Source organism: Populus nigra, chromosome 4 (genome assembly GCF_951802175.1).
Source record: "Populus nigra chromosome 4, ddPopNigr1.1, whole genome shotgun sequence".
NCBI lineage: Eukaryota > Viridiplantae > Streptophyta > Magnoliopsida > Malpighiales > Salicaceae > Populus > Populus nigra.
In genome coordinates, this window is record NC_084855.1 from 13,372,248 (window position 1) to 13,433,195 (window position 60,948).

Here is a 60,948-nt window from a genome sequence, read left to right on the forward strand (position 1 = left end):
GCAATTTGAATTGCTTGGAAGCTAATGCTGTTTTGCCTTAGATGGTCCTTTATACTTTGTTTTCATTGAATCATAATTGTCCTTGGAGGTTTCCTTCTAAAAAATGGTTTTCAAGATAGATCAGTCAATCGATTGGAAAAGATATATAATTATTTTCCTTGAGTATATCGTTATTATTGATATAGATGGTGATTTAATTATTCATTGAGAAACTATTTTTCAATGCTCCTTCAATCTTATAAAAGTCCCTATTAATGTGCTCAAATAATTATAATGACCATCAAAGTAAGAAATGGCAGGTTGAACAAAATTATCGAAAGCCATGAATTTTTTTTTCGCGTTGGAATTGCTACTACCGTAAAATATCCTTATTGCTGCCTTTTCTACTATTCTTTGCTGCCTTTTTTGAGGCTGGAGTGTTGGTTAAAAACTGCTACTTTTGAGGTTGCTGCTGCCTTGAAGGAAGGTCTGTTGTACGTTTGGAAGCTACTGTTGAAGCTGTTGTTTAAGCTACTGCTGCTGGTGTGTTTAAACTGTGCTACTTGGTTTGAGAAGAGCTGCAATTGTGAAAAACCTACTGCAAAACGAGTTGCTGTTGCTTCGTGGCTGCTGTTGCAGGAGAGATTCACTGATACTGCCATGAGCTGCAGCTGTCACGGATGGAGAAGGCTACGGCTGGTTCGTATTGGGAGGTCTGCTGCCTCGTTTGTGCTGCTAGAACTTATCAAAAACTGCTGTCGTGGAAGGGGCTACTACTGCTGTCGTCGAGGTCTGTTACGAAGGAGTTTTTGCTATTGTATTTGCGTCTGTGTAAAGAAGTTGCTGTTACGTCGTTTCTTCTCGCTGCTAGCTGCAAATAGTTTTTTCTAGCTTTCTTGATATGTGAACTACCTAAACTCTCATGCCAATTATTGAAAACTCTAAAATACCTAAGTATTTAACCTCCCAGGATCTTAGAATTCAAAACACACCAATATAAAACACATTTATAATTCTGAATACATGGTCATTATTATTATAGGTAAATTATATGATAAATTCAAACTATCCTAATCTTAAAAGACTCCAAATAGTAGTCCTTTTTGTTCTAGGATTCCTTTTTAATAAAAAATCCTTTTCATATCTCAATATCATCCTATTTGTTTTTATATTTTAAATGTGTTTTTTTTAGTTTTGCTTTAATCTTTTTTTATTTTTAAATTATTTTGATATACTAATATCAAAAATAATTTTTAAAATATATAAAAAATAATTTTGATATATTTCTAAATAAAACACTCTTTAAAAAATAATTAATATTACACTCTCAGACTAGCTACAGCACTAGAAAAAAACTGAAGTTTATTATAATGTTTTACTGTTCATATAAATAATAATAAAGCACCTTAGTATATTTCTTAAATCATGTTATAACAGTTTCGTGTCATAGTTGAGTTGGTTCACAAACATGGGATTTTCGAGGTCGTGGGTTTGAGAACATTTTCTTAATTGTAACAAATGACAGGTTATTTATCATTTTTTTTTATTAAAAAAGTCAGACATTAGGCCTGATCATTTTTTATTTTTTTTTCATATTATTATAAATTTTGATTTGAATTTTAATAATATATTTTTAATTATTATCTTGACAGAAAAAATCAGAACAACTATATTTTTAGATTTAATAAAAATACTGAAAAATCCTTTCATTAATGAATATTTTCTTTACATCTAAATTTTTTCTGGTTCATCACAACGTAGAACTGACATACAAACTAATATTATACAAAATATTACAACTTATTTACATAATTGTTCGTCTATCAATCTGGGCTTTGTATTTTTTTCAAGCGAAGGCAATCAGAATCATTTGGCCCTGATTTTGAGAGGGGCTTTGATGCACTCATACATACCTTTTGGTGCAGGCAAAAGTTCATCTCCAAATTAAATTCCATGTATTCTTGCCATTTCCTGGAAGCAAAACAGGAGACTTCTCCATTTAATACAAAATTTTAAATCCAGCTGCTGTGAGGCAGTACACTCCTACCTAATTTAAGTCCTGTATGTTTGTTTGTTTTTTTTTAAAGTATTTAAAAAAATATATTTTTTTCTTTGTTTCAAATTAATATATATATTTTTTATGTTTTCAGATCATTTTAATATGCTAATGTTAAAAGTAATTTTTTTAAAATTAAAAAATATAATTTTTATTTATTTCTAAATAAAAAATATTTTAAAAAACAATCATTAATATATTTTTAAACATTTTTTGATATTCGATGACAGTTGTAGGTTCTATGACAAGGTATTGGCCAAAAATTAAGGTAGTAATTATATACTTTAAACCAATCTTAAATATGACGACAAATTGTCTATTACTTCTTGTAAAAACCACTATAATCTCTAGCATCTACGTCGTCAAAGATTATTTAATGTAAACAGAATAGCCATTAATCATAACAACTCCCTATTTTATTATAAAAGAAATATAGAAAACATATCAGCCATCACCACCACCCTTATATGACTTCTCTTTGATTAAACTAATCTCCTGCTAGGTAAATATTTTTCACTTAAATAATGTCGGGTGGATTAATTTTTATGGTTCGAATAATCTTCCTTCCCCAATCATAAATAAATAAATAATGCCGGATGGATCAATCGTTTGACTTGAAGAATAAACTATATTTAATGAAAGAGTGCCAATGAGTTTTTAACTTAATCAGCAACTATATATATATATATATATATATATATATATATATATATATATATAGGTTGGAGCCTCTTTATTAGTAGAAGAAGGAGAAGAAGCACTGGTAAAATTGATTTATTAGATAATATTAATTTTTTTTCGACTGTTGATGGCGATAAGGAAACATGATCAGAACATAATTGAGCCAGTTCGTCATGGATGGATGTTAATTAACTTAATTAGATGATAGAATCATTTGATATGTTCCTTCGCAATCTATAATTAAATTTTACCCAAACAAAAGATTTTGAGAAATCATGTAGGGAATAGAGCTATCCCTCGCTAGATAGTTTCCATGACTCTATGAATGCCCAAATTATATACGGAAAGAAAAGGGTCTGAATTAATCAATTTCCAGGAACAAAAACCAAATTACGCATGACCATTCCTGGAGCCTACAGATAATCGTCAAGAAAATAAAGATAAGAGAGATTAGGGTGTGGTTTTGGAAGGGAATACTGTTCATGATATTAGATGATATGCCTACTAGAACATGGAAATAAGAATGGTATTATCATTAATGGCATTGCCCCGTACAAGCTCTATTCGTATGGCGAATGAGGCACTCTTAACGCAGGAAAGAACCGAAGTGGAACAACAAAATCTTACGTGTAGAAATGTGTTAAGTTGTTGTCGCTCATTCGGCTCATGCAATGTTAAGACGGTAGGGAGGAGCATATGGAGCCAACGACAGCGATCTAATGCACAATTCAAGCATTTCTCTTAACGAAATTGATAAGGACCTAGCTACCACAAGTTCCATAACCTAAATACTAACAACATAGTGCGATTATTGAAGCCGCAAGATCCTGCCCATGCCTTGCTCTGGATCCATAGACACAAATCGTGACATGCATAGCAAATCTAAGCATAAGGAACAAAATGAGATGACTTCCTATATATTTTTGGATAAGGAACAGCAAGGATCAAAGTAAGGTCTGGCCACTATTTCAAGTCCTTTTCAATCTGATTTCTTTTATAAGATGAAAACCTTGTTTAATTAGTCTGTTGATGGAAGTGATGATGTTTTGTTTCTTAAGGGTGTTATAAAATGTCAACTTGCTAATAATGAGTAATTAGCTAGATCAACATAATTTCAATACATAAAAGAATTAATGAAATCAAAATATCAAAGTGATTTTAAAAAAATCTTCATGGTGATCGTAACGTATACAAGCAACCTGATAAAAAACATTTATCAAATCCAAGCCACCAATTTATAATTTCTAGGAACATCTACTTTTCCATGAATGTACTCGTGTATATGGAGATGGAGTTGAAGAGATACATAATTAGTCGGATGACAGAGAAAAAAGGGGTAAAATTTGATGTGATAGCACGAGAAACCCTAGCAACAGAGGGTTAACGAGCAAGCCTTGACGGGGCTTAATGTGTCCACAAGTAATAATTTAATGGGAAAAAGGAAAGGTTATTATCATGCCATGCAATTAGTCTAACCAAGACTTAATAAACTAGATAAGGATAATGCACCGCTGAGGTTCTGATTGGCTTTTTTGAGCATGTCCCATTGCAAACTTTGCTGTCTGTCGAGTTGGTGAATTATGCTTCTTCGCCATGTCTAATCTACCAGCCAATTCAAGAACGCAGCATATCCCAAAAATCTCGCAGATTATCATCAACTCTTTTAATTTCCTATTGCGTCGGCAGAGTAAAATCTTTGCTAAAGGTACGAGGGATTAGTTACCGATGCTTAATTATTTGGCAATGCAAATATCACAATTCACAGTGCTGATGAAAAGGCATCAAGTGCTCGACACAAAACAAAACGAGAGCTAGGTGGGTAATCAAATCATGTTTATTATTCTAAAGTATTTGGACTTGGGTGATCAAAATCATATTACTGCAGCTAGACCCACAATAACAAACTCACTCGTTCTTCTATTAGTGGAAAATTAACCTGCTCTTTTTGATAACCGGAGTGTTCTTAACCTTTTTTGTTTTACTATATAAACATACTAAAACAATCAAAATATTATTATATTATTGGAAGCTAAAAAATTAAAATTGATCTAAAGTAACTTTTTCATCTTTTCACATTTTTTATTATTATAATTAGATTACGGATGGAAAATTTAATATTTGATTAGGGCACATGGAGGCCTGCACCATTCAGGTGAGATGTGTGATGCCTTTTAGGGTTTGTATGACAGTATGGTTGCGGTTGCTTTTCAAATAGCTTTTCGTATCAAAATACATACTAATGATATTTTTTTATTTTTTAAAAATCATTTTTAACATCAGCACATCAAAATGATTTGAAAACACTAAAAACATATTAATTTGAAGTTAATAAAAAAATAAAAAATTTTAAATTTTATCAAAAATACTTTTAAAACACAGAAACAAACAGGCCCTTAGTGTAAAAAAATATTATTCTTCCACACTATTGGATGACCACAACATCTTTTTACTAATAATGCAGCGCATGTCAGCAGCTGCAATTTAGTTTTTCATGATGAGCCATTTTTTTCTTTTATTTTCTTTCTTCCCCTAAAAAATTGTACTTTAACTCTTTTTATTGTTAGTATTTCAACTCAGTCTAATTTTTGTTGTTAGTTTTTTTATAGAAGTTTTATTTATTTTTAAATTTATTTTTTAATCTTAATTTGTCATATATTATTTTTTTTCAATTTAATTCTCATTCTTTTGTTCTTAGCCTTTTTTTGAATTGATTTTTTTTTAATTTCACCCTTCAATAAAAAAAATTGTTTTTATTTTTCATTTCAATTTTGATCCTTATTTTTTTATTGTTTTTTTAATCCTTTTATTTAATTAATTTTTCTTTTCAATTTCCACCTCCAATAAAAAAATAAGATTTATTTTGTATTTCAATTTTGATCCCCATTCTTTTAATTTTAATTTTTTGGGTCCTTTTGTATAATTGATTTCTTTTTTCAAGTTAATTCTTCAACATTTAATTGGTTGAGAATTGAGTTTTGTGGTTTTTTCAGATATGGTTCTTCAGATCTAATACTTCAGCTCAGAAGTTTGAAAAATTAATACGGGTTGGCATTACTTTTTTACTTATTTTCTTTTTAGCTTTGTGACTTTTTATGTTTTATTTTTTGTCTAGTTATCTCGGTCTCATGACTTGGATTGCAAGTTTCGTGAGTTAACCTTAGTTAGCTTGCTTCTTATTCCTTGAGTTACAAATTTATCATACTAACTTAAATTGACTCAAGCTGATTTTTTTTTGTCATTTTTTGTACTTAATTTTATTCTTTTATATTTAATTAACTGAGAATTGAGCTACATCATTTATCTATTTTTACAAAATTATTTCCCCCCAAGTTATCATTATTATTTTTTTAATTTGCTTCATTTGATCTTATTACTTTTATTTATTTATCACTTAAATAAAATAAAACTAACTTCTTTGACTCAGTCCAGTCTATAACTCCTGTAGCATATATTGTTTCCTTATTTAAAACATATTTATTTTGCCTAAACATCATTCTTAATACAAAAAAAAAATAAAAATCTCACAGCGTAGCCCTAGTACACGACTAGTACGTATACTCAAAGAGAAGCCCCATTTATAGTTTGAGCATAGCTACATGTAACGAGATGTGTCGATAACATGGTATTGGCCAAATAGCACCAGGATAGCTTCTCAAAGTTATATAAATGTCCATGAACCTTCACTACTTAAAACAGTGGGGGAAATAGCAACAGAAACGCTATGGAAAACATTTTATTGGTAATTTCTAATAAAAATAACAGCAGAAAAATTACATCGACAATTTTTTATTTTTTTGAGTATTTTCTGATGAAAATTACAACAAAATTAAAAAAAATAAAAAAATATAATTAAAATTTCATCAGTAATCCTGTTAGGAATTTAACATGTTATTATTGCTGAAGAAATTATCTACATAATTTCCATTGGTGATTTTAAATTAATTAAGACCTAACAATTCTCTCTTACCCTTTTATTTCTTTTTAATTTTATAGAAAACTCTTCAAATTCTAGCAGCCATCTTGCAAGTGGTTGCATCTTGCAAGTACAACCACCCAACTTATCAGCGTCGACCAATATGTAGCTTTGTCTCTTTGTTCCATTTTTTAAAGCAAGTTTCGCACCTTAAAGTTAGTAAACCCATCCATTTTGTTTTTGTAACTCATTTATTTCTTAAGTTAATTTATTAAAATTTATTTGTAGTGTTTGTTGTTTGTTTGTATATTTCAATGTTTTACAACTTTTTTCTAGATAATTTTAATGCATGATTTGTATATTAGGATTTGTTTAGGATTTGAAAAAAATTATTTTGTTTCTCATTTGATAAAATTGAATTGGATTTTATAACTTAGATGTGTTATAATTAAAAAAATAATAGGTAATTTAATGAATGCCAATTATAGTTTGACAATTTTATTGTTAAGTTAGAAATATAGAAAAAATTAATTTTTGTGGAATTGATAATAATTAAAATTTATTAATTTAATTTAAAGAAGTTTAAATTGAATAAATGATGGGTAATTAAAATTGATTTTTTTAGAATTAATAATGTTTAGAATATATTAATTTAGGCATGTTTAGTTGCAGCACAAACATGATTCTATAAATCAAATATTGAAAGTTGTCATGGCTATCAATAATATTATTTTAGCTATATGGAAATCTCTGAATCTTCTCTAAATTTTAGGAGGTGTTTGAAAGTATGGTAGCGGTTTCTTTTCAAAGTGTTTTTCGCTTGGAAATATATTAAAATAATATTATTATTTTTTTTAAAAATATTTTTAATATTAGCACATCAAAATTATTTAAAAACATTAAAAAAATATAATTGGAATTAGGATATCAAAAAGTTATGTTTTTTTTTTAAACCATTGTCCCCACCTTTATTTCAGAATGGAAAGGCAAGCTTAGGAGACCTCATCTATTAATATAATTCTTTAGATCAATTTTATCCAGATTGTCTCCTTGATTGCATAGATTTGTCTTCCAAACATCAAGCTATAGAACTTACAAATTAACTGAGTGGAGGCCTTAATCTAAATAGGGCGCAAAAGAACTAATTAATTATAAACCTGCCAATAATATAAATCAATCTAGTTTAAAGCCATCATAGGAAATGGTCAAGGAGTTGAAGATTGATGCAGACACGAGGGAATTGCTTGTTGGTTAAGCATAAAGCCTCATGCTTTGCTTGAAGCAACAATTCCCTGGTCTTCCATTGACAACTTTGGATACGAGCAAAACTAGTACAGCAAGGTTTTGATTTATTAGCCCAATAAAATTTATTTTATTATTGTGAATTTTTTATAATATCAATTTCATCATCAACTTAGTTTGCAGAATTAATAATAATTAAAATGTGTTGTCTTTGATGTAATGAGATGGTGAACGTACATAACTTTCTCTTGCCTTAACCTATAGGCATGACTGATGGCTTGCCTTTTCACTTATGGTTTCCACACAACATCAAGCAAAACCACTAGTGATTCAATGTTCAATTGCATTCAAGGAGAAAGATATATATATATATATATATATATATATATATATATATATATATATATATATATATATATAAAAGCTTAAATTAGATGAACATTTTAACAATGCAATCAGTGAGCCAAATGTGTTGACAAGATTTATCCCTTTAACACAAACCCTAGTTGACGTGAGGAGCACTTTTGCCTTATTATTTGCATTGTTAAAATGTTTAATTAATGGTTGACATTTATTTACTTTAAACTTTCCATGCATATATAATACATCTTCTCCTATCTTTAAAGACCGACATTAATTTTTTTGAAAATAATTAGAAATAAATTAAAATATATTACAAGATGAAGCTCATAAAATAACTTGAATATGCATTGGCATGCTAAAAATAAATTTATGAGAAAACACATAGTAAAGGTAATATTTTGTTTGAAATAATACGGTAAGGGTATGTCAATCTTCTCTTAGGCATTAATTAACTCCTTACTTGAATCTTTAGAACTAGTGTTTGCTTTATGGCTCTTAGTTTCCTTTAATGACTAGATGACATCTATTTTTTTTCCAATTTTCTCTTTAATTTTTGGAGGTCTCAATATCATGCCATGTAGCATATTGTATAGTCAATTACAAGAGTAATCATGCAAGATAAAAATTTCTAATGGTGAGGGATAAAATTATTTAAGGGGCATATTTTTCGAGAGGTCACACTACTTGAGGGTTACTTTAACATTAAATACTAAGTAACAATCATACAAAAGGTTGATAGGTAAACTAGATTGAAAAGACTGAATCAAAGCAATTTATTTGGGTTTGATTATGACTTGCCTTATGCCAATTAAAAGGATACTAATAAATGGTCATAAGTTCTCCTAAAAATTGGATCATACCTAGTGGAACATGTTTAACATTGAGGGACTCCCAAACCTTATCTTTGACCAGATATTTGGCAAGATATTTGTGAAATATACAAGAAGTGTCTTACCTGGACCCATCACCTATGGTATTATCAAATACTAAAAAGAAAGCACAATTTATTAGTGGCTTAATAAGCGTACCAATTTCCTCGAAGGGTTTTTTTTAAGAAGTGTCTTACTTGGACTCATCACCTCTAGCATTATCAAATCCTAAAAAAAAAGTATAATTTATTAGTGGCTTAATAAGCATACCAATTTCCTTGAAGGATTTTTTTTTCTTTTCACCTTGTGTGTTTTGACTCATCGCCTTGCTAGTTTATTTTATTTTATTTCAATTTTAATCCAAATGATAAAAAATTAAAAAAAAGTACTTGTTTTTCTTACCTTACCTTTCCCCACGACCAAACTTGTGAGATTCTAATTATGACTTTCAAGTTAAGGCTTATTTCACTAGATCAAATTAGTATTTTATTTTGTTTTTATTTTTTGAAGGCTTAAGAAAATGTTATAATATCTTAATTTTAAGTTTTTTTTATTTTTTTATTTATAAGATCCCAAGGGACACGTTTTAAAAGCAAGAGTGTCCAAGAAGTGAACAAAAAAGTAGAGGGAAATGGATGAGTAGATATAACCATGCAAGTATAAATATGAGGTTGTAGATATATTCAATAAAGGGCAAGTGATGGGCACAAGTAAAAACTAAAGAGCAAGGACCTACAACTAGATTTATAAAGCTAGTTTTCAGGGGTGAATTTCACATTGACTTGATCTATGCTGACTTATAATTCATGACCTACTTGATGCGAACCCCGTTGATATAAAGATCCAGAAACTCACAATTAAATTGACCATTCCAAGAAAGCTAAATTCATGCTTGTAATTGAGTTTAACACAATAATAACATGTACTAAGGTATCATGACTATAGAAATTGAACTCTCAGCTAACACCTATGAAAAGACATAGACAAAAGGTATGAAAGACGTCATAAAACTTGGTTAATTCTTTGATAAGTCATAGTAGTTTAATGAAGAATTAAAATATAAAAATTCTTTCACAATCACACAATAAGGTGTGACAATCAAAGTACAATCCAATTTTAAAAAATAATGTCTTATAAAATAATATTTATACTTGAAAAAAAGTAAACCCTAGCTGAATTAATGGGCTAACATCAATCCAAATTAAAATAAGGCACAAAATATCTCAAATAAGGCCTAAAATATGAGTAAAATTAAAACAATAATTCTGAAGAATAATGTTAAGTTATTGCACATTCTGGATAAAAAATAATAATTATTAAATAAAATCATTACTTGAAATGGACCCTTGACGGTATGGTTATGGTGCCACCATTTAAAATTCAAAACAAACAAGGAATAATTTTTTCTTAGCCACCTATGTTTCCATAAATAATAATAAGGAATTCTCTCATAATTTGTAATTCATAAAACACATGGAAACAAATGAGTCTATAGTTGCCAAAATTAATTAAGCTTACAAAATAGATGAATCAAGACTTTCTTGTACATAAATAAAATTGGTTAAGATCTGATCAATACTTGTTGAAGATGTAACCTCTTGAAATTCACTTTGATCCAAATACTCTGAATAAAATCTTTGAGCTTTTTTATTCTTGATATTGTAATTGGCTCTTATAAAACTTATAATGGATCATTTGATGTAATTTGAATCACATCATTATTTAATTTTAAAGAAAATAAATAAATTACAAAAAAAAAACTTTTACAAAATTTATATAAATTTCCTCGTTTTGATATAATGAGAAAACCAAGATGATATCATTGAAAAAAAAACATAATTATCTTGTTTTCAAGTAGCAAAAAGTGAAGTTACTGCTGACTTCAATTCAATTTTTGATTGATGAAAATGCACAAAGGTGCATTTGTGCCATAAATTTTAACTTTAGTCATAATAGTTATGTACCCGCGTGATTTCTTGGAATAATTTTGATTTACTTTTTTTAATTAAAATAGATATTGATATAAAATGTTATGATTTAGATTTTTTTTTAAAAAATTATTAAATGAATTATTCTTTTATTATTCATGCATTATTTTATCAAAATATTTTTATTAAAAGCATGTTTTTTAAAATTAAAGTAAAAATATTTAAAATAAATATTTAATTTATTTTTAGTAATTCAAAATAAGTAGAAAAAAATACATATCTTCAATCTAAACTACATTTCTTTATCAATGCTTCTTTTGTTTTAATGTAAACTTGCTTTTTATATTAGAAGTATTATTTTTTTAAATAGAAAACTTATTTTTGTTTTTTTTATTGAATATTTGAAATTACAAATTGGTTTTTAAAAATTACATATTAGGTTTATATATAATAATGCAAAAAATAAATATTAATATTATAAAAAATACTATAATCTTATTTGAAAACATAGACAAAATTGAATGGTATTAAGTGAAATAATATTTTCACTATAATTTTAATTATTTTATTTGTAATAAATTATAATTAAGATCTAAGAAAAAAACTAAAGGGCTATAAAGAAGAGGCCAAGCCTCAAGGCATTTGTGGCCTACAAGGCTAAGCCTTTGCACGTAGCTTTCTGCTTTTTTTTTTCAATAAGGTGGAGAATAAAGAAACAAGACATCATCTTCCAGTAAGGATTCCAACAACCTCCGGTCGTTGGGATGTCAAGGTAAACTTATTTTTATTTAAAAATATTTAAAAAATATTTTAAATATTTTGATAAATTTATTTTTAGTCTAAAAAACTTTTAAATTGATCAAAAACACAAATTAAATTGAAAAAAAATGAGTTATATTCTATCTTTTCTAACAAGATTAAAGTTTAAAAGTACCTTAATGACACTTTTCTTATCAAAAAGAACCTAATGATACTATTATTGATTTTTTTTGTTACTAGAATATGGTCATCCAATCATATTCTCTTTTCTCTTATTTTTTAGTGATTTTCTTTTTTTTTTCATTTTAAAATTCAAGGACTGAGATATAAAAAAAAGTTTAGAATTTAAATGTAAAAATAAAAGAAAGCACAAAGGAGTAAAATGAATTTTTTTTGGACAAACATGAACTGTTTAATATAACTTTGAAAAAAGCCTCGTTCCATTTTTTATACTACAAAATATAACTCTTTAATATAACTTTGAATTTTTTTTGTTTTGTTTTTATTTTGATCCTTCTTTGAACTACTTTTTATACTACAAATTTAAATATTATTTAATCAAATTGACATCTATTTAAATTCTGAAATTTTAGTAAACATCTTGCATTTTCTATAAGCAATTCTCTGATTGCAAACATAAACAATTATTTAAAATTGTAATGTTCATCTTCTTAGAACTTCTTGATTTTCACATTTAAATAAATATTTAAAGAAAGCTTTAAAAGAAAAGTGTACTTAGATCTATAGCAAACCTTTAAGAGATTGAAATCTCATAAGTGAATTGATGAAGAAAATTGTGTTTCTTTTCTAACCCTTTGAATTCTTTACATAAGTTTTGATGGAATAAAACTTATAGTTATAGGTGGAGAGAGGACCATTTTTTTCTAAATATACTTCTTATTCTTACACGTTTGTCATTCCATATATTACAATATTAGTTTTTACTTACGAAGGACATAATTGATCCAACAATAATGTCTTTATCAAAAACAATTCATGTTGTCAACATTTTAATTGAATAATATATACTAAATAGAAAACATGAAATATCATAAATATCTTTATAAATAATCTTAAAGTGTCAAATATATAATCATCATAATACCATGCCATAATATCAATAATGTTATTTAATATCACCTATTCTTTATCATAATCGATAAATGTTTTGGGTAATGAATCTTTTATTAATAGATCAACAATCATAAGATTGATGTTAATGTGTTTAATTGACAATCTATGTTTTTTTAAACTTCCTCTTTAATAATAAATTATTTCAGTTCTATATTATTTTCACCCTTTCAATGCTTGTTATTTTTAGAAAAGAAGAGAGTTTTTAAATTGTTCAACAATATGAGAAAAACAACTTTAAAATATATAAAGGGTAAAGAAGCTTGTATCCTAACTTTTTGAATTTTCACTTTGTGTGGTGTTTCACTCCCACTAACTTCATCATTTACAATGAACTTAGCATTTCTAGTTTCAATAATTATTATGCTATGGATAGGACAATAAAGTCTGTACCCTTTAGATATTTTAGATAACCAACAAAGAAATCATTGGTTGTTCTTGAATTTAGTTTTCTTTTATATAGATTATAAATTTTTATTTTTATCGAGCAATTCTAAATATACTGGTGCCTTAAACTATATTTTCTACCAGGTTGTAATTCATAAGTTGGTTTTTAGAAATGCTTTACTAGGAACCGTGTTTAACAAAGATATAATAATTTTAAATGTGTACATCCACAATAATATTAGTATTAATAAATGAAACCATATTTAATAAAGTGTAGTTTTATCTTTCTATTGCACCATTTCAGTATAGTGTACCTAGTATTGTGTATATGCTACATTTCTCAAGGAATTTAGCAAATGAACTTTGGCATTATTTAACTTAATTATATCTTTCATAATATTCGTCACTTTTATCTTACTTGATAACTTTCAACTTTCTATCTATTTGTCTTTCACATCAGACATTTTTTTCTTGAGATTTTTTAATACATTAAATATACATAATCATAACATGAATAATCATCTATAAGATGATAAAATATTTTTTTTTAATAAAATAAGTAACATCATAAGATTCACATATATCAATTTATATGATTTCAAGAAGATATAACTTGAATTGACTCATCAATTATTACGAGGAACATCTAAATTTCATTCAAAATATACAAAATCACTAGGCTTACCTTTCTTTTGAACCATGCCTTATGTTTTAGGTAATCTTTTTGAAAGCATCCAAGTTTTCCATATAAATAACACTTATTATTCTTATGCTCCTACTAGGAAACTTGGATACAAGATTCATTTATCTTAAGTGGTTTATGGTTACCCTTTTTATACTCCTTGATTACTTACAATATGAATGGAATGATTTCCTCAATTCTTCCTCAATTCTCAAGTCTCGTTATCTTCTAAACAAGCATGTTGTGTAGGTCCTGCATATTTTATTTATCCTTTATAGTATTATCATTCACTTAAAAAAGACTACGCTTAGGCGGTAATGAATTGATGATAAACTATACAAGGGAATTATAATTCACATTCATTTCCAATAACTTAATTCTTGTTGTTATATTTGTCATTCAAAAACATGCTCATGCATGGTACAAGAAACATCAAACTTTATAGTGGTCAAAATACTTATTAATGTCCCAATAAGTAACTTATTAGTAATTTAAGAACGTTCTTCCATAAATTTCTTAGCACTTTAAATTTTGAAAAGAGTAAGTTTGATGTTATTAGCTATACTCATTCGCATAAACACTAGGCTTAGTACTCTATTTGATTTTTCCCAAGCTTTATAGAAAGACTTTTCTATAATACTACTAAGGTCAATAATAGCAGCAAATTTCTCAATTTGAAGTGTTAAATCAAGATCCAAAACACTTTGATAAAATTAGACTCGGGCACACTAATTGGAGGAAATAATTCCATTAAATATTAGAATAGATAAAGCTTGCGAATTAAGAAAATAATAATAGATACTTCAATGATTAATAAAATGCCCCTGCATTAATTCTTTGAGCCAAAACTTTAATACATAATATAGATTCAAAAAGATAACTCGTAAATTTATATCAATGATCTCCTTTGGAAGGTGCAACAATATACAAGAAAAATAACAATAATGGTGTTAATAAAATTTAACATGATTTGACAATTATTTATATGTACTAATTAAATGCAATTACTAAAAATAAAACTTCTTCAAATTTACAGATAGGATTTTAAGCGTTAATATTTATTAAACTATTTAAGAGCTTATTATCTCATTAATTTTGGCCACGTCTTACATTTTCAATAACATGGAAAGAAAACAAGATATCAACACATGAAATATCACATGAAAAAATGAAATAAATAAAAATAAAATTCAGGAATTGAACAGTGCCATCCACACTAAGACATTTCTATAATAACAAACAGTGAAAATAAGGTTTGTTGTGTGATATATATTTTTAACCCCAATATTTGTGCACTAACTCTAAATATGGTTACCCTTTAAAATTGTGTTTTCAGTTCTATTCCTTTTTCTTACCTCCTGCGTTGATTTCCCGCTTCGGGTCATGAATTCTAGCTCTGCCGCAGGCTCTCCGCTAGGCCAAATGGCTAATTGACTGTCCTCCTTGCAGGATAACAGGTTCAGGCATCGGTACATTCTGAAACATAGGCATATGCATGATCTGGCCAGTTAAACAGTCTAGCTCGAGAAAAAGAGGCGATGTTGCAATCCAGAAAAAAACAAATAAAGGAAAGAAATCCCAGTATAGAAGCGGGCCTCTTACCGATAGTTGAGCCCAGAAGTATGGACACCAATAATGCTTATGCGACGCTATGAATAAGATTCGAGTTTTACTGAAACTGTAATTAGTTAGGCATACACTTGCAGATCTATTTTTAGGATTTGAAGTCAGAAGTTTCAAACACATGGTGTGGTATATTTGAAAACACGGTGTCTCACGGGGCCCAAAGTAGATGATATTTTATTGGCTGAACTATTAACGATCAATAAATCTTTGTTTTTTGAGATTATAATAGTTATTGTTTTTAAAAGTATTTTTTTAAAAAAATATATTAAAATAATTTTTTTTTAAATTTATTTTTAACATCAACATATCAAAACCATTTAAAATTATAAAAAAATAATTTTAAAAATATAAAAATATAAACTATGAGTCGTTGATGCAAGTACGAGCACGAGTTGACCATAGACCATATTAGCAAGCACTTGTCTTTTGGGCTACAGTATTTAGGGCTCGTAGGGATTTTTTTTCTTTATTTGAACATATTAATTTTATAATATAGAATATATTAAAAATCATAAAATTGGTCACCAATCAAATGGTTTTTATTTTTAAAAATCAATTTTCAAAAAAATAAATTGAAATTAAAAACAAATGCTAAAATTAAGATTAATGTGACCAAAACATTATTTTTCTTGTAACGAAATTTACAATTAACACATAAAGTTGTTGAATTTTTGGGCATTGTAGGAGAAAATAATGGATTTTTTTTAGATAAAAAATATTTTCTTAATATTTTCAGGTTTTAAATATTTTATAGTAGCATTTGATGCGAAGACAAAAATGAGAAATGTTTTTGGATAGGTAGCAATACTTAGAAGTGATATTAAATAATTTGATTTGTTCTAACAAGGATGTTCTAGGAAATGAGAATTTAAATAAAAAAATTTACAATATCTAATAAATCATGATTGAAGTAGATAGATTACTAGTCAATTTATTCACAAATAAATGTCAAAATATAGAAACTAAATATCAAAGTGTTTTTTTTAAATTAATGTGTAGAGTTTGGTTATTGTTTTAGAATATAAAAAACAGAAATAATTGAGATATAAAAAAAAAACAGAACAAAATATTAACAAAACATAATTATATTTAATAATGATATATATAAAAAATAAATATCTTTTATTTATTTTGGTGATGAAGAATATATATATAAAGCAAGGGAAAGAAAACTAGATGTCAAGGGTAGGAAAAACCAAAAATCAGGCATGGGCCTGAAGCCAAGCCCAATTTAGAAACTGGTTCCTTCTCTGCTGCTTTGTCGTCATCATTGTCATCTTTCGACTTCGTTCTCTTGCTCTGTCATGTAAGATCAAGTGAGAAATCAATGTCCTCCACCACAATGGTCGACTTTCCTGTGGTTTCGATCAATACCTTTTTAAGCTCATTGCTGTCCTTAACTGTGGTCAACTCAAAATCATGAACATTATAATCCAAAAAATTAGCCATGGCAGAAATCATGGTGGACTTGCCAGTTCCTGGAGGGCTATAAAATGTCAGTTCTCTGCTTCCAGGCCTTGCCGACTTTTGCATAATAGTCTTTCCCTTTATTTGATAAGGTCTTTCATAATCTCTTCTTTCTTTCTTCTCTGTTTCCATTGCCAGAGAATCAAATGCAGTGGGGTGCTAAAAAACCACGTGAACCCACTTGGTAGATTTTCACCCATACCAATTCTCTTTAGAGTTGTTGGTGAAGAGCTTTATCTACAGGTTCTTCGCAGCAATCGCCTTCCTTCTTTCAAAACATGTTCATATTTCTCGGTGACTTTTATGGAATGTGAACCGGCAATACCTGCAGGATAAAAGGAACCTTGTTGTTGCCTTCAAAAGACCAGTCTCATAGAAGACTGCCCGGGCTAGCATATTTAAAATATATATATATATATTAGCTAGCAGCCCATATATTTATGCATGTTTTTGATGACCTTTAATCCAAGCCTATGGTGCCTAATTCCTTTTTCCCAGCCATGTGTGTGTATCTGTGTGTGCGTGTGCGTGTAAGACCAACACGCTATACACTCGAAACATTCTTCTTTCCAGTAAATTACCTCTCCAAAATCGTGAGCTGCTGTCCTTCTCTTTGCTGATTCGGGATTACATAGATAAATATATGAATTTTCAATTAATGACGCTGATAACATTCGAAGAGCACACATTAATCTTAGACCATATCAGCCCCAACTAAGTGTGTATATTAGTCACACGGATGGGGCACAATCTCGAAGGTTTCAATATAAGTGGTTTAAGCATCATTCTTAGCTTAAGTATTCTATTGCTGAAGATATGACATTTTGTTTTCCTTCATTTCTAATAAAGAACATCAAAAGACTTTCATTGTTGATGATTTCAGAAGTTGAAAGAGGGTTGGTGGACAACAATGTGTCTTTCTTGGTCATTATGTATCTTCAACTCATCAACGTGCAATGATAGATTGGCATAGCTTAAAAAACCCATCTCAGCAAATTCATACAGTTATGAGTGCGCAATTTTCTTAACAAATAACTCAAAATTAATTGCAGCTAAACACTACAATAAAAAGTGTTAGATTGTTAGCAAGTCAAGGATTGGTTTTTAGAGGTAATGATGAGTTCTATATATAATTCATCCAATTGAGGGGACTTCATTGAGCTTATACAAGTTTTTGGAAGATGTACCATTGAAATTGCCAATGTTTTCCTTCATAACGCTCTTGGAAATGCCAAGTATATTGCATTATCAATACAAAAAGAGATATTGCATATATTTAGTAACAAGGTGAGGAAATTGATTCAAAAAGTTGGAAATAACAAATTTTGTATTATTGTTGATGAAAAAATGATGCAGCTAATAAAAAGCAGATGACCGTCATTCTAATATATTTCGATTGCTTTGAATTTATTAGAGAGTTTTTTTTTTATATTATGAGTGTTTCTAACACGGATGCTTTAACTCTAAAAACAGGATCTCCAATGTTCTTAGTCAACAAAAGCTTATAATTGAAAATTTGTGTGGTCAGGATATGATAGTGCTAGCAATATATGTGATGCATAGAATGAGTTAACAACATTGTTTCTGCAAGAGTGTCCATATTAGGGGTGTTCACAATCCAGTTCGGTTCGGTTTTAACTTAAAAATTCAACTGAACAGGAAAATAGTATTCCTTATCAATATGACCCGGACTGAAACGAGACCAGTTCAGACCAAACTAATTTTGTGCGGTTCGGGTCGGTTTTTTAACATTAAAAACTAGAAAAAACCGGAAACCAATTAAATAGGCTTTTTTTTACTGTTGTCGTTATACCAAAGCCCTCTAATTCCTTCATTTCACAATGAACCAGAGATCAGAGAGATGCTTAGATCTGTAAATGCATGTGGAGCCATTACAACCACCAAAAAAGATGCAATCCCCCTGCTCTTCCAACACCAGATAAAGTCCACAAACACAAATTTCTATTACTTTCCACTCAATAGAAAAGGACTCCATTCAGATGAAAGGATCTTAATCGAGCCTGAAAAACTGAAACTAGTTCTTGATGTGTGGGTTGTTGTCGGTGGTTGTTGATAGGAGTAAAGTGAAGGTTGTGGACGACACTGCTATATGGAAGACGATTTGGATCAAGCCTGAAAAACTGAAACTGGTTCTAGATGTGTGGGTTGTTGTCGGTGGTTGATGATAGGAGTAAAGTGAAGGTTGTAGAAGGTGCTACCATATGGAAGACCAGAGAGTAATGGTAGGAGGAGGTGGGAAGTTCTGGTGTAAAAATTCAAAATGAGGATTTAATGTTAGGTTAACAAAAGAGAAAATGAGAGAGAAGAGAGGAGGGGGAGGCGGCTGTAAAGTGATGAAATGATTTAGGGTTAAGGATGTTTGCTTTTATACCTAATTTTTTAAGTCTTTCAAATTTAATTGAACCGGTCTGGCTTAATCCGGTTCAATCGGCTTAAGCTTTTTGAAACCGAAACCGAACCGGACCGAGTGGTTTTTTTATTTTTTAATCGATTTATTTGGTTTTTTCTATTGGTTTATATTTTCAGTTAATTTTTTCTTAGTTTTTTCGATTTAATCGGTTGATTGGTTTTTGTGAACACCCCTAATCCATATGCATATTATGTGCATTGTTTTGCCCATCGCTTACCATTAGCTTTAGTTGCTACAACTAAAGAAGTAAAGTATGTTTGACTATTTTTTTCTATGTTGAATGATATTGTGAATTTTATTTTTGCTTTTGCCAAACCTTATTTTGAGTTTAAATTGACTTGAAATTATAAAGTTCAGGAGTTGAAAATAACCAGAAAACTTAAGACAAGTATAAGGGCAAATTAAGCTTCTACTTTGCATCGACCTAGAACAAACTCGTTAGGGTTCTCATTTTAATAAGTAGTTTAATTGAGTTATTTGGAACAATAAGAACATTGCTTTTAGAGATTGATGAAAATTGACCAAATTCTCAATCTCAAGCTGATGCTTTCAAATATTATCTTGCCATGACATCTTTTGACTTTGTCTTTGTTTTATTTTTTATGAACAAAGTTATGGGAGTTATTGATTTTCTTTGCCAAACGCTCGAGAGAAAAGATCAAGATATTGTAAGTGCTTTACACATGCAAAATTTCAACTTCAAAGTTTGAGGGATAACAATTAGGGTGATTTTTTTGAAAGTTTGGTATCTTTTTTTGAACAACATGATATTAAGATTCCTGATATAATTGCTCCTTATAAGGTTGGTACAGGTCGTTCTTATTAACAAAGAGATTCTATTATAGTTGAGCATCATTAATATTTGAGAGTGTGATTGTGGTTGCTTTTCAAAGTATTTTTCACTCAGAAATGTATCAAGATAATGTTTTTTTATTTTATAAAAATTATTTTTGACATCAACGCATCAAAATGATCTAAAAACACAAAGAAAAAATTAATTTGAAGCAAAGAAAAAAAATCATTTTTTTTAAACGCTTTTGAAATGCAAAAATAAACATGACCTAATACTATAATAGATTTTCAATTGATGAAGTTAAATCATAGATTCCAAAAAACACAGTGGAGTTGCTTTATCTTAGCTCAACTTTGGATCGTTTTCATGCCTTCACATCATTTAAAGCTGATGATATATGTAAGCTTGCTGAGAAATTCTATCTTGAAAACTTCACTCCAATGGATTTACATAGTTTAAGAATATAGTATTATAAGTTGTTAATGAATCATCTAAATTTTCAGAATATTGATTTTCTTGTTATATTGTATCATCTATTAGTTGACATAGGCTTGGCAAATGATTTCAACTTGATCAATAGACTGATTTGATTGGTACTAACTATTTCTATTTCTATATTAATGATGGAACAAGCCTTTTCATTTGTGAAGTTCATTAAAAATCAACTTTGAAACACGATAGGGGATGAGTTTGTTGTTGATTATATGATCTATTATAATGGTGAAACTTATTATGTCCTCTTATCTTGTGTACTTTTTTATTTTAATATAACAATAGCCCATTCGGTTTTTAAATCCTGGATTCGTCCCTAGTTACCTTCATATATAATGTATGAAAACTTGTTGAAACAATAGACCATCTAATTACACATTTTCTTGTCAATGACTACTCTTTTCTCAAATGATTTCAATGGGTTATTGTTAACCCTAACAACTTTCATTTGAAGTTGTTTCGATCTTTGTATAGTAGAGAAGGGTTACGTGGTGGTCAGTTTGGTGAGATCCTATAAGGGAGGTTGTTTGTTGATTTTAGGTGGAATGAGTTGGTTGTTTAATTTGGTATGGAGAAAGGGAGGAGCATAATATGGGTAATGTTTTGGAGAATCAAAGGGTAATATACATGTAAAGGTGGAATTTTGTGTTTTATATGCAATTTTCATTTTAGATTTCATATAAACTCTAAGATCTAAATATAAATTTTAAGGGAAATTTCATAATAACAAAGTAAGACCCGTCATTAACATTAATGCTGACAAAAAGTTATAGAATTCTATGTCATGATATGAAAGCAAGATGAGTGATTAGTAAGCTAAGGAGCATAATCAAGTCCATAAGCAACATATGTCATCTAAAGACAAGTGAGCAATTACAATGAGGAGAGATTAGAAAGAAAAAAAAAAGTAAAGAAAGAAACTCTAGAAGTATATCGAAGCTTCGATTATCATATCATCAGTATAATAAAAAAAATTTGACGAGACAAATATAAAAATACCAAGGAAAGTCATCAATTGTAACAAGAGTGGGTCACATGCGTCATATAAATTATCTACTTCAAATAAAAAACAACATAATATTAAAGGACCCAAATGAAAAAAAAAAATCAATGACAGAAGGGGAAAAAAATCCACAATTGACACCTATTTCATAAAAAAAGAGCAGAAAATACTAAAATAATATTGGTCTGGCCTTGCAATTGTCATATTATCATGTCAGTATCTTGATAATAAAAACAAAAAACCAGAGTAGATACTTAAATATAAAAAATCATAAAGTATTGGTATTTAATATGCCATTATATCTTATTGAAATTAGTCAAAAAAAAAAACAGAGAGAGAGACCAAAATTCATATATTTAAATGTACGAACATGTTTGTCTCATCCATATGTAACATTACTTTATTTTTGTGGAAAAAAACCCTTGATAAACCTATTTGGCCACTGATGAATTTTTTACATGTGTAGAAATACAAATTCAACCTGCAAATAATATGAGTCTGTGTTGCTTAATTGCTACATATCCATGTTTAAGCGAACGTAATCTACTAATAATATAAACAGAAGCACTATATTTAATTCATAACCAAAGAAATTTGGCATGACACTAGGTCCTTGTTGCTTGCCATGTATAAAAGAAAAAAGAAAAAAAATATTAATATCGAGTTGAAAAGGAGAAACATGAGAAATTTTTTAAACAATTAATTTGAATTTCAATTGCTTAGCATAAGTTTATTGTAAATTATTTTTAATTAAACCAATTTAAAACTCATATAATAAATTTTAGTTTAAGATTAGTTATTTGACTCACGCTTCGCCACAGGTTGGATAATGTTTTTAGTACAAAAATAAATGTGCTGGCTTTTAAAATGTGTTTTTTTTTAAAACAAATTCTAATTACAAATAAAAAAACCTATACAAGTATTTACTAAAATACATCGAGAACTATATATATATATATATTAATAAATACAAAAAACAAAAATAAAGTATTAATATGTCTATTCAACTCGTCTCACTGTACATCAAATAATATTTTTTTCTAATGCAAAAGAAGTAATATATAGGTGTTGTTAATATATTTTTTGACATCGAGTTAAAAATATAACCGTGAATCAAAAAGCTAATACTTAAATATAATATAATATAATAAAGATCATATGCGTTGATAAAAACATATAAGATTTCAAACTAATTTTTAACATAGTAGAAGAATGGAATAATGTTGTAATTGCTACAATAAAACACTATTTTCTTAGTCTTTGTATAATAAGTTTTTTTTAAAAAATGTAAAATAAATTAAAATAAATACAAACGAATAAAGATAAGAACAAAACGAATGATATAAATAAGTCAATTGTAGAGTGATAAGTATTCAAAGTGTAAAAAATAAATATAATATTTTTCCAAAAAAAAGTGTAAAGAAAAAAAGAAAAAACTAAAAAAATATTACAAGAAAATAAAGATAAGAAGATAAATAGTGATAAATAGACCAAGTGTAAAATGATAAAAATTCCAAGTGCACAGAAAAATAAAAAACTTGTTTTCTAAAAAAACAAAATCTAAAAATTATAATTTTTCCCTGCTACAGAAAACAATTATAGCAAAATCTATAATTATGTCATTTCTATAAGAAAACATCATTTTCTTTTAGTATATATATAATAATAATGCATGTTAAAATTATCTTTTGATAAGATATAAAAGCAAGAAAAAACCCATCTTTTTGCATAGTTTATGATAATATCGGAGTTGAATTACGTATTCTTACTATTTTGAGCTCTCTATTTTTAAATAAAATTATGTAATCAGGCAATACAATAATAGATCAAGAATGATTAAATATTTAAATTTAATAAGGATTGAGAAATAAAATATATTTTTGAAACTTTAATTTCTTTTGATTTTATTTTTAGAATAGAAAAATTCTAAAACTTATTTCAATCATTAAAAAACCAAAAATTGATATATATCAAGTTGAAAAAATGCTATAAAATTATACAAAATTTGAGTTAAATATTTTTCACAGATACGAGATCTATTACTATTTATAGTCAAACACAATCAAATCTATATAAAAAAAGATAGTTATTATAATTATGACAATACACAAACAAGATTATGATAAATCATCAAAATATTGATTATATATAATTAAATAATTAAAAAACAAATTATTATATCACATGCGTCGTGCTACGGGGCATACAATTAGTTATCTCCTATTTCAAGAGTTGAGAAATAAATGTTCAACCAATTCTTTGTAAAATAAACGAAAATGAAAGATACAAGAGTAAAGGGTCTCCAATTTGGACGTTCCTTGATGTAAAGGAATCATCCCTCATGCTAATTGAGCGCATTACTTTGGAACACTAAAGGAGGGACAGGAAGCTGAAATTAATGAAGCGATGAGACAAAGGATGCCAAAAGAACAAGTGCTGAGCACTTCAGCCATGGTTTAAACACAAACTAACAAAATGGCTTTTTGATTTGGAAAAGGATAAAAACTTTAGAGACATGTGTTTGTCCCAAGCAATGTTCCTCTCCATCATCCAAATATATGCTTACTGTCACACACAAGTTGCCAATCCAAGACATGCATCACAACGTCAAGATCCGTTAACAAATCAAAGCCTGTTAATGTGTTGAAAACCAAACATCCAACGTTCAGGAAATCCGAAAAAGTAAAAGAAAACTTGGAAAACACACATGCATACCCAACCATTGAAAAAAGAAAAAAGAAAAAAAAAACCAAATCCATTTCTCGCAAATTAGATCGTCACTGAGAGCTCATACGGTAGGACCTGCAACACAAGTAACGGTAAGTGAAATGTTAGCATGTCACGTTGCAAATAGTTAAGACACTAGCAATTGCAATGCTACCAATCGTAATTATGTAATGATGGATTGTTTACGTAATACATGATGAAAATGTTGCCGGTGTGTGTGCCCTACCTGTCTATTGGCAAGCGTCGCTAGCCCAGTCAAGATATTACACTGGGCCAGAGGTGGACTCAATTTGAGAAGGAGAATTGTTTGATCAATGCCACTCACAGCAAAGCTAATTGGAACGTTTTTATTTGACGGCTTCCTCATTGGATTTATGTTTAGAGAGTTTTCCTAGGAGGAACCCCATTACCCTAGTGATGATCGCTACCCACAGAAATCCACGGAAAATGACAGGGAGGCCAGCCTCATCTCTCTCCCGTCCACCCACCTTGACCTGACCTTGCATTCCACTAAGGTAAGTCCTAGTAGAACAGGTTATTCAGCACGTGCAAATTTAGAAGACCAAGAAAATTTAGAAGATGCATCGTCGCTGTCGTGTTAATTGAAGCTCTGATACTACGGTACGTTTAGCATATGAAGATAATATGCCAAGAACACAGCATACATATAAGGCAGTATATAGTAGCTCAGCCTGTGATTTATGTGGCATGGATTTTTTTATTGCTAAATGGTACCAAATTACACAAAAAGATACAGAATCTGGGCCTCTCTGAAATTGGAGATTAGGTCCCCTATCTAACAGAATTAGATAATCTGGTTGTCATGCTGTTAAAAACAATGTAGCCAATGATTGGAAGTTTAAGCATATTGTGATTATCTATTGTGCTAAAATGATTTATATACAACTTGACAGTTTAATTTTTGTAAGTCGTGTCTTGAAGTTAACATGATCATCTGTGCACATATTCATTGGATGCATGTCACGTAATGCATACATGCCTTAATTATTTTGTCTTTATAGTTTAAATAGACATGAATATGACGATTAAGCGAGCATGGATTGATTACTTAATTGATAAAATTATTTGACATTATTCTGTCAGATGAAAGAGCACTCATGATTTTGGCCTTCTATAGACATTAACAATCACACAATGCTGATATTAGAGATATGGGAAAACCAAATAGTTCGTTGTTACTTCAATCCTTTTTTCTTTTTTTCTTTTGCTGGGAAAGAATAGGCAGAGAACAAGTACCTGATGGGGCTTGAAGCAGAGAAACAGATTCGGATTTATTTATTTCCCTTGCTAATATGAACATCCATAATGCCAGACTTATTTTGATTGTCTGTTTTATTTCCCTTCCAATCAAATTCTGGGTGAATTTTTCTCTTCAACATTCTCCTCATCAACTGAAAATCACAAAATTAATTAATTCTTACTTAAATATACCTTGAAGAAAAGTGTATCACTCCATGAGATGAGTATCCATACTTGGTTGAATTTCTTGATTGGACGTGAATCCTCTACAACGTGAGGACGTATGAGCTTCTTGGCAAAAGAGAGGCTACTTTTGGCACGAGCAACCGGCTTTTTATTCCCTGGTTCAGTCTCAACTTCAACAGAATCAGGCTTCCTTTTCATGTCAGAATCTTCCAAGAACAGTTCTGCCAGTGTTATTCTTTCTCCTTTGTTTTTTCTTTGTTCATGCTCAGCGATAGTAGTAGAGTTGGTTATGACATCATAATGCAGAGAATCTGATCCAATTTCCTCAAAACTGTGGTCAAATGTTGCATATATCAAAGGGTTCACTTCTTCATCTAAAACATTGTCATCATAATAATAATCATCATCAACTGAGTATTGTTCTATTTCCCTTTCTTCTTCTTTTCCTTCGTCTTCCTCCTGCTCTTGACCTTCTTCGTCACTTTCCAAAATGAAATACTGATCATTTTGATGGTTAAAAGGTATTAAAGGGTCAAGACCTAAGGTGCCAATTGTCAAAATTCCATCTTTCCAACCATCAAGCACATCCACCAGGGCTACTTGTTTCAGCAATGCTTGCTTGTCAGCCTCTTTTGTAATGGATTCAGCCTTCTTCACATTTCCATCGAGCCTATCTGTTCAAAACAATTTCCTCATCCATTTAACTGAGACAATTATATAAACAACACTTAACAAGTGTGGCAAAAAGTAATAATAGTAAATAATAATTTTAATTTTAATGCTGTTTCTCAGCAGAACAAGTCGCCCTAAACGAAGTGTTGATAATGATTGTTTTGTAACTCAAGCTTGTTAGGGGTTATTATAAAATAGAAGGCAAACTAAAATCAACAAGACACTCATATATTAAGGACACGATGATTATAATACTAAAAAAGCATAAGATCGAGTCAATGGGACTTTTCTACCATATAAATATTCATTTTGTTCTAATATATTAGTTTAGACGGCGACTCAATCATGAATATCAAACCTTTGATGGTGCCTTGATGAAACCTCCTCTGCACCCAGTTGAAGATCTGTTTGCAAGAAACAAAAATGTTAGTAACCAAAAGATCATCACAAGAACAAGTGTAGAGAGTGAGAGTAGACGACCAGCCCAGCCATAAAAAGGCATCAAAATATATTTAAGGTGAGAAATTCTGATAACGTTCTCTACTTCTAACCTTCATGCTCATCACAACAAGTTCTTGGCGAGGGAATTGGGACAAAGGAAATGTCAAAGTGAGGGAAATGATTTTGGAGAAAGAATTAAAAAGCTGGGGTACTCAAATGGGTGGAAGCCTGTGGCGATAACACGTGTCCAAGAGTAGTGGGCCCTAGTATATAGTCTGTGTTTTAGGGTGCATGGCATGTTTGAGGATCGACAATGTTGGGTCTTTGTGGCATGTTCGATGGGTCAAAATTTTCGAAGTGATGTCCATTGTCTTGAAAATGTATCCCTCTTTGTTGCATGTTAGCAACAGATACAGAGATCGAGTAAAGGGCTTCCAATTCTTTCACTAACTCTACCTAGTCTCTTTTGCCTTGTTAACATCTCAACCTCATCTCTTGAACTTGTTTCTCTTTAGCTATCCAGTAAACTTGTTCATACTTGCCAGCTGCTATTAAGAAACTGAAGTGAGTAATGAGTCGTGCGTGTGTGCCCTGCTGTAAATGTGAGCTCGTCGGTAAATTCTACGAGGAAAATAGTTGGTCAAGCAACTATTCCGCTGTATTGTTTTACGGTAATAACTAGTAACGGCTGGGGTAATGATCAATTTAGGGAAATGCTTTCTTTTTAGCCATCAAGTTCAAACCTGAAACCAGCAATTGATTTGTAGAGGTGGTGAAAGCGGCCTCTATCCTAGAGAGAATTAGAGCACAAGTTCAATTTCCCGGAAACATATTTATTGTGAGGGGTTTCATTTTCATGTTTCCGGTCCGAAGAGAGATTAGTCTCATGCTAACTAGGCCGGGAATACCCTTGGTTAGACCCAAAAAAAAAAATAAGAGTCCAAACCTAAAAGATAACCCCTCATAAATCTCACTTATCATGAAGTTGATCCACATGGAAAGGTGGGCTTACCAAATTAGAGAAGTGAATTTAGTTTTGGTAAATTACATATATATATATATAAAAGCTAAGCTAATCCAAGCTTACGGCCTATTATTTTTCGATGCGAACAAATTAATCTTTTTCTAATCGGCTAAGCAAGCTAAACTCCTGCGTCCTAATCTTTGCTGTGACAAGGTGAGTGGTAGATGGTGAGATTTTTAACACATTAATTAGAGGGGCTCTCTTTTCCCGTGTGAGAAGAGTTCAGTCACTGTAGTATTCAGGATGGTGTCTAGCGGAAAAACGATACTGCTTTTCTTTACCTTTGTATTTACCTTTTCACCTTGTCTTTTATAAATAATTAATATCCTTTAGGCCTCCGATTGCACAAATAATTAATATCCTTTTTGCAACGCCCAACGATTGCAAAACTTCTTGTCTGTAAGGGCCTAGGAAAGTTGAAAGAAACAGTTGGATTCAGCTGTGCCAATCTGGAAGGCTGGAAAGCTAGAAATGTAGACACAATTGCCATGCTTGTGCTTGTAGGTTTATGGCTTTATGCAGTCCTACTGTGTCATAGCCCCAGTTGGGCTTCCACATGGGAGCAGCGGACCAGATGAGAACTGTAACTACCCATGACTGATGTTGACTCAATTCGACGATATACAATGATGTCCGAATGCTAGTCAAATCTCAATAATTTGAGTTCACATGTTTTTTTTCTCGCAGAAGCGCCTGTCTTTATACCCTTTTAATTCCTTAATTTTGAATTAAATTCCTCATCTCAAATCCGATGAAGGTGACGTGTCACATACTGCACAGAATCATCCTTAAATCTTGATTATTCTCTTAAGCGGGCGCGCTTACGTATACGTATGCAATTTACATACGCGTCTCCTTGGAATAGCTCCATTTGCTTAACTCTACGCGCTGCTCTGTTTTTCAAATAACAAAAATAAACCAGTACCTTTCTGCCTTTTATATGGCGACAAGTGGAAGAGCTAGAGGCTAGCTAGATCCTCAAGGGCATACCATACGTTCAGATAGGACGAGTTTTTTCCACGTAAGCATAGTACCAAAAATTATTTTCCAAACTTTATTAAAAAAATCTAACACAACTAGAACAATCATACATGTACATACATATACTACATACGCTATCTATGATTCTATGTCAACGCGCAAACAAAATCTTCAAAAGCTCTTTTTTCTCAATTTGTTCGGGACTTAGTTGAGGTTGTCTTCTAATTTTTTTAAAAAAATATATATTGAAATAACAATATATCAAAATAATTTAAAATAAAAAAATAAAACTCTTAAAAAAATACAATTGTATCACAACAATATCATTAATAGCAGTGCAATTGAGAGGGCTCTCCGATGAATGAAAAGCGGCAGGTACAGAAGATGAACAGACGAGAAATCGTGTCGGTATCAGATTCAAGAGCAAGAAAACCATTTAGCTTTGGCATTAAAATCTTCAAAAGCTCCACTACATGCATGGGAATGTCTGCAAGTGCCCATGCATTTAATATTCAAGACTCGATCACAGAATTATAAGTTTGGACATATTATTCTAGGGATCATATGTACCTTTTTGGCTTTTTTTTCATTTATTTTCTTAACTAACAAAAAAACTTTATTTATTATTCAGCATATGCAAAGTAAAACGTGTTTTTTTTATATAAAAAAAATAACACAATTTTAAACGTAAAAACAAATAAAAAAGTCAATTTTCTAATAGAAATAGGAATAAGGATAACTCTTTTTACTTGTTGTGAATGAAACACTTATTATTGTATTGTAAAGTTTGTATAATAACAAACACTATAAGAATGGAACGCATCGATGGAATATTCTATCAAGATCTAAACATTATTTTGTCATCAATTTATATAGCCAATGAATTTACCAATAAAAAAACATCATTGAAAAAAGTTTTTGTTAGGGATTTGCTATCCATTGATATTCTATCAGTAATTTGTAATGTTAAAGAAAATAACAATGGAATATTGGCACTAAAAAAATAAAATGCACTAATGAGATCCCATTGGTCATTCTGTCAATAATTAAATTATTGATAAAATATTTCTTTGTTGATTCCGCTAGCAAAACCTAAACTTTGACGATGAAATTCCAAGATTGGCGATAATTTATGTCACTAATTCCATTAGAAAGTTCTAAAACTTTTAAATGTAACTTTTTGATGAAATAGCATCTATATTACCAATAAAATCACTGATGAATTTTTTTTAGTTATTTAGTTGTTAATAGATTTTATTAATTTTAATATTTATTCAAAAATAATTTTACAACAATAAATACATCTCTACATAGATGAAGGTAAAAGGAGATGGGGGAATCTGGAGCCAAAATATCCTAAATGAGGGGCAGGAATGTAAAGCCATATATTTCATCACTTTCTCCCGATTCTTCTTGTTGTCTTTTTCTAATTTGCCTTTTATTTGTTCTTCTAATTTGGCTACTTACTCCCAACTAGTCCTATGACCCTCATTTCAAATTCTAGCATTGATTGGCTTGGACAGATAGTTGTGTGTCTAGAGTTAAGCAATTCGACCAAACCTCATTTTTATAGTTGATTCTATAAGTATCTCATAAACTCAATTCATATTGAGTCCATCAGTTGCTCGAATCTCAAACTATCATTGAGGATCATAAAATAGATAGGTAAAAGTGTTTTTTTTATGTTTTTCAACCATTACAGCGCTATATATTTTCTAAAAAAAGTCAATTATAATTACAAGAATTAAAAAAAAAAAAAAAAACCTTATAACAGGCATTGTCGCTCAACTCTGTACAAATTTCTTCACTCTTTACCCATATCTTCATATCCTCTTTCTTATGAGTTTCCTTATTAGCTCCATGAGAGTGAGCCCACGCCCAAGTTGTTTTTCTTGTAAAATAAACAAGTTGTCAAAAAATCTAACAAATAAACAATAAATTAAAAATTGAAGAAAAAATCGAAGTAGTAGAAGTAGTAGCACTCTTATATAAAGCACTTATTTTTATATAAAATTAGAGTTTGATTTATTTTTTAAATTCAAATATTCAAATTTTAAAATAGTTTTTAAAATTGTTGTAATTAATTTGATGTTCTGAATGAAATCTTAATTAATTTGAGTCTACCCTTAGAAAAAATAAGCTGTAATTAACATATCAAAAAGCAATTTTCAAAATCCAAATTCATGTTTCTCTATCTCTGGACGCTTGGCAAACATTCCTATGCATGCTGTGGAGCATTTGAAGACTCATGGGTTGTTTGGAAGTAATCTAATAATTATTTTTTAAAATGTTTTTAAATTATAAATATATTAAAATAATATATATTTTTTTATTTTAAAAAAATTATTTTTAACATCATCACATTAAAATATCTAAAAATACTAAAAAAATATTAAATTAAAATAAAAAAAATTAAATTTTAAATTTTAAATTTTATTAAAAGTACTATTAAAACACGAAAACAAAATGCAGAAGATAAAAGATTTTCTTGCTCCTGAGTCTGTATTCCATGAGCGACTGCATAGGTCACCCTTGTACAGCATGCGTACCTGCGTTGACTGTACTAGATTGTGAAATTCTTTTCACAAGAGAAATAGTTTTTGCTATTGCGCTAATGGAGGAAAGAACTGGAGGAATGTTCCATGAAAATGATAACTTCGTCTGTAATAGGCGTTCAAAAAGACCTGACCAACGGCAAGCAACCGGCGACGGAGTTATCACTTGTTTCATATGGCGAAGGTCCTTAGCTTCTGACTTTGTTAAGGAGTTATATTTAGGTATGATTAACTATTTATTATTGTCTTGATATACTTTAATGATGTCTTCATAACTAATTTTTATTTAATTATATGATAATTAAAATAAATATTTATAAAAATATAAAAGAATTAAATTTTAGATAAGAAAACATATATTTTTTAAGTTGAACTCCAAATTCTTTATTTATGTTTTTTTATGAAAAAAAAATACTTTTTATTAATAACATGGTTTCTTAATGAAAATCCAGGATAAGTAAAATAACTATTTACGAAAATCTCAGTTATTTAAATTAAGGAGTAGAGATATTTATTTTTGGATGCAAAACTCTCATCTCCTTATTGATTTATTTTTTAAAAAGAAAACATAGTTATTTTTATTATTAGTATATTTTTTAAAACAAAACCTTATCATACTCTAAAAAGCAATTTCTAAACAAAAAAAAATAAAAAAAATAATTTCTTCATAATTTCTATGTGGAAATATGAAAAAATCAAAGAATAATTAATTAATGAAAATTATTTTATTTTCATTAAATATTCATGTGCAACTTTATTTTTAAATTTATTGCATTTTAGATTTATATATAATTATAATTGCAAATATAATCATAAAAGCTCTAATATCCTTTAAGAAGAATGTTATAATTGTATGATTTTTTAAATAGCATTGTAATTATTAATTTAAATAAGAATATATTTTAAATTTAAAACAACATATTTTTGTATCGGCTCATTAATTAAAAAATTACAGTAGATGACCCATAATCTAATGCAACAATTTTCCTGCCACCTATAGAGCCAGAAAAGCATGGGTGAGTTTTTTTTTTTTTTTTTTTGACACTCGAAACTTAATTTTCAGTCTATTTTGACCATAAAATACCCTAAAAAACTAAATTATCATATTTCTAATCTTCACACATCAAAATATTAAAAAGTTAAATTGAATAAAAAAATTATTTACAAGCCTCGATTTATTTTTAAAAAAATTATTTTGGAGAGAAAAATCAACATCATTGAATTCACCTTGTATAAAAATCAAGATTGAATTTTTTTTTTTGTGCCAAGAAAATTTTTTTCTCTCCTCTTTATTTTGGAGACTCTCCAATCTCTCATGATCCAAGAATTAAAAGATGATAAAAATAAAATTTGGTTATTGAAATATAAAAGCCTAAAACTTTAATGATCATATTAAAAATAAAATCTAGTGAACTTTTTCCAGCTTTCGTGGGATATAGTTTGAGGTTGTTTGGTATATTTTATAATAATTATAATTATAATATAATATAATATCATAAGGTGTTTTTGAATTATAGAGATATAGAAGGTGCTATAGATATTATTTTTCTTACAACAACAACAATAATAATAAGAATGAAAATACATGGTAAGCATGAAGTAGTGTTTGATTACGGAGTCTCAAAGACAGCCTCAGAGCTATAACAATTCCAATCCTCCAAGAGCAGGTGCTTTGGATTCTGATTACCAAAGCAAGCTGATCCAATCTTTCATTGATGTGGGGGTTAAGCCTTGCATAACGTAGTTAAATACTAAAGTCCATCGACCCCTCTCTTTGACTGTAGCATGCCCCTGGATCTTCGAATCAACCTACAATTTGTTTTAGGCATATAGCTCTAACTTAACTAGCATTGGTCTCAACCCTACCCAACAGGCAAAACTGCTACTGATCAGCACCTGAGCTAGCCCAGGTGGCTATAACAATGCACGTACTGCTTGAAAACTGTCTAGTCCAACAGTCCAAGCTCTTAGAGGCCCCCAAGTTCGGTTTCTCAGTCAGGCCTAAACATGAGACTCGACATTTTTCGATGTAGCAAGCCCTGTGAGGAGTCTCAGCAGCCCGATTAGACTTCTTAAACATTATACATTCTTATGGACCCAGTTAGAGTCTAACCTGGGCAACGCTCAACCTATCTTGATTTGAGCCCAGGCCCCAATCCAATTCTACTCTGGTTTTCTTTTTCATACTGTTTCAAACAAAGTACCCAAACATTCCTTCTCTGTTCTTCTTTTGAACAAAAGTTGCTCGAGTTCTCATGATTGTGAGAAATTTTATCCAATTATCAAATGAATTAATTATAATTTCATTGGACCAGAGGTAATTTGCTATTTTAGTTGAGATAAAATATTATTTAACTCTAAAAAGTTATTGACATGTCTGCGCTTTTCGAATAATGTATGCAATGTCATATTATAGCCAAGCATCGGCATCTGTAGCAATGTTTGAATCTCCATGGCGGCGCCTCCATCACTAAGCGGTGCGTGCAACCAAATTCTCCTTAGCTTTATGCTTTTCTTTTTTTTTCTTCTTCCTTTTCTTTTCTCTCTCATCTTCGATTTTCATCCATGTCCATGCAATGTTTCAAGATAAAATAACTGAATAGAAAATAAATCGAAGAAAACCACAAAGTTCATTAAAAAAAAATGTTGAATGATTAATTCAAAAGAGAAAATAAGTAAAAAAAAAATGAATATCAACACATGTTAGCTTTTCAAACCATGACCCAATTCATTAGACCAAAACCACTATACATGGACAAACTATGAAACTTAATTCTCAACCAATCAAATATTAACAAATCAAATATTGATGAATGAGTGGGGGGGGGGGGGAATTCAATTATAAAAAGGATCCAAAACTGAAAATAATAATCAAAAGAATAAGAATAAAAATTAAAATAAAAAATAAATTAGAGAACAACGACAAATTTTTTATCAAATTGTGAAGTTAAAAAGAAAAATCACTTATTTTTTGTTAAAGTGATATATCATAAATTTGGATTGAATGATGAAATTGAAGACAAATAAAAATTATACAAAGAGGTCACAAAAAAGAATTAGAAATTAGAAGAATAAGGACCAAAATAAAAAAATTAATATATCACAAATTAGGATTGAATGATGAAATGAAAAACAAATAAAACTTTTACAAAAGGATCAAGAATACAAAAAATAAATCAAAAGAATAAGAACCAAAGTTGAAATATCAATAACTAAGAGGACGACTCTGAAATATTGAATGACCAACATGATTTTAAAAGGGAGGAGAGAGAAAAAAAAAGGAAAAGAAAAAGAAGAAAACCCTACCAGTAAAAATCCCTCTCACCACCACCACCATGCATAGCCCCACTAAAAAGAAAACGTCGTGATGATTCCAATGACATGATAGAAGGGTTTTTTTAGCCGCCGGGAGGCATTACACGCCCTGCCAAAAAGCCGTGGGCGCCTCCCACACACTAGCCACGTTTTTATTTTAATAATATTTTATGTTTATAAAAGACTAAATTATCCTTGACCAACTTGACAATAACAAAAAAAAAAAAAAAAAAAAAAACAAAGATTAAAAGACAAAACAACCTCTCAATGCATGCTTTAATTTTTTTGATTTGAAGGGTTACTATGTCATTTTATTGTGCTTAAAAAATAAAAAAATAAAAAAGTTGTTAGATGCCAATTTAATTTTTTCTATTTTAAGGGTAAATTAGTAATTCTACTATGCTTTTTAAATAGAAAGATAATTCTACCCTGATCAATTTAATAATGACTAATGGGTCATGTGAAAAGATAAAAATACACCCAACACCAAGGCTATTGATTTTCTTAGAAGGTCAAAACAATAATTACATTGTCATGGCGAATAATAAAATATATTTATGGCCAAGATGTTTTTTTCTTTTGTTTTAGCTTTTTTGTTTTGATAATTATAAATAAAACTTATTTTTTGAAATCGTAGCAAAAGGAATTTAACCTTATAAAATTTGATTCAAATGATACTTTCTTTTTGTTAAGACTAATAAAAAATATAGGTGGTAATATAATCTTAGCATAAGTAATTGATACAAGATTCTTTGCTCTAGAAAACCTAAAATTTGAATCTAGTGTTGTATGTGATGAAGCCATGAAAAGTGTAGACTTTGATTAAGCTTTTCATAGCAGCAACTTAGGCTAATGAAGTGACTGGACTTTACCACTAGTTGGTGGGTTGACCATGTGACTTTGATGCACACCTGGAAAAACAAATTATTTATCATAATAAAAGAACATCTGATTTTTAAGTTAGTAAATGTATGAGGAAAAAAAATACTATGTTTGGTAAAGGATTTGTAGTGGGAGCAAGAGCAGGGGAAGAGCAATATGGCTTTGTGTGATATGCTTTGCTATTCTCAATGGAGTTCTGTATTTTATGTTTTGTAGTTTTTCAAGTTAACTTACTTGGCAACCCAAGGTATTTATATACCTCAATAACGTGAGTTTACATACCGAAGAGTGGAGAAATGATGGAGAGCTACCTCATAGTGAGTGGAGAAAAATGAGTTGTTGATTAATATATAATTAGTAAAGAGGTTGGTGTTTGCTATTGTTGATGGAGAGCTACCTCATAGTGAGTGGAGAAAAATGAGTTGTTGATTAATATATAATTAGTAAAGAAGTTGGTGTTTGCTATTGATTATGGTGCCTTATTATATCATTGATTGAGAGGTTGGTGATTGGTAAGTGCTTTTTAAGGTAACATGTCAGCAATTATGAGGAAATGTGGTGTTGTACCGATAATTTATGTGTAAGAATAGGTTATTACGACACCATGTTAAATTTATTAGAGGTTACAATTCTTTATTGAGATGCGCGACAACCACTAGAAATTTATGAAATACTAGGTCGAGTCCAAATTGTATTTTGTTAGGATTGAATTGAGACAAAATATAATTTAGGCTCAGCCTAAACAGATAAGTTGGTTTGTCTTGTTATTTTTAATATGTTGAGTTTGTCTTAAATTATATGTCCAAGTAAGAAAATAAATATTTATGTACTTAATCTTTATAAAAACTTAAAGTTATTTTGTGAGGTTTTTTATTCTTTATATTTGGGTGGCTAAAGAAAAGAGAGAGAAAAATAAGTTTTTGGTTCCTTGAGATTTTGAATAAGAGAATAATTTCATATAACATCTTACATTATTCTATTTTTTTATAGTAAATTTTTATAATCGTCTTTCTTGTGAAGTAGGTTTAATTTTGTATAACATCATGCAATTCATCAGAAAAGAAAAGAAATCAAGTTTTTTTTAGCCTTTCAACTTCCAAGTTCGTTTGTGAGGAATTTGAATAGCAAGGCAAAGAGAGAGAAATGTTTGGTAAATTCATTAAGTAAAACTGTCATACAATAGGACTTGACAAATGGATGCAAATGCAAATTAATATAAAGCAAACTTGCTGACTTATTGGATACCCACTTGCATATATGCATACATATATTTTAGGTTGACCTCTACCAAAGGCAAGGCAATGGACTAGCTTCCATTGTAATCCACAAAAAGTGGAACACAACAATGAAGAATAAGAATCCATGCCTTTTTCTTCTCATCACTCAATTACTTATATTTATTCTCACAGTATATAATATTGTAGACCAAATGAAGACATTAAATCACAACTTCTTTGTTTCTTTCTTTATAATTTTTTAACTCTGGTTGTCATTGCCATGGTCCTTGACATGGAATGCAGCAGCACCAGCAGGTTTTCGAGAGAGAGTAGCATGCACCCCAGGATCATGATGGCTGCATGAAGAATTGTAAACGATTGAATTGTTAACACCTTGCACATTACTGTTCATAAATGCTCTCAAAGGAGATGGCCCCATTGCTTTTCCATTGTGGTTCTTGTCCTTCTTCTTGCTGTTGCCTTCCTCGCTACTGCTGCTGTCACTGCCTTCACTTTTAGGATTACCCTTCTTGTGGAGAAAATGAGAAGTTCCTTCAAAAACTTGTTTCTTGGGAGAACGGATAACTTCCATGAAAGCACCTTTGTTTTCACCGGCAATTGTAATTACCTTCATGCCACCATCCTCAGAATCTGAAGAATTCTTCTTGCGGTTACCTTTCTCCTTTGTTTGAACATCTTTAGTAGTTTCTTGCTTTGCAAGACGAGCGATGCCAGAGCTGAGACTGTCTGCAAAGTCCCTCTGTGAATCGCGCGCCACCTTAGGCTTGTCAAAAGTCTTTTGAACCAACACAGTTTTTTGCTCTGCCACTAATGGAATCTTGGGTTCGAGATCTGCATAAGATTTTACTTGGGAAGGTGGAAGTGTTAGAGGAGAAGGTGGTGGAGCAGTGGGCCTAGGCTTTGGTGATTGAGGTGGGGTTTGAACTGCTGGCTTGATGGTTCTTAGAGATGGTCCAGGGCTAGGCACACGAGTTGCATTGGTGGTTACAGCTTTAGTAGCTGGAGAATTTTGCACTGAGGATGTGACTGTCACTGACTTAGAAGCATAAGAAGTTGGCACTGAGGATGTGGTTGTCACTGGCTTAGGGGCAGGGGAAGTTGGCACTGAGGATGTGGTGGTCACTGGCTTAGTGGCAGGAGAGGTTGGAACCGAAGAGGAAGTTGGTGCTGGTTTGGGGGTTGGAGAAGGTGGAAGTGAAGAGGTGGTGAGTGGAAGCACTGCGGAAGTTGGGACAGGAGAAGTGGGCACTGAAGATGAAGGAGCAGGTGCCCTTGAAATTGGAGATGTTGGTACTGACGCAACACCACCTGCAGCTCTTGCAACTGGAGATGTTGGAACTGAAGCAACACCGGAAACAGGTGGCACTGGTTCGGGTGGGGGAGCAGCTACAGCCTGTGGTCCTGCCGCAGCAGGAGGAGTGGTTTCTCGAGGCTGTGTCGGCACTGGCTGAGGTGGAGCAGTTGGCCTAAATGCAGGTCGAGCAAGAGCTGGACGGGGTTGTGGAGGTGGTGGCTCTGGAGTTGGAGTTGTTGTAGGGGCAGTTGGCCGAGCTATTGATGGCAAACGGAACCATGGACGAGCAGGGGCAGGTTGGTTTGACATGTCGCGGAGAGTTTTCGGATTTCAGAACTTGACTAGATAAGAAACACAGGAATGAATACAAGTATAGATGGTAAATGAATGTGCGTTGTTATTTATAGTTTTATGATTTTATGACCCATGAACCTTAAGCTAAGCTTGATATAGAAACAGAAAAAAGAGGGGAAATTAAAGGAAAACACCATGCGGAACCCACACTGTTGCATACAGAGATGAGAGAAGGAATAAGAGAAAGGCATCAGATTCAGAAAGCACTCACAGATCACAAGGGCTCGCCCACAATCCAAGATTGGTATCAACTACAGTCGTATAGAAACTTGGCTTTTCAGCCATGGTGGAATGACTTCTCTGGTCTCATGGGGGGATCGTTGGATTGAATTGATAGGTAATTATTAAAAACAATACAGAGTTCGACGCTAGCTTGTTTTGCTTGCTAAAGAAAAAAATGGGCAGTCTCCTGCCATCATTTTCTAAAATGTTCCTTTCATTCATTAAGTTAATAATTCGAAAAAAAACCCTAATCTACATTTTTCTAGACAAGTATTTAATTTGTACAAGAATCCACCTGAAGCAACAGCAGAGAAAAAATTATTGATCCTGGATTTTTATTTTATTTTTTTTGCCCCTGAGTTCTCAGTGCTGTTTGAATTTTTAGTGACCACAGAAGAAGATTCAGCTTCCAGCCTGTCCTTCGAAGGGCGGCTACCAATTACGTTATACCTCAGCAAACTTTTAATCGACACCATTATCATTGACTTTTTGGTGCATGGTTCTGCATTTTCTCCCACTTCTCTAGCAGAGTTCATATGAGCCGTCTTTTTCTAGATACGACAACGGCTGTCCACCGACATCGTATTCACTAATGTGCTAGAAAGCATATTATTGCAGCTTCACTCTACTCTCCCTATTTCCCGTTCTTTTTTAAAGAACCACAAATTTTCAATATGCTCTGCAGTTAGCAACCGCAAAACATACTGTAATAAGATTCTTGAAATCCCTCAGAAAATTTTAGTGCCGTAGCTGTCTGTGTCTTCATTTTCACTTTGCTTGCTAGATAGCCAGATTGTGATTCTTTCCTTCCTTGTTTTAGCTTTCTAAATTTTGTTTACCTTTACGACGCTTCAAGATTGCCCCTCCGTCTACGTAATTATGGGTGCCAAAATAGCTGAGAGAAGATGGAGAGAGGTAGCAATCAAATGATAGCGACTCAAAATACTCCAAAGTTCTCCATTGTTGTTAAAGAAAGGAAAAGAACGCATAGAGGGTCCAGGGAATATCTACCCTGTCTCTTCATTGCGACTCAAAATACTCCAAAGTTCTCCATTGTTGTTAAAGAAAGGAAAAGAACGCATAGAGGGTCCAGGGAATATCTACCCTGTCTCTTCATTGCTACTTAGTAGTAACAAAGGTTGTAGGATCTTCATTTACAAGTCCCCTTCAAATATTATTTTAGTAAGCATTGTAACTTCACAAGAGATGAACAAATTTGTGGTTAAGTGATCACCAATGAAACATGTCAGGAGGGGATGCTAAAATAGAATATCAAGCATAGATTCTTCTTTTGAAAATATTAATCAAGTATAAAATGGGTTTTTCACTGTCTAGAAGTGTAATGTTCATCATCTCATAAATTATTAATTATTATGGATGGACTATGCAAAAAAATTTATTTTTTGAATTTTGTTATCAAATTTTTTTTCTGACAATTTAATCTTAATTAAACGTCAATTAATTTTGATTTTTTATGGAAGGGTGAGCTTAAAAGCCGAGGGACCAAAATGAAAAGGCATCAAACATGGATGGCGTGCCATAAGTTTCATAAAAGATACACTTTGGTCCTCAAACTTCAAAAATACTACAGATTATACAATTTGGTAGCTTAATATTTTTTAAATTTAATTTTGGTGTAAAATTTTATTTTTGTTATTTTTAATTCTTGATAGAGAGAGGAGAGAGAGAGGTCTTTAGATTTCAGCGATAGAAAGAGAAAATAACGTTAATACCGATTTAGACCATCAAAATAGATGATATTTGTGTCAAAAGGTTCCATTTGATAAAGAGAGTTTATATTATGTATTTTTTTTTACCTTTAAAGTTCATGATAAAATAGATCACAACTCAAGTTGATTTTTTGTTTCAAGTTGATTTTGTTTTTTTGAGATGATTTTTTTTTGGGTTTTATTAGGCCATAGATAGATTTATCACGATTTCTAATATGTTTTATAGGTGTTTTGGGTAAAACAATATGTATAAAAAAGAGTTTTTAGGTTAAAAAACTGTCTTGATTTTCTAACCATCATAGTGGCCAGAATCTGGACAAATCACAAGATATGTCGTCTAATTTTTTTTCAAAAACATTTGAGGCAAACGATATTCCTAGTTGAAAAAAAAAAAAGTTCAGTCACGCAGGCCTGCCAAGACAACCTTGTGTGTGGGCCCTCACAAAATGAGCTTGGTAGCGCCTCACAGAATTCATACATGTTAATTCGATCCTACAATTTGCATGTACTAATCCAATGACCAGGCCAGCAGTGCCTGGTCTTTGCTCTCTTTTTTATTTTTTTAAATCAATGATTTTTTATTTAATTTTTTAAATTTATATTTAGATTAATACCTCTTCTTTCATTTATTTTGTTTAGAGAGCATTTAAAAAAAACAATTATTTTTTGTGCATTTAAATTTAAAGATTTTTTTTATTCATCAATAATTTCTTTTTTTTTTATGGATGAACTTTATTTTTTAAAGTAAAAAAATCTATTTTTAGATAATATTTCTAATATGTGTAGCCTTGCAAGGTGTTTTTTTTTCTTTTATTTTATTCAATAAATTTAATTTATGTTTCTATTTGTATTATCATTTACTTGAATAAAAAAAAATATTTTAATAAATAAATTTAGCAAACACAATCGAGTAAGTATCTCATATTTCAAGATTAAATATTTTAATCTATACCTGTCTATAATTAATTTTTCAAGTTTTATTTTTAGGTATCGTTAATGACTTTTTATTTATTATTTTCACATATAGTTCTTGATTTATTTGATTAATGCATAAATTTTTTTATTTGGACTTAAATCTTTTAAACTACATAAATACGTTAAAAAAACCTCCATACAATTTTTTTTATAAGAAATAAAAATGTTTGACCCAAGGGAGAACATAGGTCACATAACTAATAGAAACTAAAAGGGTTAAATGTTTTACTGTAGCCTTTTTACTATAATTTTAAAACTCGACCCGACCTAGCGGGTTAACCTACGACCCGGTCGACTCCGGACCAGAATCGGGTCGAGTTTTAGAAAAAATAGAGGAAGGCAAAAACTCGGGTGAAATGATCAAAAACTCAATAGCAACCCATTGACTATTTATTTTTTTTTAACAAAAACAATATCGTTTTGCTTTATAAAAAAATTAGGATCGACTCAAGATAACTTGATGACTTGGGCCTTGGGCCAAGCTTAAAAACTATATAAGTTCACTGTAGCTATAGACTATTGACATTGTGGATCGGAATATTAAAATTATGATGTTGCCCTTATTAATAAAACATAATTGGCCTTGGTAGTGGGGTATAATATTTTTTTTGTTGTATTTTGCAAAATAAAATGACTAACATACCTTTCATGGAAAACAAATGCACTGCCTGGGTATTTTTTACATTTTCAAATTAAAAATACAATAAAATGACCACAATATCCTTGACTTCCAATTATCTTCAACTTAGATTAGGGTTTTTTTGTCTTTTCCTTATGGTTTTTCTGTTACTATCAAGTTTGGTTAAGGGAAATTTAGTATTTTATCATTTATAAATTATTATTTAATGTTAAAAGGTGGGTTGCATATGCAGATCACGTAGACACGTGGGAACGCCCACTCTTTTTAAACGACGGAGTGTGTGGCTAATAGATATCAAGTTTTGCACCAACGTCCTTTTTTCTTCTTCTTTCTTTTCTCTCTCCTGGTCGATTTCAGCACCTTCCCCTGCATAATTCTCAAAGTAGCCCTTTGATTTTTTTTTCTTTCTTTCAGATTTGGTCCTTATTATTTTTGTTGCTATTTATTGTATTTTAAATAATCCATAGAATTAGAATTTTCTTTCAATTTAATCCTCCTTTGATATTTTTTACCTTTTAAATTTGATCATCATTTTTTTTATTGTGATTGTTTTTCCATCATTATCTTAATTGAATTATTTTTCTAATTGCATCCCTTAATATTTTATTTCATCTTATTTTATGTTAAATTTGGTCCTTATTCTTTTAATTTCTAATTTTTTTATCTTTTTTTTAGAACTTTCTTTTTTGATTTCATCTCTCGGCATTTTATTTATCGGGATTTTGTTAACCTGGAATTTTACTTCATGGTGTTTTAGGGTTTGCCTTCTATAGGATGGACCTAGGTCATAAGTTTAAAAGATTGGACCGGGTTGGCTTAGATTTTTTTCAAGTTTTTTTTTACAATTGATTTTTTTTATTCTATCTTTTTATGAGATTATCTCAATTTCATATGTTAGGTCAAAGGTTTCGTATATTAACCTAGCTTGACCCTGCCCAATTTTGTTTTTTATTTTTTTAATTTATTTGTTGTTGTTGGTTTTTTTTATCATATTATCCAATTATACGAGGTTATTGAATCCAATAATCCAACTCTTAGATTTCTCCTACTTCTTTTAAAAGCATTATGTTCACCTAAACATTTTTCTTTTGAATTGAAAAACTTTTTGGTCTGGCTTGTGCCACACAACGTGGCCACCAATATAGTTTAATCTAAATTAAATAGCAAAAAATAAAAAAAAAATATTACATCAGACTATATTAACTTGAGGTGAAGGTGTGATTTATTTTATTTTATATTATGATCTGATTGGATCAATTCTGCCGTGTTTAATTTAATTGGGCATTTTAGCCCCTATTTTAACCCAAAAAAAAAAACTCGAGTCGAAGGTGTAATGTGATCCATAGCAGCCACCATAATCTTCGTATCCAAATCCAATAAATCATTTTTTTCGGAGATATTTCATCCACCATTTCAGTGTGGAGGGACATTTCTTCACATTTATCAGTTTTATTTTCGTTTTAATCCTGAGGTTTGGAAATCTGATGAATATGTTTTGGGTGGGAGTAGGTGCATTAAATATAGGACACGAGACGAGAGGTTGAATCAAGGATTCCGAGGGAGTGGTTGAGGCTGAATATATCGCTTTGGTATGTTAAGTGAGGCAACTCACGTTAATACAAGATTTTAAGTTACCAGGATAGTTCAGTTGTTACTCCTAGACTGTGGGAACAACCAGTGGCAGGCTCATCAGAAATGATTCCGCCTGTATATCTTAAGACCATCTTTCATATTTATATGACTCGTAATGTCCGTTATGCTGCATGGTTTCCTGGCCTGCATAATGATCTTTTCCTTTTTGTGTTATTGTAGACAATCTAGCACGTTATCCTTGGGAGGTTTCTTGTTTTGGAAAATGATCTGATCTCTATTGCGCCGCCCGTGTAAACAAGATAGCATATTACGTACTCTTCTAGCAAAAGTTTTGCGCCATATCCCTGCATCCGGATAGATTGTTTATTTGTATCCATGAACTGCTGCTATCTCTTTCGACCACATAAGCTGACTTATTTTTTAAGGCTATGTGAGCTAACAGGTCCAAAAGGGAACTGATCCGAATGTGAAAAGGAGATTACGGAAGTGCACAAGAAAACAATCAAAGAATCAGATGATCTGCTGGTGGGGTAGCTAGTTTCTTTTAATTGTATGTAATAGAACAAGGGAGAGAATTAGCTTAAAGGGAGAGGGAAGAAATTGCAGTCAACTATAATCTTCTGCTGCTGCCGTGTATTAGTCTAACTCTCAACTCCTTCAAACAGAAAGTAATTCTTCACTATTATTCAGGACTGCAACATTTCCATAAATTTCAAAATTACTTCATGTAAAGTTGATTAAAAAAAAAAGAAAAGGCAAAAGCGTAGCCTGAGAGAAGAATGATGCAATTGCATATGAACTGAGCTAGTACTTTTGACATTCTTTTGCCAAACATTAGTCAGTACCTAGAGAAGAAACTTGGTATGGTTTCTGTTGAATTTACAACACTGTGCAAATGCTTTTTCTTACAAACTGAGGAGCATCTAATGCGTTGTGAGTTCATGCTGCTTTATCTTATATACTAGTGACAAGAATACAGACAATCACAGTGGAAGAAAATGAAAAAAATCTCAAGTGCAGATAATACAAATGACCTGATATAAAGGCAGAAAACATACCTGCTTGGTTTGTGAGAAAGCTCACCCCCGGGGTTGCTATGATTCAAGGCCATTTAGTGAATTCAAACACTTTGAGAACCAAAGTCAATTCCAGTGGGGATTTGCCACAGGAACAGAACAACGTTAATTGCATTCAATGCAATGTGAAGGTTTCTGGCTGTTTCATTCCCTTTTTGCATTGCAGGTACTAGAGCTTCTGCCGCTGCCCACAACACCGTAATGCCTGTGCTACAATTAAGAGAATTTGGTAGTGATGAAAGTAGAGAATGTACACCAATTTCTTCTCCTGTGGCATTGCATTCGTGATTCATTCTATCAAATATATATCTAAATCATATCACTTCGTGCTATGCCAAAAATATCATTAGGTATCTATAGAAATTAAAAAATATACATATAAAGAAAGAAAGAAAGAAAGAATAGTAAAATATAGCATTTTCTTAGAAAATTGCAATCCTCACTGTCAAACATATTTTCTTCTCTAATGACTCCCTTTAATAGTAACTCACTGCAGGAATTCTGAATCACTACAATTATAACTGTTCCTTTTTCAAGCCTGTGGACCTACCTCAGTGAGTTGCTGAATTTTGAGTTCAACAGGAGATGGTGCAGATTCCACAGGTGTGCCTTCAGGAGTAACTGGGGTAGGTTTCACTTGCTTTTTAAGTTCATTGATATCATTCTGCATGGTCCTAATCATAGTTTTAAAACCCGGCCCGATCCAGCGGGTCAACCAAGGACCCGGCTGACTCAGGGCTGGAACCGGGCCGGGTTGAAAAAAAAACAAGGGAAGAAAAAACCTGGCAGGTTGACACGGCGACCCGGTTGACCAGGCAAGACCCAGTCAAAAACCCGATTGCAATCTATTGATTTTTTTTTTTTACTAAAATAACATCGTTTTAATTTTTAAAAAAAAAATGACCCGGTAACCCGGTCAAAACCCGGAACCGGGGCCTTGAATCGGACCGGGTCTAAAAACTATGTTCCGAACACACCTCCATTACCATCCCAAATACCAGCCCACAAAGTGTAGAAAAATAAACCAGCCATCATAATGGGATGGATGAGTGCAAATGACCTTCCCTCCAATATCTCAAACTCTCCACCAACAGCCTGCAGTCCAATGCAACAAAAAAAATATTATAATGAGACTGTAAAAAATCATCACATGAAAGATTGTGGGTGTTTTTCATAAGCTGATAAAATTAAATCTAGAAAATTTGATAATCTCTCTGATATCTACAACAGAACACTCCAAAGTTTAAGTCAATATATTATTTGTACAAGTGATGGGGGAATGAGTATTATCTTGGTTTAAATGTTTCTTAAACCTTATTTAAGTATTATATTAGACTTATATTGTGTTAGACTCGAAGTCTACAGAGATGAGTCTTATAGAGATGAGTTTTGACTTCTTGGTCTTCTTAATAAAGTTTATATAAATAGATCTTTTTAGAAGCATAAAGAAGGCCAAAAAAGAGTGTTTTTTTATAAGTGTCATTGGGTCCAACAAGCCCTCCCGATCTAGTTTTATTAGCCCATGAAAAGCGCCTCAATCTTTTTTTTGAAAATTTTTTCTAGCCTCATAATTGGCACCGCATGTGGGAACCAAGTAAAAAGTCAGTTCATTCCTATTTCTCAAAAGTTCCTTTCATAGATGATGAAATCCTAACCTATCAACGACTATATCTATGGCTACGCTAATAAAATGCCAGTGGCTAAGCCAATGGTTATGCCTAAGGTATGCCCCACGTCAAGGCTACACCTACAAACTACTTTTATGATGGCTTATACACACAATATATCTTTAGAATTTTTGAGGATCTAATGATACACAAAAAAATAATATTATCCACGGTAAGTATTTCCTCCCTAACTTTTATTAGGTTAAGTCTTTCAAACATGTCTGTTTGCAAGACTTAGAGGCTCTAATGATACATGAAAAAACTATGGTGTTTTATACAATGTACACATCTCCATAAATATCTCTATAAATATCATAGATATTTATATTAAATATCTTAGATATTTCTTAAAATATTTATTTTAAGAAAGTCTATATAAACTTATCAGCATAAAAAAAAAAAAGGTCAGATCTCATCTCTCTATATTTCAAATGTAATCCTATTTGTTTCTGCGGCTGGGCTGCGCTTTTTAAAATATTAAGATTTTTTTTCAAATTAGTTTTTGAGTGTTTTTTGATCTTTTTAATATATTAATATCAAAAATAATTTTTAAAAAAATATATATTATTTTAATACATTTTCAAATAAAATACATTTTAAAAAGCAATCACTCCTAGAATGTCAAACACTATCCTAAAAAATTATTCATTATTCCCATCACCTATATAAACAACATACCAACTTAAGCTTCAAAGTGTTTTTCTTGCACATATCACCGGGCCACTAAATTCTCTAGATTTAATTTTATTAGTCCATGAAAAGCGCTCCTAATCTTTCTATCAATGATTTTTTCCAACCTCATCAAAATCGGTCAGCAATTCTTTCCAGAAAATGAAAAACTAGAACAAAAGAGCAGATTTTTAAAACTTCTTTATGATGGGATTGCCTTTGTTTCTATAAAAGAAAGGTAACGTGAGCAATGCAAGTGAAAGAGAAGCTGAACTTAGATGCCGGATTGTTTCAGTGAAGAGCTTGTGTGGGTTATGCGAGTCCTTTTTGCAGACATCTGATTATGATGAGTTAGAAGAAGGAAGAGGCAGTTTTGCATGCGTGGATAAATGGAGTGTTATTCTTTCAAGCAGACTTGGAAATTTTAGAAGGCGGAGTGTGATAGCCATGCTCTCCTCTGTTTCTTGGCTAGGGCAAGAGAGGATCACAGGGCACACCTAAAGATAAGAAACTGAGATTTGCAAGAATTTTTCTTAAAGCTTTGTTAGGAAAACGAGCCCAACTCTGGAAGATTAAAGATTCCATCACACAGTGTGGAGGAGCATCATCACAAAGGCCAATAAGGGCTTTATGTCGTCTGGGATATTCCAAGGTTTCGGGCTTGCTTTGTAGTTCCGCCAGGTAGAGGCGAACGAACCCAGAAAGAAATGCTACTAATTGCTAAACACTGTTATGGCCTGTAGGCTTTTGTAATCTGCCATGGGGAGCTATTGTGAAATCCCCATCGTGACTTTAAGCTTCGAATCTTATTTTCTTTGGGCCAAATCCTAATATTTCCTTGCTTATTGTCTTGATCCTCTTTTCAAGTCAAGAAATGAAAGTAATTAACTTGATGTATATACTATTTTATTTTTGACGTGAATGATTATATCCCAAACTAGAATTTAAAAGTAATTACTCTAATTCTTAAAACTTGACCTTGAAAGAAATTAGTTTTGCCGGTGAAAGGTATTGATACTAGAATTTCTAATATCCAACACATTTGCAGGATATAAAGTAAATGGTGAAATTAAAAAAAATATTTGATTACTATTCTGGGATAAAAAAATTAGAGATAAGAACATGTTTAGTTGAAGAAATAAAAATAAAATTATAATATTTTTGAAGTTAATTTAATTACTTTTAAAACATAATATATACATTGACTCATGTTATTTTTATCTTTATTCTCAACATCGGTCCTATTTCAAGGTTGTATTAGAAGATAGTAAATAAAGGCCACTAAAATATTACACTTTAACTTTCCTGTCTCCTCCGAAATGGAATTGGCATTTAAAATGATATATCCTCACAAGATTAACATACGTCTTGTTCTTCATTGACCCAACTCGCGTTTAAGAGGCATAAGAAGATAGGAGGAGAGAGTTAGCTTCATCTTTGACTCGGTTGTCGGACCAGCGTCCAACTTTCCCCCCAATCAAGATGGATCAAAAGCAAGAACTTAAAGGAGATGCTCAGATGCCAGCAATGAAATAAAACTACTGGTCAAGGAAACGACAGGAAGTCTCACCTAAAATAGAACTGCAATGGTGTCCCTTGGGGTTCCCAAAGGATGCAAGAATTGGTTTGCTTTGCAAGAGGGATGAGATTAAGCAGTACTCTTAACAAAGAGTCAGCCAGAAGAATAATTAGATGACATATGAATTTCATGCACTCTTGGATGGGTGAGATCCCACAGGGCCACCAGCCCATCTAAGGATCCAAAATCCAAAAAACAAATCTCAAGAAAAACAACCCGTTGTCACGGTTATATTCCACTAAAAAAATTCCAAATTACAGCTTTGAAAAGAAACCTTCAAAGGTGTCATTTGAATTCCAGAAATAAAATGTTTGGAATGAAAAGGGATAAAAAGGGGATAAATAATGAAAAATTAAAATGACATTCTAATTAAAGTGACTCGAGTAAACTCATATTGGTAGTAGACGCTTCACTACTTGTTGGGCCAAATTTTTTTAAATATAAAAAAACAATCAAGGTGACGCTAGAGTTTCTAAAAAAACCAAAAAAATTGAGACTCTAATTATTGAGTCGACTGAATTTATTAAGCTCGGTTAATTTAATAATATAAAAAATAATGTAAACTCAAATAAATCTTCTAAACCTAGGTTAATCACTCAAAATTGTGATTCAAGAAATCCTAGACTTGACCTCTACAAAGAAACTTAATTCTCAATCAAAATAATATTAAAAGATAAAATGAAAAAAAAACAATAAATTAAAAAAAATTATCAAAGTAAAAAATAGTAATTAAAAGAGGATCAAACCCGATAGGAAAAAAAATTAAGGATGATGAAATTGAAAATAATTTTCAAAATGAAATAATTTATTCAAATAAAAAAATTACAACTAAAAGAACATGGACTAAACCCAAAACAAAAAACAAATTGAAAGGATGTTATGAAGTTTTTGAAGGATAGCGTACAATTTGAGAGGAAAGAGAGAAAAAAAAATCCAATCAACACCAAACTAGCAGGGATTACAATACACACATCACCTAGAGAGACCTGCATTTCCGAGAAAAATCAGAAAATACCATGGAAGACCTTTTAGCCACTATATGTCACCGCACGCGCTACTTGAAGATGGCGGGAAGGCTCACACGCTGGTGTGGGTGTTCCGCCCGACAACTATTTTTATTTTATTTTTTATATTAATTAAAATATTAATTTGTCCATAAACTCACTTGATAATAACAAAAAAAAAATGAGCAAGTACAAAAAAGATCGAGTCCTTTTTAAAAAATTTTGAATCTAAGGATAACATGATAATTTCATTGTGCTTTGAAGAGAGCAATTCTAAAAAGTCCTTATAAGGTAGTTGAATTTTTTAAAGATTATGTTACCTCAAATCAATGACTAATAAATCTCATAAAAAAGATTTATTTACCCCCAAGACTAGTTTATTGATTTTCTTAATTAAAAAAATAATAATAATTTCATTGTTTCAAACCACAATGAATTACATCTTATCTATGGTACCTCTCCCACAACAATTATATATTTTCAATTTTTATTTTTATTCTCGCTATATATTATAAATTGGAAATAAAACTTTCATTTTATTTCCTTTCTATTCATTGTTACCAAACTATACGCTAAAGTTCTTTAAAATACTTTCTTTTAATTTATAAATGAATTACATATAAAAGAAGATTTAAGAATTAATATAAAAATTAATATATGCGGATTAATACATTCGTAAATGTGAGTAAAGTTCATTAATAAAATAGTACGGCAGAAACTAATAAAAAAAATAAAGTTATTAAACTTGAAACCCAAAAAAAAAACCAAAAAATTAATTTAACTTGATATTAAAAATAATTAATTCAATATAGTTTCCGAATCTTCTTTACTAAAATTAGTAAAATATTTTAAAGTTTTTTTTATTCCAATATTAGATGTGATTTGCATGTAGTTATTACGAATATTTCAACAGAAATATGATGCCACAAAATATTGTGATATACTATAAAAATGGATGGTCCAGCTGAGGAAACAAGCGCCACAGATTCGTAGAAGGTTGGATTTTATTTTTTTTATTTTCACTTGGAACATCAACTTCATCGATTTATAAACTTTTTTCTTGAGACTCATGCAGATATTGCTCTGGGAAAATTGATTAAATTGTGATCGAGGCGCAAACAAGATCGTTTTGTCTATTTCAAACAATTGGTAGATAATAACAAGTGGTTTGTGGCTACAACAAGCTTTCATGTGGCAAAACCCCTTCCTCGAACTCCATCTGTGGCAAAGAAGATTTAACTTTTCGTGGAAGCATCTGGTTTGCATAATGTAAAAAAATCTATAAGAATAAGTTGGAAGAGTTTATGCATATGTGACTGTGAAACCTATTATTAAATACATGGATGTAAATAAAAAAAATATGATCCGTTAGGTTATGTTTTGGTTTCTTTAGATTGTTGGTACGTTTTACGTTGTGAGTTGAATAAAAAAAATTATCATAGAGAAAGCATCTGGTTGTTGTTAACTTTTTCTAGTGAAAAAAAAATTATATAAAGTAGAAATTGATTTGAAATGGCCTCATCAACTTAACAAATCTAAAGATAATCTGAACAATTAGTAAAAATACACTTTGACTTATAGGTATTCAAGATGACATCTTTAAAAAAAATATTAGAACGACAACGTATTGAATCAACTCGGGTCAATCTAGTTAACTTGTCAAATCCACGACTTGGATCATGAGACTATAATAACCTCATATAACATAAACAAAAATAAATTGTGAAATTTAATTTTCAATTAACTAAATGTTAAAAGATGAAATTAAAAAATATACATCAATTAAAAACAAGCCTGAAAATAATTCAAGTCAACTCGAGTTAACCTATCAAACTCAAGACTTGGATCATGAAACCATGATAATTTTATAAGAATTAAATCGAAATAAATTATGAAATTTAATTTCCATCAAATCTAATATTAAAAGGTAAAATTAAAAAATATATAAAAATATCAATTAAAACCTAAGTTGAGTTTGAAAATTATGGATATCAGTTGATGCTTTGTTGTGATGTGTACTGATTGTATTCTAATGTCTTCTTTGTATTATGGCAATTTTCCTAGTTGTGAACCACAAGTTCTGATATTTTGTAGGAGTTAGTGGACAAAAGAATTAATAAAATCAACCTATATCTTTATGAGAAAAAAACAAACAAACGCATGGCGGATTTAATTTACCAAAAGAACGATCATTTGTGCCTGAAAAAAACTGTTGGTGTTTGCTTAGCCTATCATCAACTAATTGGGCCAAGAAACCCAAAGCATACTGATTGCTTAGCTAAAAGCTTATTAATTAATTAAGCTTGGTTTTTCAGAGTGAAAAGTGTTATTTTTATTTTGGTACTCAAATTTTTTTAGAACTTTTTTTTTTAATTTTAAACTTAATTTTTTTTTCAATTTTATTTTTTATTGGGTTTACTAGGTATTGGACTTTATAATTTGTTTCTAATTGCTTTCTATGAAGTTATCTCGGTTTCATAACTCGAGTCGCGAGTTTTGTAGGTTATTCATGTTGACTCGTTTATTTTTTTAATTAATGTTTTTCTCAACTTTATCCTTCAACATTAAGTTAATTAGAAATTGAATTTCATAACTATTTTCTGATTTGGTTTCTATAGGGTTATCATGGTCTTATAATCCAAGTTGTGAATTTTATGGGTTAGTCATGTTGATTTGAGTCATTTTTTTTATCTTTTTTTAATTAACTTTTCTCTCAACTTCATCCTTCAACATTGGATTTATTGGAAATTGGGCTTCAAATTTCTTTTTTGATTTGTTTTTTATGGTGTTACCAAGGTCTCATAACTCCGGTTGTGAGTTTTGCAGGTTAGCCAAGTTGACTCGAGTATTTTTATTAACCTTTTTTTAACCGAGTATAATTTTTTCAATTTTATTTTTCAGCATCGAGTATTTCAGCATCGAGTTGACTGGGAATTGAACTTTTTTTATTTGGTTTTTGTGTCCTTTTTAATTGAGTTTTTGTAGTTTTATCCTTCAACATTGAGTTGATTAGGAATCGAGTTTCATAATTTGTTTTGATTTGCTTTCAATGAAGTTATTTCAGTCTCACGACTCATGTTTGGCAAGGTAACCCAGGCTAACCTTGTTCATTTTTATAGTTGAGTTTTATTTTTAATTTCACCCTTTAATATTAGGTTAATTGAGAGTTGAGTTTAATAATTATATTATTATTTTTTTTCTATAGGGCTATCAGAATCTCATAGCCTTAGTAATGGATTTAACAAGTTAACCTAGTTTTATCTAAATTGATATAATAAGTTCTCATTTTAATATTTAAAAAATATATAATTTTTATTTTTATTGTGTCAAACTACTTTTTTATCGATCATTCTGGTTGTTTTTAGATATGTCAAGTCCACCAGGTCACATTAGATCAATTTTCATATAGTTTATTTTTATTTGTTTTTGTTAAAAAAAACACATCAATAATATCTTGATATTTTTTATGTAAAAAAAAAAATTGACCCAACTGCAGCTGCATCAAAATGAATCACATGGCTACATTTTTATGCCTAATGTTCTAGTTTTTACTAGTTTATTTCATGCACTAAATAGTTGTGGACTGGAATAAAATATTTTGAAATGTAAAAATAATGTTTAGATTGTTAAAAAGTGATAACAATTTGAATTTAAAAAACTAGAATCATTAACCTAAGTTTTAAATTATATCACATGAGAATTGTTCTAATCTGACCTTATTAATTGGGCATGTCTAAACAAAACAAATAAAATAAAAATTAAGTTAATCCTAGTAAACTCAACAAATTGTGACTTGAATTATGAATTTAACTCAATAAAATTATTTTTTTATTTTATTATATGATAAAAAAATATAAAAATTAATTTACCATCAACTTAATATTGAATAATAAAATTAAATAAAAACTTCACATTTAAGATTAAATTAATAAAAATAAAAATAAAAAGAGAAAGAGAAAGAGAAAGAGAAAGAGAACCAAAATAAAATCAAATAACCTTTCACAACAAAGCCTAATGCATGAGTTTGAGGGAAGTCCTGGGTCTCAGCCAGTGTGTGTGTGTGTATTTATTTATTTTTGCCTATGTGACTTTTGGGTGTCGTCCCACATGTCAGCAAAGTAAACTATGATACAAAGTTGAAATAAAACGATTAAAGAAATATATTATTAACATGTTAAGTGTTTACATGGGCGGATAAACCTCTTTTAGCTGTGTTTATAATTATAATAATATGGCATGACTGAGTCCAAGTTGTCATCTCTCACTAATTGGCAACAAATTGTTGCCTTCAAAAATTAAAAATTAGTTAGGCACCTTTACGAGGTTACATCATAGTAACGACATGCCATCGGAACACTTGATAGCATACTATAAAAAAGTAGATTGATAATCTAGTTGAACAGACAGACTAAACCACTAAAATCATGGGTGGTTTCGAAAGCTCAAACCACCAGTACCAACCAACTTTAGTCAAGTAGATGTGGCTCAAAACAAACGGCGCTTGATTTTGTACCACTAGGCACTACCTGGTCCATGATGGTCCTTGAATTGTTGTAGGCATCTCTGCTTGTATGGTTGATAGAAAAATCAATAGATTCGGATATCGGATAAAAGATTTAGAGAAAAAAATCACAATCAAAATTAATATATCTATATATATAGGTATTTGGTATTTGGTATTTGGTATTTGGGTATTTCATATTTGGCATTATGTAACTTAAATAATTTTTATTATTATTTTTAAAATTAATTAATTTAAGTTAATTAATTAAAATTTTAAAATTAATTAATCTAATAATTATGCATAACACATCTTGTCAAGTTGTTTAAATAATTTGAATTAAAAGTTGCATTTTAAACTCTACAAACATGTTGGTATGAAAAGGTATACCTCTAAACTTTACAGAAATATTAATATGAAAGAGTGTTATTTTCTTTATAAATATAAGTTTGATGAATTAATTAAAAAACAATTTTCTTCTCTTCTTAATTTTTTTCTATAAACTTTCTGTATATGTTTATTAGAAACAAATCAGAACTTAATAAATTTATAGAAGTTATTGTTTTTAAGTTTAAAATTTTGCTATATTCTAAAGGTATAATATTTTAACCCTCCAACAAATATAATTTTCAAAAACATGTTTGCTATAGTCAGTGACATTACAGTTGTATGTATATGTAACCCTGTTACACTAACAGTTGGTCATGGAATTAGAAAAAAAAAAAAAACGTGAGAATATTAACTAAGAATATTATTCAGAAATCTTTATTTCACCTAATTGAAACAGTTGGAAATTCTCCAAGATTTTGTATTTCAAGTGAAACTCATTGTTGTTGCTATCAACAGATTTCATTTAATGATAAGAATTTAATGAAAATAGTTTTTTTTTCTATAAACATTATTAAAAAGAAAGATTAGGTTCTATTTTAAATTTTTCCCCATCAATTTTGGTTTTTTGTATATTTTCTTGGTGTTTTGAGTCTTGCATGTAATTTAAAAATGCTTTTATAATGTTTTGAAAGTGTTTTTAAATTAAAATTTTTTGAAAATCCATTTTTTCAACGCAAAAAACCCCCCTGTTTTTTCCATCATATTGATGGTTAGAATCTAAAATGTAGCCAGATGACATGTCTTTCCTTGTAGCAGGTGACGTGTCGCATGTTATTTTTTATATATATACAAAAACAACACAGAAAATAGGTTGTCCATCTCTTTACAAAGAAAAAAAAATTAATTAGGCATATAGGCCAAGGATAGAAGGCCCGAACACACCATATTTTTTTCAAAAGATCAGGTGCTCGGTTACCCAAGCAAGGCTAGCATGCCTAGCCCCCCACTCTCTCTTTTTTTCTTCTTCTAACTACTTTTTTTGGGATTTAATTTTATAGTTTTTTATAGGATTTTCAAGTTTTTTAATTTTTTTATTGTTTTATTTTTTTAAATGATTAATATTTTGGTGATTTGAGGGATATTTTGATAATAAAAAATATAATATAAAAGATAAAATGTAAATGTATAAGAATGTAGGAGTTAAAAGAATTTTTTTAATTTTATTTCATTAGATATTTGAGTTTTTAATCAAGATTTATTTTTGGTTTTTCTTTAAAAAAATAGTTATAACAAAATACATAACCTAATACATATGTGTAACCAAATTAATAATTAAAGATATATTCAAATTGTTAAAATATAATTACTTTTCCAAAAATAACTTAAAATATAGTAATCAATATATATATATATATATATATATATATATATATATATTCACCATATGAAATGCATAAGTAAAAGACTGATTAAGGCATCATTTAATTAATTTTTATACGACAATGATGAATAGAAAATTTTCAAGAAATTATAAATAACTCTTACTTCTGTATTATTTAGTGAATAATTAATTTAATTTTGTTTCCTTAGGCATACTTGACTCAAATTTTTTTTCTCAATTTTAATCTTTGATATTAAATTTTATTCTTTTTATCATTTCATATTTATTTTTTATTTTAAATTATTTTTTTATCATATAACTAAATTAAAAAAATTATTATTAAATCTAGTGGAATTCTTGACCTGAATTATGAATTTAATAAGTTAATACAGGACGTATATCAATATATCATTATTTTAATGTTTTTAAATAATTTATTTTAAATTTATTTATTTATTTAAATTATTTTTAACTCAACCCACCACAGTTAAATATCTAAGCAAACAACTAAAAAGGATGTCGATACTGATCGCACTGTAAAATAACACTCATTGCGTGAATAAGAATTGACTTGACATGATTTCCACTATAATAATTTCAATATAAAAAATTAAGATCTCGCAAAAAAACTAGACATTCCTCTTCTAAAAAAAATATTGTGTCACCATCTTCAACAAAACAATTAAAATAACGGGTGTCGATTTAACTGTTTATATAAATAGTAAATTAAGTTATTATTTTTTTAATCGTTTTATATTATTTTTGTCATTTACCTCAAGTGGTTAACGTATGTTTCTAATGTCGACGTCGCAGGATTGAGATTGGAAAACCAATATTATTATCATTTTGGTGACGAACAATCTATTGTTTGTTGGTTTTTTTATAAAAAAAAATAAATAACAAGTCATTTATCCTTTATAAGGAGAATTTTGTTTTTCCTTTTAAGTTTTTTCTCTGACCTATCCAGTTAATAATGTAATGTTAAAACATTTTCTGTATGGTTTAATTAAAAATTTAAGTTAAATAAAGAGTCGGATAAAAATTTTGTAAATTTTAACTATTATATGAAATTTAAGAATAAAGCTGAAGTTTTAATAAATTCGAATATCCAGCTAACAAAGGCTAATGGCAAGCCCACCTTGCAAATTATTCTGTATGTATATTATTGAACTTTTAGGAGTTTTTGTGAGATTGTACGCCTGCATGGAGATGGGAGGAAGTAATAACCGGAAAATCAAAAGAAAATGATTGAAAGGGAAACTGTGGGATTGGAATTTTTAGAATTATAGAATACATTAAGATTGGCATTGAAATTATTAAAAGTTAAATTGGAAGACTGCTTAATTCATAGAATCTAAGATATAATTATCCAAATATGCCTGTACCACAGATTAATTTTGCCATTGCTGACAGGGGGGGGGGAATAATCAGCATCCTACTTGCACTAACTATTTATTTTTATATTTTAAAAATATTTTAAAAAAAATAAAATATTTTATTTATTTTAAATATTTTATTTATTTTTTTATATTATTTTGATATGATAATATTAAAAAAAAATAAAAATAAAAATATATTATTTTAACATATTTCTAAATAAAAAATATTTTAAAAAAAAAATCGAAGCAAACTAGGATTTAGCTTGCTGAGAATGCATAAATGCAGCGATGTGGACTCCACGAGTTAATTAGCAGAGTAGCACCTACAATAATGAAGCAACATAAAGAGGAGTTGAAGGAGACTCATTGCATCTATATACAAACATATATTTAGCTTGCTGAGAATCAACACACTGCTCTCCTACTTCGATCGGGTTTTCCTAAAAAAAAATTGGGGTAGTTTCGCACGGATATTGTGCAAATGTTTTTTTTTATTTTTATTTATTCAAATAAAAATATTATCGGTCTTGGCACCGGCATTAGCTACACGCAAGTCCAAAAACCATCAATTTTAATAAGAAAATCAAAGTGTGTAAGGTTTAATTGAGGTGGACATTTCCCAAACAGATGGAGAATATAAGCATTTCTTATTGCTCTATGGAAATGCCGTATGAGAGAAGTAGCTTGGAATTCTATAATTTGATCTTTGAACTTCTCGTGACATGGCTTTATGATCTTGTGCTCTCTTGTATAATCATTTTCAAAAGTTTTTTCTTTCTTTCTTTCTTTCTCTTCCGTGGAAGAATTAGACACTGGAAGAGATTATTGTGACGTTATATGTATACATGTGAGTGACTTTTTGTGACATCTATGAGTAAATTGTTTTTCAATTTAGTATTTTAATCTTGCCACGGTGCAAACCAAAAAAAAATAGAATTTAGTGTTTATTATTAGAGGCTTAATGATAGTTTTTGACTTTGTTATTAAATTATTGAGTTTATGTCACTTTAAAGCTTATATTCATGAAATATCAACATTCTGTTGTTTTTTTAAATATCAACATTCTGTTGTCTTTATTTAATTTGACTTTTGGATTAATTAATGAATTAAACTTTGATTGATGCATAACAATAATGGCTTTAGAATTCTCGATTAAGTTGCATTACATATCTTATTTATTATGTGAAGAAAGAGAGTTGATATTTTAAATCTTCAATCTCCAGTAAATAAATCTAAACGATTGGAAATATTTTTTGTTTAAAAATATATCAAAATATTATTTTTAATTTTTTTAATTATTTTTATATTAACCCATCAAAACAATTTAAAAATATAAAAAAATTAAATTTTTAAAAATATAATTTTAACCGCGTTACAAATTAATCATATGGAATGGTAGAATCAACGAAGAAAATGAAACATGGTTTTCTTTTTTAAACACCAATAATGAAGTCTTCACGGGAAGGCACCATGACCATTTAGCCTAAGATGAATTGAGCTGCTTACTTGCCTGTTCAAGCTTGAAAGTCCTCTCAGTTTTACTGTATACACGCAATGAAGTCAAAAGTTGGAAAGCCGTCAAATACTGCTGCTGACCTGCAAATTCGGCTGGTTCTTCCACTTGGAGAGAATTTGTCCCTCTTCTGTAGGGTTTATAAGAACTCGCGTGGAGAATAAAGAATATATCCAAATCATCAAATCAAACACGCACACGCCCACGTTGTTATCCTTAACTTCCCTAACTGTCATAACCCACGAACGCCTGCAGTTGTAATCAACCGAGTAATTTGAACTCTCCAGTTCATAATAAGAGAGGTATGAGTGGGACTTATAACTGCTACTTTTTTTTATTTGGATCTAATTCTTCTACAGTCCTCGAGGCAGGAGGAGGACGAAACTGCAAAAAAGAAAAGAAAAGAAATTTCCAGTGGAATGAATAATATTTGGAGCCTTCTTGGCCGAACTGGAGATTTGTAAAATTCCGAGTTTTACTTTATTCAAGCTTCCAGAGCTATTAATCCACAATTTGATGGATTGCCTTGGCGTTATTAGTACTGTACCGTATAGAAAAGATCTGGCCCTTGCCTCCAGTTATTTTTCACTTCAATTTTGTTTACCAGATGATTGACACCATTATTCTGGGAAAAAAAAACACAGAGAGAGATCATTAGACTAATGTAAAATGATGTAAAAAAATTAAAAAAAAAATAATGTTGAAGAAATAAACTCTGGTCAACTTGGGTTGAAAAAAATTTGAACTTACAACACTTAAACATCATTTTTAATTGAAAAAAATAGTCTAGCCCTACAATAAATCAGAGTAACTGATACTAGTTATTACACTAGAATGTTTGAAAAGGAAAAATGATTTGGATGGTAATTTACTTTTTTACTCGTAGTTTTGCATGAATTGATGAAAATTTGACTTGTGTTTAGCACAAACTAGATAGGTGGCTCGATTACGCTGCGTGCAAGGTCAAAATATTCATAACATAAAAAATTGTCAAAGCCAATCCAGGCTAATATAATTAATACGCAACCCGAGATATGAGATCAAGTTAAACTTGCAGAAAAGAAAGAGGAGAAATAATCACAAAGTTCAAGTCTCAATAGTCTAATGTAAAATGATGTAAAAAAATCAGTTTTTAAAAAATAATATTGAAGAAAGAAACCCGGGTCAACTTGGGTTAATTTGACCAACCAACCACCTGCGATATGAGATTGCGATAAAAAAAATAATTAGACTCTTAAAAGAAGGTCCTAGCAAAAAATATTGAAGGTCAATAACAAAAACATTGAAAAAAAATTTGAGCTAACCTATATTAACTTAACAAACTCAAACTCGGGATGACCTCACATAAAAAAAAATAAAAAAATAACAAAGTTCAAGGGTCAATAATCTAATGCTAAATGATGCAACTAAAAGATGACAAAGCTCAATAGTCAATAATGTAATGCAAAAAGATGAAATTACAAAAAAAAAATCAATTATAAAAAAAACATCGAGAAAAAGCTCGAGTCAACCCGAGTTAACTCGACTAACCTGTTACTCGGGATATGAGATTACGATAACCCAACAAAGAAGAAAGTTAAACAAATAACAAAGTTCAAGACCCAATCACTAAAATGTCAAATGATGAATTAAAAAAAATCAATTTATAATAATAAAAAATGAACTCAAATAGAACTCGAGTCATGAAATTAGAATTACCTGTAGAAAAATAGACATTAGAAAATGACAAAGTAAAATTCCCAATTAATATCAGACTTATTAATTTCATTTGGTTTGTACTAAAAAAACAATAATAAAACTTTAAGAATAAATTATTGATAATAGAAAATAATAAATATCCAACTTAATTATATTCTAAGTGTTTCAATAAATAAGCAATTGACACTATTATAATATAAATATGATATTTAATTATATGTTTTATATACGTACTAGTATTTTGTTTTAGTTTCAATTGC

General features: G+C 30.1%; 2 protein-coding genes and 1 pseudogene across 2 annotated transcripts; all 3 read right to left on the reverse strand.

Moving 5' to 3' along the window:
• Positions 1-24,415: 24,415 nt before the first annotated feature.
• LOC133690627 (protein TILLER ANGLE CONTROL 1-like) lies at positions 24,416-27,261 on the reverse strand. Its single transcript, XM_062110861.1, has 5 exons — positions 27,199-27,261; positions 27,006-27,051; positions 26,024-26,649; positions 25,787-25,941; positions 24,416-24,604 (listed from the first exon to the last, which is right to left on the reverse strand). Exons 1-4 carry the CDS (start codon positions 27,208-27,210, stop codon positions 25,822-25,824), a joined length of 804 nt encoding a protein of 267 aa, XP_061966845.1. The 5' UTR covers positions 27,211-27,261; the 3' UTR covers positions 24,416-24,604; positions 25,787-25,821.
• A 9,719-nt stretch (positions 27,262-36,980) lies between these two features.
• LOC133692904 (uncharacterized) lies at positions 36,981-39,016 on the reverse strand. The gene has a single exon (XM_062114073.1). The coding sequence runs from the start codon at positions 38,684-38,686 to the stop codon at positions 37,322-37,324; it is 1,365 nt and encodes a 454-aa protein (XP_061970057.1). The 5' UTR covers positions 38,687-39,016; the 3' UTR covers positions 36,981-37,321.
• A 5,976-nt stretch (positions 39,017-44,992) lies between these two features.
• LOC133690856 (uncharacterized) lies at positions 44,993-47,345 on the reverse strand (annotated as a pseudogene).
• Between the last annotated feature and the right edge of the window lie 13,603 nt (positions 47,346-60,948).

What these genes read in the sequence shown, in the direction of transcription:
- LOC133692904 (XM_062114073.1), bottom strand. Translation starts at nt 38,686, where the DNA reads ATGTCAAACCAACCTGCCCCTGCTCGTCCATGGTTCCGTTTGCCATCA.
- LOC133690627 (XM_062110861.1), bottom strand. An exon ending in TCATCAAGGCACCATCAAAG is followed by an intron (nt 26,650 to 27,005) that starts GTTTGATATTCA and finishes TGTTTTGAACAG; the next exon opens with ATAGGCTCGATGGAAATGTG. An exon ending in CAATCAAGAAATTCAACCAA is followed by an intron (nt 25,942 to 26,023) that starts GTATGGATACTC and finishes TGTGATTTTCAG; the next exon opens with TTGATGAGGAGAATGTTGAA.